The sequence below is a fragment of the Patiria miniata genome, unplaced genomic scaffold (genome assembly GCF_015706575.1).
Source record: "Patiria miniata isolate m_02_andy unplaced genomic scaffold, ASM1570657v1 HiC_scaffold_2, whole genome shotgun sequence".
Taxonomy (NCBI): domain Eukaryota; kingdom Metazoa; phylum Echinodermata; class Asteroidea; order Valvatida; family Asterinidae; genus Patiria; species Patiria miniata.
In genome coordinates, this window is record NW_024037058.1 from 5,657,493 (window position 1) to 5,729,581 (window position 72,089).

A 72,089-nucleotide genomic window follows, 5' to 3' on the forward strand; every position below is an offset into this window, starting at 1 on the left:
CCATCAAGCTCCAACAGCGGGTTTTGCTTGATTTTGGCAGGGTTGGTACCGAACACTGGCCAGTTGGTGTTGGACTTTGATTGACTGGGTACCAAAGGCCCAGGGAGACCCTGTTGAATTTTGTGAGGTTCGGGGCAGAAGGGCATGAGATTTGTGAACACGTTGGAGTTTGAGGGAGTTCACTGGCATTTCTTCGTGGGTATGCTCACCCGCGGTCCTCAGCACAGTTTGTGGTCAAATGTGCATGTACATATTGCTTTATTTTGTTAGGTTTGGTACCATCCCTATCCAATCACTCGACAATGCATAGGCCCATCCATACCAAGTCAATCATACTCCAACAGTTGGAGTTTGCAGGTTTAGTACTGTTCCCCGTACAAGGCCTGTTGGAGTTTGGCAGTTTTGGTACCAGTGCTTACAGACCTGTATGCAGCTGTTGAAATTTGTTAGGTTTGGTATACTTTCTAGTGCAAGAGCCTAGGGGGTTAGGGTTAAATTACGGGCATGAAAACAGTTAAACTTGACATCTAACAAGTGGAAGAACTGATATCGTATGGTTGCAGGGGGTGCAGTCAAGTACCCACCACACCTATAGATAACTTATAAATATCACACATTCTATGGGAGTGAAACGTACGTGATCTGGAACTTCCTAAAGGTACCAGAGGTGTAACTACGGTTAAACTTCTAGGGGGCACCTGGGGGTTCACCAATTTTTTTTGAAGGGGGGGGGGGGCAAGGAAGGTTACATATACATTTGTTGTGTGCAATTCAAGATTTCAAATGGAGTGGGGGGGGGGGGGGGGAGAGACACATGCCCCATAGTTACACCTTTGAAAGATACACAGAAAAATGGAATTCTAACATCATGGCAGCCATTCCATGGTGACTCGCGTGACATTTGAACAAAATGTAAAGTTTTAATGCATTACTGTTGTTAACCTGGCATTTATTCAACTCAAATTAGCATGTATTTGAGTCAGGGCATTGTGAATTTATAGTTTAGTCTTTATATGATTACTTTAAAATCGCTATTTTTTCATGTATCACAGTTTCTTTGACGTGACTCGCATGACAGGATAGAAAAAGGGATTTTTGACATCCCTTGATTCAAATAGCTTTTCCTATGGATCTACCAGTGTTCTAAAAATTATTCTTACAGAACTTAAAGCTTAATACCCTCACCCAATACATGCATAAGTTGTATTGTGCCAAATACCCCTTGTTGTAAGAAATGGCCTGAAGAAAATGTGACTCACGTGACACAAATGCGTGACTCGCGTGACACAGTAGCTTTTCACTTTCACATTATAACTGTAATTTAAGTATAACGAATCAAATCATAATATTATATTAATAAAAATGATTTACCTGTGAATACCTTTTGAAAGAGTGTGAAAACTGCTATTTATCCCTTTACTTTGGCAAATGTTGGGGGTGGAAATCTGGTTTAAACACAATATCCTTAACAATGACATAGAGAGAAAAAATGTTTTGGAATTTTAGTTACGAAGTGATGTCATCAATCCATGTGTGATTATTTCAGGAAAACAGTTGTAATTCTTGGTCATGTAGAGTCACAGTTTCCTTAAATGGTAAGATCGAGCTGCAACTAATGATGCAGTTGTATCGGAACGTATACAGTACAGTCGAATCTCGTTTGTACAAACTCCTGTTAATACAAAATTCTGGTTATAACAAACATCAAGCCTTAGTCCCGACTGTGCATTTATGTGCACAATGAATGGGACTGATGTTCCTCTTAGTACAAAATTCTGATATAAGAAACAATTTGGCTAGGTCCGAACGAGTTTGTATTAACGAGACTCGACTGTATATACATTTGTAAAAAACTGATTCAATTTCTTGTTACATAACTAATGCTTTTAAAGACTTAATTCGAATTCTATAATTTAATAGGGCCTATGGCATTGTTTCTTTGTATTACATGTAAATGAAACATTCCTGGCTTGTGACCAGGCGCGGATCCAGAGGGTTTTTTTGGGGGGTCAACCCCCCCCCAGCTTTGTCAACAACAAAAAATTCTCATACAAATTCCTGAAGAATAAGTTGAACCCCCCCCCCCCCCGCGACACCCCCGAAAACATTATACTGGTCTAATGTCCGCCTGTTCAAAATATGGTACACCATTCTGTAATGTGTTAATAATCGTCGAATTTGAACAGCGCCCCCGATTGAAATTGGTACCAGCCCCCCCACCCCCACCCCCGTCCCCCCCCCAGTTTTTATTTTACGGAAGCGAGTGTCCAGAGAAAAAAACGTGTGTACATTTTCAGATTTTTTGGCTGATGAACCCCCCTCCCCCCTGCGAAAATTCCTGGATCCACCCCTGGTGACTCGCGTGACATACATCATGTGTGACTCGCGTGACATTCTTGAGATAGTTTTTTCTACAAGGAATGTAGAGCAAATAAGAATATTCATACTTTTATTGATAGACCACCACTATTTCATTTACAAATATCAAACACTAGCTGAATCCCTCTCTAGTTATTAAGTAATCTGAAAAAAAAGTCCTTTTTTGTGACTCGCATGACATATTTTTGAGGGTGTTTTCACGATGTAATAGTGGGAAAATACTGAAGACATTTCGAAAATTCTCAATGTTTTATCAAATAGACTGGAATAGCTACCAAATGTATGCAGATAAAGCACAATCTTATGAATGAGCTTCAATTACTTCCTCAGTTTGTGATTTATACCCCTGACCCTCCGTTTCGCCCACAAAATTCATCCATGTTCAGGAGGCTGAAATTTTAATTCAAATGATTTATTTTTAAAAATCTTTTGAGATTTAGATGGTTTCAATATTCCTCTTATCAAATATAACTGACAAAAATTTATTCCTTTCACTTCAATTTTTGAGTTTGGTGATGACCCTTACATGGAATGGCTGATATCAGGTTTAACAGTCCCTTACATATTTAAAATTAAAACTAGTTACGAACCAATAAAATATTTGGATGGTATCACCCCCATTTATTGCCTAATGTTGCAGTCCACTCTTTTCTGAATAAAGTGAAATGCAAAATTGTTTTGTAGGAATGAAGCCTTAACACTAGTCTGAGTATCACCCGTTGTATCACCCTCTCTGTTTCTGGCCCAACGTCTGATATATCTATGCATGCAAATTAATGCGACCCCACGCGCCAGCCATGAGTCGACATGACATCATTTCATTCTCAAATCTGTACGTAGCTGTTCATTGGTCAATTTTGATGCCATGTTTTTGTCATACAGCAACGGACATAGAGATCCAATAAAACATGACATTGGGTTTTAAAACTGTTAACATGCACAAGTGGGCATTCACATTACGCGCGTTATTTCAAATATTATGTGATGATCATTCGAAGTCACAGAACGTTTTGACACAGGCTGTTTTTGTTAACACAATTTATAACATAAAAGTATAGTCATGTTATTAGATGTACATGACAAAACCAAAGACCCGATATAGAAGGTACCCACTGACGAATGGTCAGAATCTCGAGGTCAAGATGCAGTCTTGTTTTGCATAATAATCACCAAATCTCTCTTCCTGTGCAAGGAGATATTATATAAACTACCTTAGCACCCATTAATCCTACAATTTAGAACAATTCACAATGTAGTGTGAGTGTGCAGACAGGTGTTTGCCTCAAGAGGCCACTTTCCAACTTAACAGTCTATTTAAAAGTATACTAACTTCTACAAAATGAACTTACCTGTACATGGAAACTTGTACATTGGGGAATCTGTTCTTGTTTTTGCAAACAGGTTTCTTGGCTTCCTCACAGTTGACTGCCACTGACATTTCATATAGCACCTACATTTCAAAGTGAACAAATTGACAATACATATTACATTACATTTTCTCTTTCTAGCTTGGACTTCAATTACAGTTAACAATTGTTGACAGGTGTGATGTGGGATATGACAACACCCTAGGTGTGCATTTCATCTCTGGTGCTATGCACCCCGAGGAGGTTCAAAACGGCATATCCCACATCACAGCAGTCCATTGTTTTGTTACATCATATCAGAAGTCAATATGATAAAAGCTTGTAACTTACAATGCAAGAAATATTAAAAATCAGTGCCGTGTAACCGGTGAAAACTGAAGGCTTACCCACCGGACATGAGACTGAGTGGTTGTGCATACATTGCACTCAGCTCAGTCCAGCGCGCGTACAGGTCCTACACTCCCCCGCGCAACACGCATTGTACATGTATATGAGGTTAGCCATTGTACATATGTTTTTAGACTAGACATGTGGCCATTCTCAACCAATGACATTACAGTATCTGAGCACACAACATATTAAACATATCAAGTTATGTTTTGCTGGCTTAAACGTTGAGGCCATCAGCTGGATGTTAAAATTTGTTCGTTTCACTCAAGCAATCGCGGGTCTAGATTTTCTTGACAGTTCTACTGAAATACACTACCAAAGAACGATATTGTAGAAGTTCTCCACATTTCGTCCTGCAGTTTTTGATAATTGACTCGAAAAAGCGCACTTTTTGTTCATTGTGGAAGTTCAAAAATGTACCGTGCTACGTAAAAAAAATCATTCGCGTATGACACAATCATACCACGTGACGTGAACTGTCTTATAAGACATCAGATAGGAAATTGTAGGTCATGACACCCAACAAACATGGCGACGTCCATTGCCGATGGTGAGTCAACATTTCACATAAACATCAACCGATGCAAGTGTATTTGTTTTAATGCATATAGAATCTGTCAAGTTTACGGGAAAAAACAAAGGATCCTATGTCCGGGGATATTAGGCCTATAAGTTCACTGCCAAAGAGGGGATTGCAGAGTTTCAACATCAGTATTTCAAATTGCACCTCACAAACATAAATTTGTGATGACTACATGTACATGATGATGTCAAGAATCCTACTACGAAATAGAATTTAGAATTCAGAATTTTCTGTTTGCGAGATATGGCTTTAGGTTTAAAAATTCATAAATTCATTACAAATCATACAATCATGTCATAGTGATGTCACATCGATTATGTACCATCTAAAACACATCCCGGTCTACCTACATACCAAATTGGCAAGATTACCATATATGCGAAGTTCACTAATTTTCCTCTGTATTGACTAACAAGCCCCCAGATAGCAATTTCATGTCATCAAAGTCAATTTGAGCAGTGAGAAAATACAAGCATTTTCTTAGAAAACACTTAGAATTTTTCAGTCCAATCTCATATGGTTTGTACACAGGGTGTTGAGTGAACTTCGTATGGAAATCTTTCCACCAAATCTCAACCAATCGGACTTGTAGTTCTCTAGATACATGCAGGAACTTAAAATGTGCACAAATAGAGATGATGTCACGTGACCCCTGATGACATCATGATGACGTCACTCTTCTGGAGACGAGTTTACTATGGAGTCTATGCATAAGTTGAGAAGGGAAAACAACTTTTTCTTTATTTTACATGTACCAAAAGTACTTGGTGGAATAAACCATGTACAAAGTACAGATGGTTGGAACTTAATTGATCATTTTGTTCAAGATTTCTAGGTGAAAGAAGATCATCATTTTTTTCAAACAAAATTGCCTGTTCATTGTAATTTGACACCTGTTCATGTCATCATGACATCAGAGTAATATGCAACATTAAAGATGAGGGTCGATATATGTCAAAAGTTACAAGTTCATACCATATACCGTTAAGGAGAAAACCTGAGGTGAATTATTGTCCAGAAAAAAAAAAAAATGAAAGAAAGAAGATTTATCAGAACAATAAACAGTGGTCGGGTTGTGCGCGGCCACTCAATAAGTACGCGACAAACTTGTACGCAGGACAACTCGTATGCGGACAAACTCGTACGCGGACAAACTCCTACACGGGCCAACTCATACGCATGAGTAGACTAGCGTAGTACAAGTACATGTGATGTACTTAAACTTTTTTTCGGGTCACATGGATAGAGCCCATTAGGGCAAGAATTACACACATGAACATGGACATCACTAACTTTCCCTGTAGTGCCATATACAATGCGTTGGTAGATAAAAGCCATAAGCGTTTTTGAATGATCGCTGTATGATGTCTGTTCAATAGTGGTTGAATTTCACTGATTTTCGACCCAAAAAATATGTGTGAGTATGATTGAAGCCCCATTACCTCGTCTTTGATACGTGGAAATGCCAGTACATGTCGGTGCTTTCAAAGGTATTTTTGTCAAGTATTTTGCGTGATTTTTGTGGTGAACTTTGACAATATTTCCGTTGTGGGATGCTAGTACGACAGACCAACTCCCAAATAGCAAAAAAGGAGTTCTAGCGCCCCAGTGAGTGGGACTAGGTTTAGAGTATGGGAAAAGTTCCGTACTCGATCGTCAATTTATCTGCTGAAAAACATATTAATTGTCACCTCACCTTGTCATTTGAACCAAGAGAAACCCAGGAAGCTGTGTAAAGGTGAAAAAAATTTACTCAAAATGTGTTTTAGAGCACATTTTGGATGCATACGTCGTGCAGAACTAACTTGAAGCAGCCGGTCAAAACTGATTGTAGTGGCTGAAAGACAGCGGTACGTTATACGCATGACATCAACAACCATGACGTCGCATGAGCCTGCCAATGATAGTGCAATACGTCATTATGAATATTTATTTTCTCATGAATATTTAGTTTATTTCAATGGCTACTTCAAATACGTCCAAAGATTAATTATTGCAACAGCGATCGTGCGCGGCCTAGCAGTTAAGAGTCTCGTGTATCAAGCAAGCGTCGGAGGTTCGAAGGAGAGGGTGAGAGTAGAGGAGGGAAAGTGGAGGAATAACCATAAAAGATGTAACTTTTGGCGCTAGAAAATTAATTTTAAAAAGTGGCGATCGAGTACGGAACTTTTTCCCAGAGTATTAAATAAACCAAGGTTTCACTCACCTATATGGTGTTATTCACATGTAGACTGCAGATTAGCTCAAGTCAAGCAGCAATCCTCCAAATTATTATAAAAGTCTAGACTCAATCCTTGCACTGCACTGGCAGTTCATTTAAATTCAACTTCATAACGGCAAGCACCTCGTCATGGGGCAACGAAGTTCGAGTTCGAAGTGACCAGTCAAATCTCAGTTCATTGGTTTTCCCGTGCTGCCGTGCATCACTTGATATGCTGAAGTGCGGTCTCATCAGGCTCGTCATGCAGACCCTGCTGGGCCGCTGTCCCGGGAGGAATCCGTTCCGATTCGGTGGGGAGGCCTCTCTGTTCCCGGAGTCAATTCGAGATTTGTGAGCTTTATGTAGCTCAATTTAAACGAATTCCACTCGCCAAGTTGGTGCAGAAGACTCACCAAGCACTCAGTAAGTTGTTGACAAACCTGTAAACGTGTAGCTGGCTGCATAGAAGCAGAAGTAGAAGCAGAAGTAGAAGTAAATAAATCCTCGGCGCGAAGGAGGTACAAAAACAGAAAACAGACCAGATTGTGTGGGCGAACGGTACAAGAAGTCCCAGCCAGAGTACAGCTGCGTGTTTGCACGTTCATCATGGTAGTCTGGTTCCCAGACCAAAAGATTCTGACTACTTCTCACGAGTTCTATTCCTGATTATTTGTTTATTGTTGATCGAAATATTTACACGACTTGCATTTGTACTTTTGAACGTCGCCTAAGACGTCGACTCAATTTAAGAGCGCCCCCTGTTGAGCACTTCGGCATAATTTTGTTGGTATAAAGCGCGCGCCACGTGTATATTAAGTAATTTCAAATTACAGGCAACAACGCCCCCATTCCCTTGATTGGATTTGGGTTTCGGATATAGCGCCCTCTAACGATCTTATGCGGTGGACAACAAAAAAGCAATTTAGTGCCCTCTATCTATTGTGCAGAATGAATTTTGAAGTGAATATTTAATAATTACAAAGATCATGGAACAAAACAAACATTGTGAACTGATTAAAAGTTAATTGGATGATTTTTTTTTAATTTCATTTTAAGAAGGCTCAATTTAACATAATAATGCTGACATATTCCAGAGAGAAACAAAACAATTGTTTCTATAATATGTTTGGCTTCTTTTAACACTATTAGATAATTAGACATCTAGTCAGTCAAGGTTTTTCGTTTCTTTTTTTCTCTGGGGTGGAGTTCAAAGACTCCGTTTATTCCAATTCATCTCTGCATATCACAACAAAGAACAGATAACTAACAAACAAAATAAAGCAAAAAAAAAAAAAACTTCAAACAAACAATTAAGAGCTAATGGAAAAAAAATAGAAAACAATTAATATACCAATATAAACCTCATAAAACTGGAAACATATCAACAGAAAACGTTAAGGCATAACATTTATAAGTAAACAAAATTCAAAACAAAAAACAAAAGTTATTTAGCAAATAGAAACATCAAAAGACAATAGACACAGATACACATGCAAAAATTACATCTAGGCGTGTCACCTTTTTCTGTGGTCGATCCCTATATGTTTGTGTTCCATAAAAAAGTCACATTTTGTGCTTTTTAAAGATCACCTTTGACCTCATTCACATCCAGCAAGAATTGGAGCTATTTCTGGTATAGCAGCTGCATTGTAGCCATAGACAAGCCAAATTTACAATAAACTTAAGACGACTAGAATTAAGCCTAAGGGCCAAATCGTCCTGATATTTCATTGAAATTTCCAGATATTTCTTGAGAAAGGTAAACGATGATTGTGAACATTTAGCCCTATAATTCCAACATGTTTTTATCCAGAATGGCTTAAGAAGCATAATGAACATTTATAAAGCACCAAAATTTGCCGAAAAAATACACTCAAGGTGCTTTACAAAATTAAAAAATAAACCATTATTATAATAATTAATTAAGAAACAAAATTGTACTTAACGTAACAAGGTGTGAAAATATCAATACAAAGAATTAAGATGTCAAAAGATAAAAATAGTAAACAAAAATGCTGAATGAACACACAACTCACTAAACGCAACAAAACATGAAAAATGCACTACAACAAAATCAACATATACCCCCTTAAAAATAAAAAAACTGCAATTTTTACAGAAAGGAATCATATAGGAAAAAATATATAAGTATCCAAATTAAAAACATCCATTATATACACATATAAAATTATACAAACACACATGCAAATTACCAATAAAAACCCATAAAGACCTTGAACGAAAGAATTGATGATATAACAGAAACAAGCAATTTTTGTGTGATCGCATGCCAATGACAAATCCAATACATTTTTGAAGAAACTTATCATTCTATTGAAGCTACAGATTGATCTGCACTGATAGAATATTGTTTCATACAAAAGGAAAAATGATCACTGCATTCTGAAAGAACAGGTATTACAATGTGTTTTACAACAGACCAAAAGTATTTGACTGGACCACACAGAATGTGCATGAATGTGTGTTTTAGTAAGTGATGCCACTGTACCATATTATGAGCATAAATTTTGTCGGGTGCCAGGAAGAAGGTCGTAAGTTGGTCAAAAGATCAAATTCAGGTATTTCGGGTAATCTTTAAAGCTTGGAAATATCTTTCATTTGATATATATTGTCTCAAGGGGCTACGTCATTCTGATGTAATTAACAGTAAACAAACGACGGAAGGAGGTTTTTCATTATTTGTGCCCAGCAAAAGGTCGTAAGCGTGTAATTGTAATGTAACAAAACAAGTTTGAAGCGTGCTAATGTCCCACCTAGATGGGTACACAAAGCCAGGTTTGTTCCCAGCAAAGGGGCGTTAGGATTTAACATGCCCCTTCAGTGCACGTTTAATGCAGGGCGAGTTCACGTTTTAGGCAGATGGAGTTCCCAGTAAAAGGTTGAAAGCGGATCAATTTAAATAACTTCAAAATTAAGTAATATTTTGAAATAAAAATATTCAATATGATTTTCAATATTAAATACTTTCATGGGCCCAAATTTCAGCCTGATGTGATTTTTCATTTAGAAATGGAAGCACAAAACCTTTCAACTCGATTATCTCCAAAAGTGCGTTTTGCGTGCCTGGGCTGCTTACATCATTTTCCTTGGCACACAACGATTTCAAGATGGCAGCACCCCATGCAGGGGGTCATAGCCAGGTCAACTTATTCCACTTCTCCAAACCACTACCTCCATCTTGGGGTGGGGGAAACTCAAACGAGACCGAGAACAGATTCAAAGGCGGGGACAAATCGAGCGAGGTCTTGTAGACTGGATTGAACAAGTTGATGGTGGACTTTGCTGCGGCCCCGCCCACTGCCCCGCCCACATCAGCATAACAATTATTATCACTGTCACTGATGGTGGACTCTGCTATGGCCCCACCCACTGCCCCGCCCTCAGCAGCATAACAATTGTCATCACTGGCGTCGATGGTAAACTCTGTTATGACCCCACCCACTGCCCTGCCCACAGCAGCGTAACTATTGTTATCACTGGCATTGATGGTGGACTCTGCTGTGGCCCCACCCACTGCCCCACCCACAGCAGCATAACATTTGTCATCACTGGCATTGATGGTGGACTCTGCTGTGGCCCCACCCACTGCCCCGCCCACAGCAGCATATCATTTGTCATCACTGGCATTGATGGTGGACTCTGCTGTGACCCCGCCCACTGCCCAGCCCACAGCAGCATAACAATTGTCATGGCATTGATAGTGGACTCTGCTGTGGCCCCGCCTGCTACCCTGCCCACAGCAGCATAACATTTGTCATCACTGGCACTGATGGTGGACTCTGCTGTGACCCCGCCCACTGCCCAGCCCACAGCAGCATAACAATTGTCATGGCATTGATAGTGGACTCTGCTGTGGCTCCGCCTGCTACCCTGCCCACAGCAGCATAACATTTGTCATCACTGCAGGGGTTGCCCTTAACTTTTTTTTTGACTGGCCAGCCGGACCAGTTGGCTAGAATTTTGACTGGTCCGCCAGGTTTTTGACTGGTCCGTCTTATACAGCGTGTACCCACCAGTTAATCAGTTTCACATAAGTCATAACAAGACTATTGTCATCAACACCCATGTCATCATGTCACCTGAGCAATAGAGGTCTATTTTCTTCCCCCATGATCTGAGGCCGCAAAAAAATATATAGTTCTGCCTCAGATTACATGCCTTTTAAAAATAGGGTCGGTTGGTCGGATTTTTGGGTTTTTGGGGGGCCATTTTTTTTATGCCGCTTGAATGGGGTATTCAATTAGGCCTCAGTATGCGAAGTTTTAGCCTGATTTTATTTTTATTGCACTATGAAAGCTATACACAAAAAAAAATAGTTCTGCTTCCGATTACATGCCTTTCAAAAATAGGGTCGGTCGGTCGGAAATTCTTCTCTTTTTTGCCAATTTTTTTATGCAGATTGAATGGGGTATTCAATTATATGCGAAGTTTTAGCCTGAACTAGTTTCATTGCACTACGAAAGCTATACACGAAATGGCAACAAAAAGTGAATAAAACCAAAGGCTTTAATTTTTGTTAATATATTTACGCTCGATAATTTCAAAAAATAATGGAAAATTCAGGTCGTTCGCACCATATGCACAATGCTAGTCAAGACGCGGGGAGCTGGCCGAAACTCCGAGGTGTGTGATGCGTGCATGTGTGGTGAGCGGCCCACCATGGGCCGACAGACCCAGTGGCGTCACCAGACTTTTCAGTCTGGGGGGGCACAGGGGGGGGGGGGCACCAGCATTTGATGGGGGGGGGGCACTTAGGTGGATACGGATCGCCGTCCTGGGGGAGGGGTCTAAGCCCCCTCCCCTTTGGAAAATTTTCGCATACGGAGGATTGGCTAGATGCAAAATGGTGCCACATTTGATGCTAAATTCGATCTGAAGATATCTCCAGAAATTGCTATTTTCGAGGTAATGATTTTAACAACGCGCAAATTTTTTTTTTACCAACCAAAATCTCAGATGGGGGGGCACTCGGGGGGGCACTAGGTTTTCCAGGGGGGGCACGTGCCCCCCCTGGCCCCCCCTTGGCGACGCCACTGGACAGACCCGTTTTTACCGTCAAAAATTTCGGGAAACACGGGGCATGTATCACTCCAAATACGAGTAGTGCGATCTCAAAATGAACTCATGAACACAGAAAATACATACACAGATAAGCTTGATCAATTTTGTAAATTAACTTGCAAAAATGTTCTTTCTCCATCGGTGTTTTCTTGGCATTTTTACGATGTCGAATCCGACCAGTTGACAGAGCACGTGCCTGGCGTCTGCACAATGCATAGCCATGCTAGTGCTGTCAATCGCTACTCCTAGAACTAAAGTATGAGGCTCCACGTAGTGGAGCCTCATAGATTAAGAACCCCGCAAAATTGTTTTCAGCACAAAACACTAATCAAGTACAAAAACGTCCATCAAAATGCAGAAATTTCCAACAGAACCGCTGCACAGTTTGCCCCCAAACTCCGTACTACACCTCATGACATACTCACAAATTATGCGCAGAACAAATATCGCTGGATTTTGTCTTTTTGGGGGCTAAAATGATGAAAAATATGCCCTTTCCGCACTGAGCCAACCTGACACTTGAAACGTGCACGATGATTTTCGGTTCGCTCGGAGCGCGCCGCGGGGGGTACGGTACAAGCGAAATGATAGTATGCGCATGCGTACAAGTGCTTGTACCGTACCCCCCGCGGCGCGCTCCGAGCGAACTGAAAATCATCCTGCACGTTTCAAGTAGCTCAGTCCGGAAAGGGCATATTTTTCATCATTTTAGCCCCAAAAAAGACAAAATCCAGCGATGTTTGTTCTGCGCATATTTTGTGAGTATGTCATGAGATGTGGTACGGAGTTTAGGGGCAAACTGTGGAGCGGTTCTTTGGGAAATTTCTGCATTTTGATGGGACGTTTTTGTACTTAATTAGTGTTTTGTGCTGAAAACAATTTTGCGGGGTTCTTAATCTATGAGGCTCTAGGAGTAATCGATCGCATAGCCGTGCACAGACTAGTTACCGCATTTTCATCGTGTCTTTTAAATTGGCGCGGCGGGAACCAGTCATCGCCGCATTGAGCTGGGTTTACGCACATGATGAAAGTCACCGTGACATCGAGTTGCGAAGTAGTCATATCGCGAAGCGAATTTGTAAAAATAACGGAGGTTTCTTTTGAAAAAAATAGCGAATGTAAGTAAGAAACCAAATAAATACAACAACCATTTTTTTGACGCAGATTTATTTGGCTGGCCAGCCGGACCACTTGGCAAGGTGTTTCAGCTGGTCCGCCGGCAATTCAACTGGCATTTGGCCAGCGGACCACCGCTAAGGTCGAACCCTGCACTGGTACTGATGGTGGACTCTACTGTGGCCCCGCCCACGGCAGTGAAACAATTTTCATCACTGGCGTTGCCGGGCCGATCCTGGGAGCACTGGTTTGGGGGGTGGGGAGGGGGGATAGTCATCTGGTAGGAGGACTGGCTCCTTGTCCTCTTACCCTTGACCTTTCTGATGACCAGAGTGATGAGGATGATGACAATAATGAGGAGGACTAAGCAGCGGTAACGGCAATCACTGCAATCATCAGTCCATTTGCCAGGCCTAAAACAATAACATGTAATATGTTATAAATTATATTTTTAGCTTTGCATTTTTTCGTTGACAATGCGTTGGAGAAGTTTTCATGGTCATTAGAGCCATTAGATCCAGAATTCCAAAATTGTATCGCTGCATTGCTGAGGAAGTGTCCAATTCTTGTTTTTTTTAATAATGTTGCACGGATTCCAAACGACCCAGGAATTAGTGCTGCATTCCCCACTTAAGTTCATGCATGTCAGTGAAATATGATATCCATGGGAATGTCACATGTACACCCAGATGCATAAATGTCAGGTGAATATGAATATTCATATCCTCCTGACTCATAGCCAATCAGAGTGCTCCATCCAATGTTGGTAGCACGTCCATGCCTTGTGTACAATGGGGTTGCAGATTATTCCAGTTGGTAATTGGAATCAACGTACACACATATGAGGTCAAGGATGCAGGTATCGTTCCTGCGTGTTATTATACCATGCACTTCACATAACCCCAGGACGTTATGTGGTAGTCAACGCCGGGACGTTATGAGGTAGTCAACGCTGCTGGTACAGTACGGTGTGCTATGTGGCAGGCGGACCAAACCCGGCCAATATTACAGACTTGACTGAAGTCTAGGCTATGAGATTGGCCCATTATACCTGAGTGAGTTCTGTAGCTGCATATGGTTCCTTCAATGCTTGACAGCTCCAAGGCAAAGCGCATGTGTTGCATCCTGGCCATGGCTTCCTGAAATGTTAAGAAAGAAAACCATACATAAAAGATCAACATCTATGATTAAGCAACTTTGGCAATCAAACCATCATACTAGGCTGCAGCACACAGACAAATTGTGGCAATTCTTGAAAGGACATTTGTGATGAAATTAGTTTATGAACACATTTTGTGCAATTTTTTATTCCTCTTTAATGAATTATCTATTTCGCATTCCTTTTTATTGAAAAATGCACTTCTTATAAGCATTTCACAAAATTCCTCGCTCATTGAAATCATTTGTGGGAAAGGTTTGCTCATTGGCTTACTGCCATGTACTGACACAACAAATCACCAAAGAAATCACCAAAGAAAAGAAAATTTATGCCAGCAAACTTTCCAAAATTCTAGCAACTTCTTGTGCTGAAATAGATGTAACATTGAGGTATCCGCCCAGAATGACATCACAGTTTTGCTCATGAATATGGAATTTTGCATTAACATAAAAACAAAGAACACCAAAATACCCTTGAAAATATCTTGGAATAACGAAAATTGAAAATAAGGAAGGACACAAAGGTGCATTATCAAGGACTGCATTAAAAAGAATTCCATTGCATGGCGGGTCCTTTCAAAAGTTTCTTCTTTTCTAAGGATTCTATGCACTACTCTTCTGCTGTAAGCCATGCACCTAAATAAACCTATGCGCTTGTGGATATTAATGAAAAGGAGTAAGCATACTCTGTGTGAGGACCAGTGTGTAAATTACATACCGTGTGAGGACTACAAGACTATGTATTAAAGTCCTCAATCTGTTGTTGAGAACAGTTCTCGCATGTACAGTTCTCGCATGTGTGTTTGTGTGCTTCGTCTATGGGAGAATTAAAGGTAGAGTACCGTAATTTTCGGAATATAAGCCGCGCGGCGTATAAGCCGCAGCACGCAAAAATCTGCAAATTAAGATTTGAAGTCGGCGTATAAGCCGCACCGGCGTATAAGCCGCACCGACCGCTGCGGTTTCAATTTTGTAAGGCCTCCAAATTTTAGTTTGGTAGATCATTTGCGGCTATCCAAAAAGTAACTGACAAAATTATTGTTGAAAGCTTACTTGGTTTAAATATAGTAATGGCGATAAACTCCCTGTGAAAGTATTCTTTCTAGCATGCTGTCATTTTCAGAAAACAGTAAAAGGCGGCAATTTCCAAAGAAACATCAAGTAAGTAGTAAGGTTTGTAATTTGAAGAATCTGTGAACGGGTGCGTGCAAGCACTGACATGTCACACAAGCACGCGCCATTGCTAACTATTATTTATCGGTTCGTTGCGTGGCATCGCATAGCTGCAATCAGCTGAATGAGAACATGTCCCGGATGCTGATTTTGGGCGCAATTCAAAACGTGACTCTGCAACTTTGTTAAACATCTGCATATTTTGAGCACTTTTGTAGCATTAAGCAAAAAAAGTGCCTCAATGACAGGACCTCTCTTACCCTTATGACTCTACGCCCCGCCCTTTTTGAGCACCCATATACCGATTTCAAATAGTCTTAGACTGACACCACATTACTGCTGTTGTGTTAGTACCTGTTCATCAGTCTGTGATGTGTAGAGGTGGGCGTGGCTCTCCCCAATCTCAGCATTCATCTCAGCAATGGACCAATCAGCCTATGGAGGGCACAAAATATGAATGAATATTCAAATTGAGTGATGCATGCACTGAACTGGGATGCAATAAAAGAGAAAGCCTTAAAAATGTGAGTTTTGGAAATTTTGTAACAAAGCACTGCTGATGCTGAATCACTGAAAAAAAAAAAGTAACAAGTTTTGTTATGATGAATACAATTTAAATGATATATGCAAGAGTAGTGCTGTTGAATGCTATTGATATGCATGTAAAACACCAACCGCATACTAGCTAAAAATGTTGATAAATATTAAGAAAGTCAAGGAAAATAAAACCCACAACAAAACAAAACTACGTTCCAAAACTAAGTACTGTCAGTTCATTTTTTACCTCTTTATTTTTGTTTATTTTTCTTCTACACAGCAGACTTGAGTATCCATGGTTTCAATCAGAGGGGAAGGCGGGACAAGTCCCCCCTCCCAACTTTTTTAAAGTCAGGGGATATCATATCGTTTGTGTCCCCCCCCCCCCCCCCCCACACACACACTTTTTTAGCCTCCAAATTAAAATTGTTGCCAACATAATGATTCTATAGCTCACATTAGCTGATGACTCAAAACTGTAAAGGTCTATCACCGAGTGTAAGGACAGATTAATTAAACTGGGGCTATCCATGCAGTGTATCCACCAACCACTTTCATCAGATATTGAACGTTGTTATCAATGAAAAATAACTTCAAAGTTCATTCCCTCAAAAAACATTCGACCATACTGTGTATTTGGTTTATTTCTAAGGTCTTTGGTCTCTGTATGTGTTGACTCTAATACCTCAACCACTTCCCCTTTGGAAAATCTTTGACTTCAACACCCAGCCTACTTCCTATAAAATCTTAGATCTGGTGGTCTAATATGAGAGCAAAGGAATGACCCTTCACATTGTTTGCAAATAGCACAGTGCACATTTTTAAAGAACTACAAATGAGAGGGAAAGTATTACCAATGAGAGGGAAAGTATTATCCATGAGAGGGAAAGTATTACCAATGAGAGAGAAAGTATAACCACGAAAGGCAATTTAGTTCAATTTTCTCAGATTTGTCTCAGCAAATACGAAGTCAATGCATGATGTGTTTCCAAGTACCCTGCTCCTGTATAAAATGTAAATATTTACTTAAATTTTTTTATTCGAATTTTCAAGTATTGTGAAAACTGTTTAGTTTAAATGAATGGAACTGTTTTTCCAATGAGAAAGATTTTGCACATCCATGTACCTGTGACAAAAGTAAATTATCCCAAAGCAACTGGATGAAATGTGTGTGATTTTGAACTAAAGTGATAGTTTAAAAGTAAATCATATGCAATACCTTGGTTGTCTCTTTCACAGTGCTTTCTGCGTGCCTCATCAAATTAATATTAGTTTCATTACATTTACAACCAAATTGAAAATGAAAACCTTGTGCATTCTACTGAAATGATACATGGATGTTTGTAAATGCAGTTAGTATGATGGATGTACATTTGTAAACTGAATTTTTTTTTTTTTTTGCCTTTCTTAATTTTTTTTTTTATAAACTTTTAAATACTTCAATAGAAGATGCACTTGGAACATTCTATGAATTTGGGGTCCACTTTTTCCTGTCCCTATACGTCTGACATGTACGATTTTGTAATTGAAGATGCACTCCTTTATGTGTGTACTCTTTCGTCCAAGAATGCTTCTGTGAATCAAATGACCTACTCAACAAATATTAATTAGTTTGAAGTCATTTTTAATGGCACTTGAATGGCAAATGATAATTTCGGATGTGCAGGGACAGGAAAATGTCAGCCTTTGGATCTTAATTGTATAGAATGACCTAGTTGTGAGAGGTTCCGTATCATTACAATAATAGTTTAGTTTATTCCATAAAGGATTGATGCTTTTGCTTCTTTGAATGAGTATTGGTTAGCTAATTAATGCTGATAGACCAAGAAGTCTAAATGAAGCAATGAGCATATGCTTTAATTACAGAATATTTCTCCAAGAGAACGCAGCTTCCATGACAACAATGGCATTTCAGCTAAGACCCAAAGTCTGTTATTTACCAATCAGCATCTCACATACGTTTCAGCTGCATTTTCCACTGGGCATGTGTGACTCCTAGTGTTATTTGCATACATAATGAGGGCTGCTTATTTTACACCGATGAAGCGACTCAAAAAGATATATTTGTATTTTATCATTTATAGACCACTTAATTTGGAAGCCGTTGTTATTGTATCACTAGTTAGTTCATTCACTGTATATTTTGTCGAAGATATTTTAAAAACGTTTTCTGAGAACATATCAACAATGATTTCATGAAACAACTGTCTTTTCTCAGTTGTTGTTTGTTTACATTTAGGACCATTTTGTTTTCGACAAAAACATAACATCAGTGGTTTCCCCAACATTTATACTTGTACATAATGGTAGAGGGAATTATCAAGTAATCAGATTTGTGAGCACATTTTATCTTGTTTTTTTTATCTCCTGATTGACCGCATTTGAATATTGTCAACATGCTCTCAAAATATATGGAGTATGTAACTATGATCTTAGAAAATTAGTCAGGCTTGTCAGTCAGGCTAGTCATTCAACACTGTTTAGTCAGCTTTGAAAATTCTTCTTTTTTATCAAAAAAAAAATGTAGTAAAAACAAATCTTTTGTATGTTAAAGATCGCCTCATGGGGTTTTATGTTCAGTATTTTATTGTCCTGTGAAAACTTCAAATGTTTAGAAATCCTAAGCGAAAAAGTGACGCATGAATGATCAAAATTTGTTGGCACCTTAGCAACCACTTTACAAGGGAAAAATCAGAGCATGGAATTGTTTTTCCAAACTGAATGTCTAGCAATAGCATTTTTAGGGCATGCTTATACAAACAATATTGAAAGTAAATATTTCTTTAAATCATGGGCGTAAAGACAGTTGAACTTGACATCTAAAAGTGGAAGAACTGTGGCGTATGGTTGCCGAGGGTGCAGTCAAGTACCCACCACACCTATAGATAACTTATAAATATCACACATTCTATGGGAGTAAAAAGTATGTGATCTGGAACTTCCTAAAGGTACCAGCGGCGTAACTAGGGTTAAGCTTCTAGGGGGCACCTCAGGGTTCATTAAATTTTTTTGAAGGGGGGGGGGGAGCAAGAAAGGTAACATATAATATTTGTTGTGTTCAATTCAAGATTTCAAATGGAGTGGGGGGGGGGGAGGAGAGACACGTGGACCATAGTTACTCCAATGAAAGGTATAAAGAAATAAGAATTGTAACGTCACATCAAGTTTTAACAGTCCCTTACATATTTACAATTAAACTAGTTACGAACCAATAAAAGGTGTGAATGGTAGCAACCTATTTAACGGCCTAATGTTGCAGTCCACTTTTTTTTTAATGAATTGAAATACAAAATGGTTTAGTAAGAATGAAGCCATAACACTAGTCTGAGTATCACCCATTGTATCACCCTCTCTGTCTCTGGTCCAAGGTCTGATATATCTAAGCATGCAAATGTATGTGACCCCGCGTGCCAGCCATGAGTTGACGTGACATCATTTCATTCCTAAATCTGGACTTAGCTGTTGATTGGTCAATTTTGATGCCATGTTTTTGTAATACAACAACGGACATAGAGATCTAATAAAACCTGACATTGGCTTTCAAAACAGGAACGCTGACCGTGGGTGAAACTTGAATGCACAAGAGGGCATTCTCATTACGTCTGTTATTCAAAATACTATATGATGATAATTCAAAGTCACAGGATGTTTGGGCATCGCGTAACGTATCGATACAGTCTGCTTGACGTAGGCTATTTTTGCTAACATAATTTACAACGTAAAAGCATAGTATATGTCGTGTCTAGGTTTTATTAGATGTACATGACAACGGGTTACCGAATTAGACCCGATATAGAAGGCGCCCGCTGAATTGTCAGAATATCGAGATCAAGACACAGTCTTGTTTTGCATTAATTACTTGCCGAATCTGCTTGCATATCATAGACCCTTGCTATGCATGAGGATATTCCATGGACTACCTTAGCACCCATCCCCCTACAATTAAGAAAAATAACAGCGTTGCTGTTGAAACCCCTCAGCCGGAGTCAAGTTATCATCCGGAAACCATGGTGACCTCGACCTTTGACCCCAGAACCAATCCCAACATGCCATGTACCAATGGGAAACCCCCTACTGAAGATAGACCCCAAAATTTCATGTCTAACTCAAGTTATCATTCGGAACCATTTACATTTAACTCACCACGGTGACCTTGACCTTTGGCCTTTGACCTTTTGACCCCAAAACCAATCCCAACTTGCCTGTACCCAAGGGCAACCCCCTACCAAAGTTAGATATCAAAATCTCATTTCTAACTCAAGTTATCATCCGGAAACTATTTACATTTAACTCACCATGGTGACCTTGACCTTTGACCTTTTGACCCCAAAACCAATCCCAACTTGCCTACTCCCAAGGGCAACCCCCTACCAAAGTTAGACATCAAAATCTCATTTCTAACTCAAGTTATCATCCGGAAACCATTTACCTTTAACTCACCATGGTGACCTTGACCTTTGACCTTTTGACCTCAAAACCAATCCCAACTTGCCTACTCTCAAGGGCAACCCTCTACCAAAGTTAGACACCAAAATCTCATTTCTAACTCAAGTTATCATCCGGAAACCATTAACCTTTAACTCACCATGGTGACCTTGACCTTTGACCTTTTGAACTCAAAACCAATCCCAACTTGTCTACTCCTAAGGGCAACGCCCTACCGAAGTTACAACCCCAAACAACATTTCTAACTCAAGTTATCATCCGGAAACTAAGCTACCTGGACGCAGTGACGGACGGACAGACACACATACGGACGGACGCCCTAGGCGATGACAATACCCCTCGAGCCTCTCGGCTGAGGGGTAACAATCCACAATGCAGTGTGAGTGTGCCAACAAGTGTTTGCCTCAAGAGGCCACTTTTCAACTTGACGGTCTATTTAAACTTATACTAACTTCTACAAAATGAACTTACCTGTACATGGAAGAACATTGGGGAATCTGTTCTTGTTTTTGCAGACAGGTTTCTTGGCTTCCTCACAGTTGACTGCCACTGACATTTCATTTAGCACCTGAAGTTTAAAGTAAACAAATTGACAACACATGTTACAATACTTTTTCTCTTTCTAGCTCGGACTTCAATTACATTTGACAATTGTTGACTAATGTGATGTGGGAGCAGTGGTGTATCCAGAGGGGAGGGGGCACGGGAGGGGAGGGGGCAGGGGAGAGGATGGGGCGGGGGAGGGGATTGGGCAGGGGAGGGGATGGTGTGCACCTTGTCCCCTGCCCCCAGCAGCTTTTTTGAAAGATATTTTTTCAGTAACTATTTCCATAAATGGTTAGAGAGTTCCGACAGGAAAAAAAAAGAAACCAAGCTCCGAAACCATTACATTGAGCTGTGAAAATCGGCATATATTTTCCAGTATGCATAATAATAGTCAGTTTTGAAGAGCACCCCCCCCCCCCACCGGAGGCCAAGTGTTCGGGGATGTGCAGTGTGGTTTCCCCCCTGACATCAAATGCTGGATAGGCCACTGTGTGGGATATGACGTTTTTAACACCCAAGGGCTGCATTTGGCCTCGGGTGCTATGTACATGTATGGCCAACACATTACACACTGGGGCACAGGCTGCATTTTGCAGTCCATGTGCAGTACACACATCGCCCATAATGAACTCACTTTCGATGCGAGAAACCTTTAAAAGGATTATTTACATGTTTTTGTTTTCTTTGCAAGGTTGACACCAAAAGAAACAATGCTTGCTGGGGAATATATATTACTTGAAACACATTTTTCAAAAACTTTTAAAACTAAAGTCATCACAAATATCTCATATTGCGATCCCATATCAAATTTCTGCATTGCAATTATTCATGCACAGTATAGACATCTGTTTACAGTCTTCAAATAATCATGAAAATTCCTTTGGAAATGTGAACCCTAGAAATATCACATTTCCACGATACCATATAATGCTGTATGTTGGTTTAAATATTTCAGAATGGGACTGACAGGAATAACTAACTTATGATGTTCTATATGTTGTATTGTAATGGTGTCATGCATACATTGGCATATATTCCCTTTGCTATATAAACTTCATACAAATGTACAAACATGTACATGTAGGCCTACAGTTCAACATATTGCAAATGTGTTCAATTCATATTTCCGCTTCAGTGTAACACAGTGACTGGAACAGGCCCTTGGTAAATCTATTGTTACCAGAAACTGGGCCTTTGAAAGGGGCTCACAAAATAACAATATCTGTTGACTAGGCAATGCAAGTTCAACTGTGTGACCTGTGATCCATTGCAGTCTGGTGTATTTATAGAATTGGGAATTTACAGGCAGTGAGCAATGCTACACCCTACAGACATTCCAGTCAATCCAGAGAGTGAGAATCCACCAAATAGTCCACCAGTTTCTTCATCAAACTGCCAAATTGATTGCAGAAATATCTTCTGACATCATTCAGGTATGTTTAGTTGAGAATAAGCTTGACAAATGTAACCAGAATTGGCATAGGAATCTGTGCAGACATTTGACTAGCAATTTGTACATCAGTTTCCTTCTCTGATGCAGCATGAGCAGTGTGTTAAACCAGTCTGAAGTAGTTCATGAAAGCACGCAATGCAGAAACTTGAATTCATGCACATGCACCTACATGTACCAACCACGCTATCAATGGATAAGTCCTATTTTTTAGTTCATATATACGTAAAAAACTAACACTTTAGGCCAAAAAAAAAAGTCTCCGGTTCCTGGTATAGAGCTTGCCCCAAAAGTGGTGTGGCGACGCGGCTTTTTTTTTTTTTACCTGTTTTTTTTTTTGGGGGGGGGGCTTCAAATGTCGGCTGATGACTGCAAATGGTGCCCGACTAAACTTAGTGCAAATATATGGGAGTCCAGAGAGGCCACATAAAGCTTATTCTCGATCATAACCCCATCTAAAAACTCGTTAAAATTGTGCAGCAGCAGAATTCCAGTCAAACCAGTGAATTTGGCGGTTTTGAGACATCATCTTTCATTGAAAAAAAACTTTTCATTTTGCCAACGCGCATGGCTACGGCGACGCGCACGCATACCAGAAACCGCAGACTTTTTTTTTTGGCCTTACCGACTAGATTTTGTTCAAAACACATCATGTACAATGTAGGGGAGATGGGGGTTAGTTGGAACACGGGGTTAGTTGAAACAATGAATTTTTCTTGATCATCTTAATTAAATTTTATAAAATGTTGCCCTCAAGAGATGTCCCTTAGCAACAGCCATCTACCATATTGCCTGCAGCAACACTGCAACAATAGTGCTCAAGTGGGAAAGATAAGTTTGTTTTTTCACCTTTTGAGTAATTTTTTCACCATTCAAAAAATGTGTACTTTCTTAATGATGTTTATAGATAACAGTGACTAGTTTGGGGGTATTATATGCTCCAGTACTAAGCTACAAAATAAGGTTAAAAAGATATGTTATTGGAGCCCCTGTTTTGTAGAGTGAGCAAACAAATGTCACATGGGCCACTGGGGCTAGTTGGAACATTTTGATGGGGGCTAGTTGGAACATAATGATGATAATTGAGGAAATATTCTGACTTGGCAAACAATTTTGAAAGCACATAGACAGGTCACGTTGACCTTACCTCAATTTTATGCAAGCTTTTCATGTTATTTTTGGGGAGTTAAATTTCCCGTTTTGATGTTTTCTTTTTATGATCAGGCTTGTAGCTGACTCTTGCCTCGCAATTTTCCTGTGTTTTTTTGTCTTGATGCTGTTTGTGCCATTTCTTGCCAGTTTGTTAATTAAAAAAAATGTTAGGAGCCTCACCACTGCTTGGAACAATTATTTTACTTGAAACTCAAATATAAATGCAGTTTTTAAGTAATTGTAGTATACTTTCAGATTAACAGCATACCAAGTTCCAACTTACCCCATACCATGTTCCAACTAACCCCATAGGAGGGGTTAGTTGGAACGCATGTCGTAGTTGTGATCAAGATGGATTTTTTAAATAACCATCAACAATTCTGTGAATTTTATATGCTACATTTGCAACACACATGTGTATGTCGCGGGGTCTATTCCAGTCAGGAAAACCCCAATGATATAATCCAACCGGTTCAGTCGACAAAATAATCAAAGAAATAAAAATTTTCAGAAATAGGTGTATTTACAGTTCGAATTAAAAAGGAGTTTTAATTCAAATCACTCAAACACTCTTCAACTTGAAGTCAAAACACAATATAAACAAAGAGAATGGATATGTAAACAAAAATGAAAATGCACAGATTACAACAATTTATACAATGCAAGAAAAGGATAAGTTGTTCGCAGTTGCGTCTCCCATGGTCTTGTCCAGATCCAGCGATGACCAACGATTGGAATCCAGTCACGTCCACGAACGCGCGAGTACAAAGTTCACGAAAAGAACAAAGTTCACGGAACGAGAATTAAAACATCAGAGAAGAAGGGGAGATCCGGGGACGTCAAAGGACTGCAGCAGGCGGAAAACTAGCGACTGCAACTTCCGGAAGAACGCAACTCGTCAGGGGACGGCCAGGGGGTGTGATGAGATGAAAAGGTGACATGGAGGAAAGCGGAACAGAAAATCGTCACTCAGCTCCAGGACTGGTAGAAGAAGTAATAATGCACAGCTAGGTCTCGTCCTCGTCCAACATGACAAACGGCAGGAGAACCTGTGCCAGGAAAATGATGGGTTTACAAAATAATGAAAGTGTAACAGCGGTGATTCCAGTCCAGAGCAAGGAGAGTGATGTACTCTACACCAGAGCAAGAAAAGGAATCATAATTAACTAAATTATTTTATAAACAAGTCTATAAAAAATAACCAAAAGAGTATCAACTAAAAATATATTATAAACTAAACCTAAAAATAACTAGGTTCATCAGAAGAAGATCCATAAAATCCTTCTTAAAACCAAAACACTGAAACTATTCCCACAGTTCATTAATCTGGGCTCACACTGAGATAACCAAAACACAAGCCTAAGGCCAGTTCTTAAGAAAAGATAAACAACGAACACAGTGCGACCAGCCTACAACAGGTGGATAATGATAAAACAACAGTAAATTCTCGTGCATACGAAATGAGCAATCTACAGTGTACCCAAGGTCAACCAAAACTTTCACACATTCTGGCCTGGTCTGGACAGAGTCTTGCACACAAGATTTACAAGATAAGATCAGTGCTAGAATGTCTCAGATAACAGAGCGGCTGGACCCACACATGGTCAGGCTAGCTTAAAGTGGCAGAACTGTGACTAGTGACTGTGATAATACAAAAAATGTGTTGGCTAAATCATAGGCTAAATACACTTACAGTTAAAGGAGCAAACTATAAAACTCAAAGCTATAGCAATTAAACAAACCAATTCTTCCAATGAATGAATTTTCATAATTCAGAATTGGCACCATTCACACAAGAATCAAACATCTATTAAACTTCAAGTTATATCTGATCTAAATCTAAAGGGAATGCTCAACTAATCTAAAGAATAAAATAACTATTCAGCAATCAATAAGCAAGAAAAGTTCAAGTAAGTTTCAAAATGTTCAAGTAACCCTATGATGTGAAATCATAAATCAGCATCAACTTGAAAAGTTAAAAGCCATAGGTTGAACATATATCTACATCAACTTCACTCTTTCTAATTATCATTCAGAAACTCCAAACAGTCCAAATGAAATATAAATGAATCAGGTCATAAATTATCTTTCACGAAATAAACTGAATCCATGGACCATTGGAAGTGATCCACTCAAGATAACTTTCAAACAGAAGTCATAAAGATACATTCAAATATAGAGCAGAATATTGTAAAAACAGAATGAATTGGAATCAGACGCAATCACTATGTACAAAGGAAAGAACTCATTCAAATAAGTTTCATAGTGGAAAATAACTATCGACTCATCATCAAGCATGGAAGTTGAGAATGAAAAGTAAATATTCTCTGAAAATACTCAAAGACAAATATCAGTTCACTAATGAACTTATACTAGTGATAAATATATACTTAAATGAAGACAAATTTGGAAAACTTACCTGTGCCAGGAAAATGATGGGTTTACAAAATAATGAAAGTGTAACAGAGGTGATTCCAGTCCAGAGCAAGGAGAGTGATGTACTCTACACCAGAGCAAGGAAAGGAATGCCGCACCCGCGCACCAACAACCCATCACTCCAGGCCAGGCTGTTGCCCCCCACATTGTCTTACATAATACATGTGAACCATGCCTGACACAGGGCAACACCACAGAGGGTACAAGAAGAAGGAATTTGATGAGGCAGCATAACCACCTTGAAAACAATAGACTTGCTCTAGTCATACAACAAATTAAAATAATGGCAAATTTGGGGGGTATGACATGTATAAATAAATTGGCATAGTTGTTGTTTCTTGAAGAAAATCTGTTTGTGTTATGGATAGGTTTTTGTGAAAATCGTTCCAACTAACCCCCGTCTCCCCTACATGTACTTGCAAAATTGCTTCGATAGAGAGATTCAGCAGGCATTGTGTCAGACAGCTTTCATTGTAAGAGATCCTCTTTGGTTATTTAGATTTTTGTACCGCTCAACGAGTTGGAATCCTCTTGCATGCAGCAAACAATTTGAATAGTAAAAGTAAGGCGGTGGATGGTCACGGTGGGCGGTAACTGTGGGTGGAGCGTGGCAAGCAAAGCTTTTCATTGGCTGAAAAGTAAATGCCCATCATGCGTACGTTCAAAACGAATGAACACTATCTGTACTTCAGTTTCCTTCTCTGATGCACCATGAGCAGTTTGTTAAACCAGTCTGAAGAAGTTCATGAAAGCATGAAATGCAGAAAAACTAAATTCATTGCACCTACCATACAACCACGCTATCAATTAAATAATTCTTATTTTCCAGTTCATATATACGTAAACAAAAAACACTTTAGGCCACATTTTTTATATTTTGGATTACAGATCCACTGATTCAAAAAAAATTCTTTGCCAATTGAAACAAAAAATATACAATGTTTGGCCAATTTTTAATTTTGTATTTCCACCAAACATGACATAAAGGAATTGGCATTGTTGAAAAAGATTAGAGTATGAAATTTACCATTTACAATATCACTACACAGCCTGAAAACCGTCAGTTTCTCTATTAAAAGTTTCTCCATCCACACAATGTCCGCGTTTTTATGGAAATACGGCAGGCATATGGGCAACTTCCGTGGCTACAATGTAGCAATACAGAACAATACTGTGCCTGGTGAAGCGGATATTGTGTGTTTATCCTGATCGCAACCAGTTCAAGATCGGACAACTTCTGTATATTTTTCTCTTCGTATCTTTTAGTTCAAAAATAAATATTTTATTTGTGACATTTCTGCCCCAGAAGAAACATGAGTTGGAATTTCACTATCAAGTTTGATTTTGCCAGTTTGAACAGGTGCAGTTTTGTATAAACTTATCAATGCTTACAACAACTATATCATCATTTGAAATTTGAATACATGCAAATCCTAAACCTTTTAATCAATGTGCTTTATTTTCAGATTTAAGGTCTATCTACCCCTATCACATCAAACCAACCAGTGAAGATGGCATCTAATGTTACAGTGCAATCAGTATTGGAGAAGATTAGTGTGGATCATCTGGAATGCTCCATCTGCACCAACCGTTTCAGGCAGCCCAAACTGCTGGACTGTTTGCATAGTTTTTGTCTGCAATGCCTCCAAGAGCTCAGACAGAGCCAAGATCCTAGTGGTACAGAGCTGACATGTCCTCTGTGCAGACGTGAAACCATGTTGAAAAAGTCTGGGGTTGCTGATCTCCCTAATAACTTTGCATTCAGTGCCCTGGTGGAGGAAGTTGCAATGCAGGAAAAGCTACTGGAAGGTCAAGGGTCAAAAATTAAATGCCAAGCCTGTGATGAGGAGAATCAGGCTGTGTCAAGATGCACGGACTGTGATCATTTCCTCTGTCAAGAATGTCAAAAGGCTCATGAACGTTTAACCCTAATGAAATCTCACAAAATCTACACACTGGCTCAACTTCGATCAGGAGAGATTGTCTACAAGAGTAAACTAAGAGAAGAAGTTCCCAAATGTGGCAAGCATCCAGATCAGAATCTCAATGTCTACTGTGACACATGTGAGCAAGTCATATGCCTCACGTGTACTGTTCTTGATCATGGGAATCCAAAACATTCCCTCATCGGCCTATCTGAGGCTTTTGAAAAGTGTAAGAAAAAAGTTGAAGAACTTGTCTCAAAAGTTAGTAAGAGTAAAACAGAACTGAACACCACCATAGAGAAGGCGTGCACAACTCGCAAGAAACTTGACATCATGTTTGCAAACACCAAGAAGAAAATCTCAGAAATAGCTGACCAAGAGGTTGCCAAGATCCGACAGGAGGAGCAGAAACTGTTAACAGAGACTGACACGATTTACCAAGAGAGAATCATAATGTTTGATGCAGCTCAAGCCAATAACAGCAAAGAGGTGACCAAGACAGAGCACAAGCTGGAGGAGGTGAAACAAATCATGAATCAAGCAAGCTGTTATGAGATTCTTGAACTTCAGCAGAAGCTCTTGCATAACCTCAGTGAATTGACAGGGAAACAGCCACAGCAAGTTCCTGACAAGTTGACCTTCATGGACTTTGAAGAAGGTGAGAGGTCACTTGGGAGACTCATTCTGGAAGAAGAGCCAAAGGCTGCAGCTAAGCAATCACCAAGACCTGCAAGATCATGTGTGAAGGAGAAATGGGAACCAAAGACTGATGTCAAGAACTTTGGATGGTTTACATCCATATCACGTGTTGCAGCACACTCTAGCAATAATATACTCGCACTACAAGTATCTGATGTATTTTTGGAAGAACATGCACTATTCACAGTTTCAATTCCAAATAATCACCAGGAACAATCTTCATTCCCACAAAGGCTACAAATCAATGGCCTTACTGATGATGTATGGTGTATTGCAGTGAGCAAGGATGACAAGCTCCTTGCTCTAGATGGTTCAGTAGTCAAGGTCTTCAACAAGCAACATCAGCTCCTCCATCAGTTCACACCAGGTAGAGCCACTAGAGGGTGGAACAGCGCACCAACATGCCTTGCAGTGGATGACAGCAATCTGATAGCAGTAGGTTATGCAGGAACGGAGATATCTCTACACAACCCAGAAGGATCCCTCATCAAGAGACTGCCTGCTCCAATGATTGGATATTATCTGACAATGTACAATCACCGCCTTATCTACACAAACTGGCCTATGCAAAGGTTGGTATGTGTAGACTACTATGGTGCCAGTGTATTCTCAGTAGACATGACCAGCAACATACACGAGGATGGGCACCCTGCTGGTGTGTGCTGTGATAGTGATGGCAGCATCTATGTTGCTGTGTTCGGACATCCAGGTGATATTCTGCATTACAGTCCTGATGGCAAGTACATTGGATGTGTGATCAAGAGATGTGGTGATCCACGTGGCATCACATTCACATCAGGTGGTGATCTGGTAGTGGCTGCAGGAGAGTCTGTACAGATCTATCACCGAGTGTAAGGACAGATTAATTAAACTGGGGCTATCCAGTGTATCCACCAACCACTTCCATCGGACATTGATCATTGTTATCACTGACAAAGAACTTTAAAGTTCATTCCCTTAAACAACTTTCTACAATACTGTATATTTGGTTTATTTCTAAGGTCTTTGGTGTTTGCATGTGTCGACTCTTATACTTTAAGCCTACTTCCTATCAAATGCTAGATCTGGTGGCCCAATAATGAGAGCAAAGGAATGACCCTTCACATTGTTTGCAAATAACGCATTGTACATTTTGAAAGTATTATCAATGAGAGGGAAAGTGTTACCAAGAAAGGCAATTTAGTTCAATTTTCTCAGATTGTCTCAGCAAATACGAAGTCAATGCATAATGTGTTTTCCAAGTATAAAATATAACCCTACTCCTGTAAAAAATGTGAATATTTCCTTAAATTTTGTTATTCGATTTTTCAGTTATTGGGAAAATTGTCGAGTTTAAATTAATGCAACTTATTTTTTAATGAGAAAGATTTTGCACCTTTTGAACACGAGACAAAAGTAAATACTCAAAATCATGGATGAAATATGTGTGATTTTGAACTCAAACGATAGTTTAAAACTAAATCATATGCAATCCCGTGGTTGTCTCTTTCACAGTGCTTTCTGAGTGTCTCATCAAATTAACATTAGTTTCATTACATTTACAACCAAGTTGAAATGAAAACCTTGTGCATTCTACTGCAATGATACATGGATGTTTGTAAATGTGGTCGGTATGATGGATGTACATTTGTAAAATGAATTTTTTTTTTGCCCATCTCAAATGTGATTTTTTAAATACTACAATAGAAGGATGCATTGGAACATTTTATTAATTTGGGGTCTACTTTTTCCTGTCCCTATACGTCTGGCATCTACGATTTTGTAATTGAAGATGCACTCCTTTATGTGTGTATTCTTCCTCCAAGAATGCTTGTGAATCACATAACCTACCCAATAAATATTAATTAGTTTGAAGTCATTTTTAATGCCACTTGATTGGCAAATGATAATTTAGGAGGTTACAGGGACAAAACAAATGTCCGACTTTGGACCCTAAATGTATAGAATGACCTACTTGTGAGAGGTATATATCCATATCATTACAATAATAGTTTAGTTTATTCCATAAATGATTGAGGCTTTTACTTCTTTGAATAAGTATTGGTTTGCTACATGCTGATAGACCAAAAAGTCTAAATGAAGCAATGAGCATTTGCTTTAATTACAGAATATCTCTCCAAGAGAACGCAGCTTCCATGACAACAATGGCACTTCAGCCAAGATCCAAAGTCTGTTATTTACCAATCAGCATCTCACATACGTTTCAGCTGCATTTTCCACTGGGCATGTGTGACTCCTAGGGTTATTTGCATACATAATGAGGGCTGCCTATTTTACACCGATGATGTGACTCAAAAAGATATCTTTGTATTTTATCATTTAAAGACCACTTAATTTGGAAGCCGTTGTTATTGTATCACTAGTTAGTTCATTCACTGTATATTTTATCGAAGACATTTTTAAAAATGTTTTCTGAGAACATAGCAACAATGATTTCATGAAACAACCGTCTTTTCTCAGTTGTCGTTTTTTACATTTAGGACCATTTTGTTTTTGACAAAAACATAACATCAGTGGTTTCCCCAACATTTATACTTGTACATAATGGTAGAGGGGATTATCAAGTAATCAGATTTGTGAACACATTTTCTCTTGTTTTTTTTTATCTCCTGATTGACCGCATTTGAATATTGTCCAAATGCTCTCAAAATATATTGAGTATGTAACTATGATCTTAGAAAATTAGTCAGGCTTGTTAAGGTCTAGTACCACGTATTGCGAACAAAAACAAACAAACACTACAACAACACTGTTTACAGTCAGCTTTGAAAATTGCTCATTTTTATCGAAACAAAAAAAAATTTTGTAAAAAGAAATCTCTTGTATGTTAAAGATCACCTCATGTGGTTTTATGTTCAGTATTTTATTGTCCTGTGAAAACTTCAAATGTCTAGAAATCCTCAGCAAAAAAGTGACACATGAAAAATGATCAAAATTTGTTGAACTTAGCAACCACTTAATACGGGAAAAATCAGAACATGGAATTGTTTTTCCAAAATGAATGGGGCATGCCTATACAAACAATATTTTTGTAAATATTTCTTTAAATTACGGGCATAAAAACAGTTAAACTTGACATCTAACAAGTGGAAGAACTGATATCGTATCGTTGCCGAGGGTGGAGTCAAGTACCCACCACACCTATAGATAACTTATAAATATCACACATTCTATGGGAGTGAAATGTACGCGATCTGGAACTTTCTTAAGGTACCAGCAACATAACTAGGGTTAAGCTTCTAGGGGGCACCTGGGGGTTCACCATTTTTTTTTTTAAAGGGGGGGGGGGGGCAAGGAAGGTAACATATACATTTGTTGTGAGCAATTCAAGATTTCAAATGGAGTTGGGGGGGGGGGGGGGAGAGAGAGACACATGCCCCATAGTTACACCTTTGAAAGGTACACAGAAAGATGGAATTCTAACATCATATCAGGTTTAACAGTCCCTTACATATTTACAATGAAAACTAGTTACGAACCAATAAAATATTTGGATGGTATCAACCCCCTTTAATTGCATAATGTTGCAGTCCACTCTTTGTTTTATAAATTGAAATACAAAATGGTTTAGTAAGAATGAAGCCTTAACACTAGTCTGAGTATCACCCATTGTATCACCCTCTCCATCTCTGGTCCAACGTCTGATATATCTACGCATGCAAATGTATGCGAACCTGCGCGCTAGCCAATTGCAGTCGACATGACATCATTTAATTCTGAAATCTGGACTTAGCTGTTGATTGGTCAATTTTGATGCCATGTTTTTGTAATACAACAAGAGGCATAGAGATCTAAATAAAACGACATTTGCTTTCAAAACTGTTACCATATGCAAACTCTCATTGTGGGCGAGACATAATGCGAAAGAGGGCATCCACATTACGCGCGTTATTTAAAATATGATGTGATGATAATGCAAGGTCACATTCGCGCATCACGTAATATATCAATACAGGCCGCTTGACACAGGCTGTTTTTGTTAACAGAATTCACAATGTAAAAGCATAATAGATGTGATGTTTGGTTTTATTTAGATCGTGTACATGACAATAACGGGTTACTGATGACCCATAATTATATGCTTGCATATAATAGACCCCAGCTGTGAAAGGGATTTTCCATAGACTACCTCAGCACCCGTCCCCCTACAATTAAGAACAATTCGCAATGCAGTGTGAGTGTGCCAACAAGTGTTTGCCTCAAGAGGCCACTTTCAACTTAACAGTCTATTTAAAATTACACTAACTTCTACAAAATGAACTTACCTGTACATTGAAGTACATTGGGGAATCTGTTCTTGTGTTTGCAGACAGGTTTCTTGGTTTCCTCACAGTTGACTGCCACTGACATTTCATATAGCGCCTACATTTCAAAGTGAACAAATTGACAACACATATTACATGACTTTTTCTCTTTCTTGCTCGGACTTCAATTACAATTAACAATTGTTGACTGGTGTGATGTTGGATATGACAACACCCTAGGTGTGTATTTCACCTCTGGTGCTATGCACCCCGAGGAGGTTATAAACGGCATATCCCACATCACAGCAGTCAACAATTGTTTTGTTACATCGTATCAGAAAGTCAATATGATAAATGCTTGTAACCTACCCTGCAAGAAATATAAAAAATCAGTGTGGTGTAACCGGTGAAAACTGCAGGCGTACCCGAGACTGAGTGGTTGTGCATATGCATTGCACGCAGCTCAGTCCAGCACGCGTACAGGTCCTACACGCCGTCGCGCAACACACATTGTACATGTTTATGAGCCATTGTACATATGTTTTTATAGACAAGACATGTGGCCGTTTTCGACCAATGACATTACAGTATCCGAGCACACAATATAATAAACATATATCAAGTTATGTTTTGCTGGCTTAAACGTTTAGGCCGTCAGCTGGATGTTAAAATTCATTCGTTTCGCTCCAGAAATCTAGATTTTCTTGACAGTTCTACTGAAATACACAAAGAAAGAATGATATTGTAGAAGTTCTCCACATTTTGTCCTGCAGTTTTTGATAATTTGACTAGAAAAGCAAACTATTTGCTCATTGTGAAAGTTCAAAAACGTACCGCACTACGTTCAAAAAAATCCGCGTATGACACAATCATACCATGTGATGTGAACTGTCCAAAAAGACATCAGATAGGAGGTCGTAGGTCATGACACCCAACAAACATGGTGGCGTCCATTGCCGATGGTGCTCAACATTTGACGTAAACATCAACCGATGCAAATGTAAAAGTGTTTTAATGCATCTGTCAAGTTTGAGGGAAAACCAAAGGATCTAATGTCCGGGGTTATGATAAGTTCACTGCCAAAGGGGGACTTGCAGAGTTTCGACGTCCGTGTATAGTTTCAAATTGCACCTCACAAACATAAATTTGTGATGACTACATGTACATGATGATGTCAAGAATCCAACTACAAAAAAGACTTTAGAATTCAGCATGTTCTGTTTGCAAGATATGGCTTTAGGTTTAATAATTCATAAATTCATTACAAATCATATGATCATGTCACAGTGATGTCACATCGATCATGTATCGCGTAAAACATCCCGGTCTACCTACATACCAAATCTGAACCAAATCGGACTTGCAGTTCTCTAGAAATACATATACATGTAGGAACTTAAAATGTGCACCAATAGAGATGATGTCACGTGACCCCTGATGACGTCATGATGACGTCACTCTTCTGGAGATGAGTTCACTATGGAGTCTATACATAAGTTGAGTTTTATGGGAAACAACTTTGTCTTTATTATACCAAAAGTATTTGGTGGAATAAACCATGTACAAAGTATAGATGGTTGGAACATAATTGATAATTTTGTTCACGATTTATAGGTGAAAGAAGATCGTCATTTTTTTCAATCATAATTGCCTGTACATTGTAATTTGACACCCTTTCATGTCATCATGACATCAGAGTATAAACATGCACCACTAGGGATGAGGGTCGATATGTCGAAAGTTACAAGTTCATACCATAATACCGTTTAGGAGAAAACCCGAGGTGTGAATTATTGTCCAGAAAGAAAGACAGAAAGAAAGAAGAAGATTGATCAGAACAATAAACAGTGGTCGGGTTGTGCAAAGTCATTTTTTTAACTCGCCACCATGACTGAACTCGGGGCACAACCATGGAGCTATAACATGAACGGATACAGGTCAACTTGTATGCAACAAAATTGTACGCAGGACAACTCGTACGTGACAAACTTGTACGCAGGACAACTCGTACCCGGACCAACTCGTTCACAGTCCAATTCCTACACGGGCCAACTCATACGCATTCATGACCATAGACTAGCGTAGTACACACTGTCCTGGCCCACACCGTGTGCTATACGACAAGACAATGCCACCTGTAGTGAGAATTTAAATTGTGTATCAAAAACAGTCCGCTGCATTTGTAGACTTTAACATATACTGCCAAATACAGTGCCCTTCGTATGTGTAAATCAAATCAGTGTATGTCTGGACAAATTCTCCGTGCTAGTCGGTGCTTGTTGCCCAACTCACACTAGGTGGTCATTTAGCCTACGCATGGTGTGCGCGATTTTGTATCGCATCTCCTGCACTCTGGGAACAAACAGATTCTGTTCTCTTTTGGAATTCCAGAAATGTATTTACCTGAAAAGTAAGTGCCGATAAAATTAGATGTGGTCGACGATTCTCGTCTCCATCCAATCTGGAAACGGTATTGTACAATAACTTGGCTTATTTCACGTATGAGTTTGCATGTGTACGAGTTGACTAATCAGTGTATGAGTTGGCTTGCATATGAGTTAACATTTTGTGGTTCCCGCACACTCTTTTAAAGTTTAGGCCTCTTGACACAAGACATCAGATAGCCCCAGTAGCATGGCCCCGGTATTGCTGTAATGCACCTCATGGCCACACGCCAAGTTCCCAAACTATTGAGGAGTTTGTCCGAAACAAATCACAAATCTTTTACGGACAGTTGTATTCTGTGATGTCTCAGCTTCTTTCCTCCGGGTTGTTTAATTGTCTTATATCCAATTTTTCGAGAAATTAAAGCATCTTTCTGAAACCCACATGCACCCAAAAATTGTCTGTTGATGGCAGCCATTTTTAATGTAAGAAGCAATGACCCAAAAGCTGTGACATCGCATATGCAAATCAATCTTGTCACTCAGGAGCGCAAGTTGCGATTCAACAGTTGTTTCTTGTACACTGGATTCAGTTGAGAATGAGAGATTGTACAAGAAACAACCAGCCGCGGCCACACTAGTGGGCCTTTGTATCATTTAAATTTCGGTATTGGAGTTTATATTTCTGTGGAATTGCCCATAACTGTTTGGTTTAGAGTATTAAATAAAGGTTTCACTCACCTATATTTTTATTCACATGTAGACTGCATGCAGATTTTTCTCAAGTCAAGCAGCAAACCTCCAAATTGTCACAAAAGCCTAAACTCGATCTTTGCAGTTCATTTAAATTCATGTTCATGATGAAATGAACCCGTGGCAAGCAACTCATGGGGCAACTAAGTTCTAGTTCAAGTGACCAGTCAAAACTCAGTTCATTGGTTTTCCCGTGCATCACTTGATTTGCTGAATTGAAGTGCGGTCTCAGCAGGCTCGTCATGCAGACTCCGCTGGGCCTGCTGTCCCGGGAGGAAGCCGTGCCGATTCGGTGGTCGGTGGTGAAGCCACTCTTTACCCGGAGTTAATCCTTTCGAGACTAGTTTTTGTAAATTGTAGCTCACAACAATGTCCACTCGCCAAGCTGGTGCAGAAGACTCACCCAGCACTCAGTAAGTTGCTGAAAAGGATGTAAACATGTAGCTAGCTGCAGAGAAGTAGAAGTTTGAAGCACAAAGTAAACATATCCTCGGTGGCGGCCTGACGTGACGGAGGTACAGAAAAAGGCCAGACTGTGTGGGCGAACGGTGCAAGAAGTCCCAGCCAGAGTACAGCGGCGTGTTTGCACGTACATCATGGTAGTCTGGTTCCCAGGCCAAAATATTCCGACTATTTCTTACGAGTTCTATTTCTGATTTTTTGTTTATTGTTGATCGAAATATTTACACGACTTGCATCTGTACTTTTGCAGGCGTCGCCTAGAAACTTCGACTCAATTCAATAGCGCCCCCTGTTGAGCACTTCGGCATAATTTTGTTGATATAAAGCGCGCGCCACGTGCATATTAAGTAATTTCAAATTACAGGCAACAACCAGTGTACACAACGCCCCATTCCCTTGATTAGATTTTGTTTTCGGATATAGCGCCCTCTATACGATCTGAAGCGATGGAACAAAAAAAAAGCAATGTAGCGCCCTCTATCTATTGTGTTTAATGAACTTTGCTGACAAGAAGTGAATATCTAATAAAAGTTATAAGATCATGGAACAAAACCAAACACTGTGAAGTGATTACAATTTTTAGTAATTGGATGAGGTTTTTATATTTCATTTAAATAAGGCTCATTTTAGCATACTGCTGACATATTTCAGAGAGAAAAACATAATCGTTTCTATAGATATGTTTGGCTTAATTTAACACTTTTGAACATCTAGTCAGTCAAGGAATTTCGGTGTTTTTTTTCTCTGAGGTGGAGTTCAAAGACTCCGTTTATTCTGATTTATCTTTGCATATCACAACAAAGAACAGATAACAAACAAACATAATTAACAAAGTAAAGCAAAAAAAAACCAAAATGCAATCATGAGGTAATGGAAAAATACAAAACAATTAACATATATCAATATAAACCCAATAAAACTGGAAACATATAAACAGGAAACACTTTGGCAAAACATTAATAAGTAAACAAAATTCAAAACAAAAAACAAAAGTTATTTAGCAAATAGAAACACCAAAGGACAATATACACAGATAGACATGCAAAAACTATATCTAGGCATGTCACCTTTTTCTGTGGTTGATCCCTATATGTTTGTGTTCTATAAAAAAAAGTCACATTTTGTGCTTTTTAAAGATCACCTTTGACCTCATTCACATCACGCAAGCATTGGAGTTATTTCTGGTATAGCAGCTGCATTGTAGCCATAGACAAGCCAAGTTTATAATAAACTTATGACGACTAGAATTAAGCCCAAGGGACAAATCTTCTTGATATTTCATTGAAAATTTCAGATATTTCTTGAGAAAGGTAAACGATGATTGTGAACATTTAGCCCTATAATACCAACATGTTCTTTATCCAGAATGGCTTAAAAAGCACTTTAACAAAAATAAATAATGAACATTTATAAAGCGCCAAAATCCGCCTAAAAAGACACTTAAAGCGCATCACAAAATTAAACTAGAACGGCAAAGCCGCCATGGCTCGCTGTCCAAGGCAGGAAGGGAGGCTGAAGGTAGGGTTGAGGATGGGCATGATGGAAGGGGATCAGGATTCTTGTTGATGTGCCTAGGTGTAGGGGTCAGTTTTTAAATGTCAACATAAAAAGTCAACAGATTACCTAATAAATACATGTGTATATAGGTTAGCCGTCACTGTATTATGGGGGAGTTTTCCATTGTTAGGGTAATTAGGACCCAGTTGTGGATTTTTGCAGCCCCAACAGTGTCTTCTGCTCCCCATACTTGTATTACCATGGGAAAACTTTTGTGTAGTCGCCACAAATGCAGAACAAGAATGGGTATACATGTACATGTAGACACAGCACCATCACCACCTCCCCCAAACCTTACCCCATCCAAAACCTTACCCCATCCCCAACCCGCCTCCTCCCCCACCCAACCCCCTACCCACACCCATTCCATCCTCCCCTAATCATCCCCACCCTATCACCTACACATCCAAACCCCACCCAAACTCCAATCCCCATCTCCTTCCCCCTCCCCTGACCCGTACCCTCCCCTACCCCAACCCCCTACACCCACCACCTACCCTATCTTCCCCTATCTGTCCTTACCCACCCCTACACATCCCCACCCTAACCCTTACTCGAATTCCAATATCCCGCCCACCCCATTCCCCCACCCATACATCCCCACCTGACCCCATGCAACCCCTACTCTGATCCCTATATACTGCCCCCTCCCCTTATCCAACCCCTACAACAACCCATCCCTACACATCCCCAACCCAACCCCTACTCCGATCCTATATCCCGCCCCCTGCCCCACCCCTCCTAACCCAACCCCTACATCCATGCCCATCCTCTCCCTACCTGTCTCCCCCTACCTGTTCCCACCCCACCCCTACAAATCCCCACCCCACCCAAACCCAGTATTCCAACCCCTCTCCCCACCCCACCCACCCGCCCCGCCCCACCCTTCCTAGCTCCCCTACTCATCCTACTCACACAAACCCTAACTCCAACCCTATCCCCCACCCCACCCCACCCCACCCTCCCCTACCCCATCCCTACTCCAACCCCATAAACTAAAAGATCAAACCGGAAGCTCATGCACATCCCCAAAATGCATAGTGTACATGTACATGTTATACCGGTATACACACATGTACATGTTATACCAGTATACATGTACATGTAACAATTAAAAACTTTAACATTTCCTTGAATTAAAGTTCCTCAATAAAATCATAAAATTTACTGCAATGATATGAACCTAACTGAAGTTATAGGCCTAGAGATGATACCTGACAACTGCATTTAATTTTTTTCCCAAAGTTATAGACTAGAACTTTTTTAGTATGTGATCACATCGTGCCATATTATGAGCATAAATTCGTCGGGTGCCTGGAAGAAGGTCGTAATTGGGCGAAGTTGGTCAAAAGATCAACTTCGGGTTTTTCGGGTAATCGATAAAGCTTGGAAATATCTTTCATTTGACATACATATTGTCTCAAGGGGCAACGTCATTCTGATGTAATCAACAGTAAACAAACGACGGAAGGAGGTTTTTCATTATTTGTGCCCAGCAAAAGGTCGTAAGCGTGTAATTATAATGTAACAAAAAAGTTTGAAGTGCGCTAACGTCCCACCTAGATGGGTACACAAAGCCAGGTTTGTTCCCAGCAAAAGGGCATTAGGATTTAACAAGCCCCTTAAGTGCACGTTTAATGCAGGGAGAGTTCACGTTTTAGGCAGATGGAGTTCCCGGTAACAGGTAGTTAGCAGAACAATTTAAATAACTTCAAAATTAAGTAATATTTTGAAATATAAATGCACAATATGATTTTAATTATTAACGACTTTAATGGGCCCAAATTTCAGCCTGATGTGATTTTTCATTTAGAAATGAAAGCACAAAACCTTTCAACTCGATTATCTCCAAAAGTGCGTTTTGTAGGCCTGGGCTGCTTACATCATTTTCCTTGGCACACAACGACTTCAAGATGGCAGCACCCCATGCAGGGGGTCATAGCCAGGTCAACTTATTCCACTTCTCCAGATCACCACCTCCAGCTTGGGGTGGGGGAGACTCAAACGAGACCGGATTCAAAGGCGGGGACCAATCGAGCGAGGTCTTGTAGACTGGATTGAACAAGTTGATGGTGGACTTTGCTGTGGCCCCGCCCACTGCCCCGCCCACAGCAACAAAACAATTGTAATCACTGGCGTCGATGGTGGACTCTACTGTGGCCCCTCCCACTGCCACGCCCACAGCAACGAGACACTTGTCATCACTGCTAAATATGATGGACTCTGCTGTGGCCCCATCCACTGCCCCGCCCACAGCAGCATAACATTTGTCATCACTGGCATTGATGGTTGACTGTGCTGTGGCCCCGCCCAATGCCCCGCCCACAGCAACAAAACAATTGTAATCACTGGCGTCGATGGTGGACTCTACTGTGGCCCCTCCCACTGCCCCGCCCACAGCAACGAGACACTTGTCATCACTGCTAAATATGATGGACTCTGCTGTGGCCCCATCCACTGCCCCGCCCACAGCAGCATAACATTTGGCATCACTGGCATTGATGGTTGACTGTGCCGTGGCCCCGCCCACAGCAGCGTAACAACTGTCATCACTGGCGTTGCCGGGTCGATCATCCTGGAAGCACCAGTTTGGGGGCGGGGAGGGAGGATAGTCATCTGGTAGGAGGACTGGCTCCTCGTCCTCTTACCCTTGACCTTTCTGTTGACCAGAGTGATGAGGATGATGACAATAATGAGGAAGACTAAGCAGCGATAACGGCAATCACTGCAATCATCAGTCCATTTGCCAGGCCTAAAATAATAACATGTTATATGTTATAAATTATATTTTTAGCTTTGCACTTTTTGTTGAAAATGCGTAGCGGAACTTTTCATGGTCGTCAGAGCTACCAGATCCAGAATTCCAACATTGTATTGCTGCATTGCTAAGGAAGTGTCCAATTCTTTTTTCTTTTTGTAAATAATGTTGCACGGATTCCAAACGACCCAGGAATTAGTGCTGCATTCCCCACATAAGTTCATGCATGTCAGTGAAATATCACATCCATGGGAATGTCACATGTGCACCCAGATGCATAAATGTCAGGTGAATATGAATATTCATATCCTCCTGATTCATAGCCAATCAGAGTGCTTCATCCAATTTTGTTAGCTTGTCATGCCGTATGTACAATGGGGTTGCAGATTATTCAAGTTGGTAATTGGAATCAACGTACACACATAGGAGGTCAAGGATGCAGGAATCGTTCCTGCGTGTTATTATACCACGCACTTCACATAACCCAAGGACGTTATGAGGTAGTCAACACCGCTGGTACAGTACGGTATGCCATGGTGCAGGCGGACCAAACCCGGCCAATTACCGACTTGATTCAAGTCTAGGCTATGAGATTGGCCCATTACCTGAGCGAGTTCTGTACAATGTAGCTGCATGATTGGTTACTTCTGATCATCAATGCTGGAAAGCTCCAAGGCAAAACACATGTGTTGCATCCTGGCCATGGCTTCCTGAAAGGTTCGAAAAGAAAACCATAGGCCTACATAAGCTCAACATCTGCAATCAAAACGCCATACAACACAGACAACTTGTGGCATTTCTTGAAAGAGACTTGCAACTCTAGCGGGATGTGGATTCTACCGTTTAGCTGGAGCAACTGATACAGATACAGATACAGATGCAATGAAATTTGTTTATGAACATTTGTGATGAAATTTGTTTATAAACACATTTTGTGCAACATACTCTTCTTAAATGTATGAATATCTATTTGGCTTGTTATATGCATGGGTCATCCTTGACCCATTTTTGTATTATTTGAAGAATCGGTGAACGGGTGTGTGCAAACAATGACATGATGCACACGCACAGGGGGTTGCTAGCTACTATTTATCGGTTCAGTGTGTGACATCGCGTAGCTGCAATCCGTTGAATGAGAGCTTATCCAGATGCTGATTTTAGGCGCATTTCAAAACATGACTCTGCAACTTTTGAACTGAAATCAAGATCCTAGTATATTGTTTTTTGGAATGTACGGCAATTACTAAGCTTAAATGTTTTCAGGTTAGTTATTAAGCATCTGTCTTCAGATTTTGAGCGCATTTGAAGCTTCAAGCAAAAAAAATGCCTGAATGACAGGACCTCTCTTACCCTTATGACTTTACACCAACCCCTTTTGAGTACATACAGATTTCAAATAGACTGACATCACATATTGATGTTGTGTTACCTGTTAATCAGTCTGTGATGTGTAGAGGTGGGCGTGGCTCTCCCCAATCTCAGCATTCATCTCAGCAATGGACCAATCAGCCTATGGAAGGCACAAACATGAATGAATATTCAAAATTAGCGCTGAATGAACTGAACTGGATGCAATAGAAGAGTAAGCTTTAGAAATACGAGTTTTTGGAAATTTTGTAACAAAGCACTGCTGAAGCTGAAAAAACTGAAAGAAATAACAAGTTTATAGTGAATGGTGAATGGTGAATGTAATTTAAATTAAGTATGCAATCGTAGTATTGTTACATGCTATATACAGCCTGTCTAAAAAAAAAAATGGTACAATCGAAAGTGATTTTTTTTTTCAATATTAAATCTCAACATAAGTAAGTCGTTTTGAGCATCACATTAAAGAAAAAAGACCAGGCTTTCCAATACTTTTTGTTTTATTTCATTTGCTTTTGTCAATCCAGAGATAACTCCAGTTTACTGCAGAACACAAAAATCGAGCTTGTGCCACTTTCTGGTTGCAATCTTTTGTGAGTTTCAAGACAGCATGGCACAGTACTCGAAACAACTCTGCCCATGCATAAAAGTGGTGCAAAATCGATTTTTGTGTATCGCACTAAATTGATTATATCTATGAATTGACAAAAGCAAATAAGATCAAACAAACACTATTGGAAAGCCCAGTCTTTTTTCTTTAATATTATGCCAAGTAAGAATGACTTATTTTGAAATTTCATATTTAACCATTTTTTTCCCCGATTGTACCTTTTTTTGAGACAGGCTGTATGCATGTACATTGTAAAACACCAAAAGTAACTAAAATGTAGATAAAAATAAAGAAAAGTGAAAAAAAAAAACACAACAAAACAAAACTAGATTCCAAACCTAATTACTGTCGGTTCATTATACACCTTTTTTTATTTGTTTATTTTTGTCTACACAACAGACTGGAGTATCATGACTGGCAACAAATCAAAGGATATTAAAACAGGTGTCATCTGCAATAAGAGTCAGCTCAGAATAACTGCATCAGGTAATTGACCCTGTGGCTTCTTTGTGTTTACCTTTCTGATAAACGTGTCCATAATCTTGCTAATTACAAGCTCTGGACTCTTGGATCCATTAGATATAAAACACAGTAAGCATGCTGCATTTGATTTCACTATGAGCACGTACCAATTTAAGCTCTATATCAGTGGAATCCGGGGACTGCAAATATTACCAGCCCAGGACCTTTGTATCCATTTGATATTAAACACTGCATTTGATTTTACTGTGAGCACGTACCAAAGTGCTACGTTATCGGAATTGGGGTACTGGTACTGCAAATATTACCAGCCCAGGACCTTTGGATCCATTTGATATAAAACACTGCATTTGATTTTACTATGAGCACGTACCAAAGTGCTACAGAAGTGGAATCTGGGGACTGCAAATGACTCAAAATCATGTGACATGGTGTTGATACAGAGGGGCGTATACATAGAACGCCATCTTTGTTCATTTCAACCATTGCCGTAAGTGACATCAGAATGGGCAGATAGCAATAACTCATTTCATATGTACCTGAAGGTAAGATTTTTATTTAATGGTTCTACCTGTAAGTCTTTCTATACATCTGATATGAATCAACAGCATCACATTATCTCATATGAAGTACATGTATGTAATAACTCAGTATTTGCCAATTACAAGTGTATGTGAATTTACTGAAAATTCAGGTGGATCTGTCAAACCTGTTAGAATACAGACATGTGAAATACAAGAATCTCCTTCTATTCACGACAGAAATAAGTGACATGCATTGTTTGTACTTACCTGTAGTTTTACAAACAAGTGTTGGACCTTTAAGAAGAGTCAGCACAGACGTAGCTTAGTGAATCACAAAATAATAATAGAACAACAAAAAATACAACCGATGTGAAGGTACATGTTTCTTTTTACGAAATTTCTTAAAGGAAAGTGGACTTTAAATCTACGATTCGCAACATGAGCCAGTTACAGTACTTGAAATATATTTTTTTTCGGTGCAGACAATATTTGGTTGCAGACTCCTGCCCACCTGGACTCAAACCACCCAGCTGACCCAGGCAAGCTCAGAGGTTGAGTGATAAGACATTTGCACTAAACAGGAGGTACTTGGTTCGAGCCCCACCTGAGTATTAAACAGTAAGACTGACCAGATTTCGTATACAAGTGCCCTTTGCACATCATCGTTTACCCCCCCCCCCCCATATTTGTAAAGAGGGCCCTTTGGTTTTAAACAAGGCCCTTTTTTTAATCAGTGCCTTTTTGGTTACCAGCGGCCATTTACGAGTGCCCTTTTTAAAAAATTTCGCGCGACCGTCGGCATTTGTTTGTCATTGAAAACTTTATTACTGAGACCTACTTTTTTTTGACTTGTTATGAACTTTATTACAACTTACTTGACACATAGAAAATATCCTGTAACAGCTGAAAATAATTCTGTAATATTGCATTTTTCAGAACAAAATGTGCTCTTATATAAAGAAGGCAACCCTATTACACATTTGCTGTAACTAATTGTTATTTTCTTTTTGAAAAAAAAATAACATCAGGTTTGAATCAAGCATATAGTATGTGAATAAACCTTCAATTTTATGAACATTCTACTTAACACAAAGTTTTCAACTATAGGCTACATCTAACTTATTTCAGCCAAATTATCATTTGAAGTTGAAATATGGGTTATTCCAAAACCTTTTACTTAATGTGCTTCATTTTCAGGTTAAAGGTCCATCCTATCACACCAAGCCCAACAGTGAAGATGGCATCTAATGTTACAGCCCAATCAGTATTGGAGAAGATTAGTGTGGATCATCTGGAATGCTCCATCTGCACCAACCGTTTCAGGCAGCCCAAACTGCTGGACTGTTTGCACACTTTTTGCCTGCAATGCCTCCAAGAGCTCAGACAGAGCCAAGATCCTAGTGGTACAAAGCTGACATGTCCTCTGTGCAGACGTGACACCATGTTGAAAGGGTCTGAGGTTGCTGATCTCCCTAATAACTTTGCATTCAGTGCCCTGGTGGAGGAAGTTACAATGCAGGAAAAGCTACTGGGAGGTCAAGGGTCAGAGATCAAATGCCAAGCCTGTGATGAGGAGAATCAGGCTGTGTCAAGATGCATGGACTGTGATCATTTCCTGTGTCAAGAATGTCAAAAGGCTCATGAACGTCTAACCCTAATGAAATCTCATGAAATCTATACACTGGCTCAACTCCGATCAGGAGAGATTGTCTACAAGAGTAAGCTAAGAGAAGAAGTTCCCAAATGTGGCAAGCATCCAGATCAGAATCTCAATGTTTACTGCGACACATGTGAGCAAGTCATATGTCTCATGTGTACTGTTCTAGATCATGAAAAACCCAAACACTCTTGTATTGGCTTATCTGAGGCTTTTGAGAAATGTAAGAAAAAGGTAGAAGAACTTGTTGCAAAAGTTGCTCAAAGCAAAACAGAACTGAACACCACCATAGAGAAGACTTGCATATCTCGCAAGAAACTCGACATCATGTTTTCAAACACCAAAAAGAACATCTCAGAAAAGGCTGACCAAGAGGTTACCAAAATCCGACAGGAGGAGCAGAAACTGTTAAAAGAGACTGACAGGATTTATCAAGAGAGAGTCACAACATTTGAAGCTGCTCAAGCTACCAACAGGAAAGAGGTGACACAGACAGAGCACAAGCTGGAGGAGGTCAAACAACTCATGAATCAAGCAAGTTGCTATGAGATTCTTGAACTTCAGCAGAAGCTCTTGCATAACCTCAGTGAATTGACAGGGAAACGGCCACAGCAAGTTCCTGACAAGTTGACCTTCATGGATTTTGAAGAAGGTAAGAGGTCGCTTGGGAGACTCATTCTGGAGGAAGATCCAAAGGCTGCAGCAAAGCAATCACCAAGACCTGCAAGATCATGTGTGAAGGAGAAATGGGAACTGAAGACTGAATTCAAGAACTTTGAATTAGGAAAAACAAAGATACGACATGTGTCAGCACTCTCTGACAATAACATAGTATTAAACAATTGGACTAAAACACTATTTACAGTATCACTGACCAATAGTCAACATATACCATCTCCTATCCCACAAAGGCTACAAATCAATGGCCTCACTGATGCAATGTGTATTGCAGTGACCGAGGATGACAAGCTACTTGCTCTAGATATTCCAGTAGTCAAGGTCTTCAACAAGCAACATCAGCTCCTCCATCAGTTCACACCAGGTAGAGGGTCAGACAGCCAACCAACATGCCTTGCAGTGGATGACAGCAATCTGATAGCAGTGGGTTATAAAGACAAGAAGGAGATATCTCTACACAACCCAGATGGATCCCTCATCAGGAGACTGCCTGCTCCAATGATTGAAAGTTATCTGACAATGTACAATCACCGGCTTATTTACACAAACCTGCCTAAGAAAAGGTTGGTATGTGTAGACTACTATGGTGCCAGTGTATTCTCAGTAGACATGACCAGCAACATGCAGGGGGGTTGCTTGCCTACTGGTGTGTGCTGTGACAGTGATGGCAGCATCTATGTTGCTGAGTTCGGACTTCCCACAGGTGATATTCTGCATTACAGTCCTGATGGCAAGTACATTGGATGGGTGATCAAGGGATGTGGTTATCCACGTGGCATCACATTCACATCAGGTGGTGATCTGGTAGTGGCTGCAGGAAAGTCTGTAAAGGTCTATCACCGAGTGTAAGGACAGAGTAATTAATCTAAGGCTATCCAGTGTATCCACCAACCACTTCCATCAGACATTGAACATTGTTATCACTGACAAAAAACTTGAAAGTTCATTCCCTCAAAAAAACATTCTACAATACTGTATATTTGGTTTACTGCTAAGGTCTTTGGTCTCTGTATGTGTTGACTCTAATACCTCAACCACTTCCCCTTTGGAGAACCTTGGACTTCAACACCCAGCCTCCTTCCTGTAAAATCTTAGATCTGGTGGCCCAATAATGAGAGCAAAAGGAATGACCCTTCACATTGTTTGCAAATAGGGCAGAGTGCACATTTTAAAAATATTACAAAGGAGAGGAAAGTATTACCACAAGAGGGCAATTCAATTTTCTCGGATTCATTTCAGCAAATGCAAATTCAATGCATGATGTGCTTTCCAAGTATAAGATATAACCCTGCTCCTGTATGAAATGTAAACATTTCGTTAAATTGTTTTATTGGATTTTTCAATTATTGGGAAATTGTTGGGATTAAATGAATGCAACTTATTTTTGAATGAGAAAAACTTTGCACCTCTGGGTACACGAGACAAATGTAAATACTCAAAAGCAACTGGATGAAATAAGTGTGATTTTGAAATTAAGCGACAGTTTAAAAGTAAACCATATGCAATCCCTTGGTTGTCTCTTTCACAGTGCTTTCCGAGTGCCTCATCAGATTAATATTAGTTTCATTACATTTACAACCAAGTTGAAATGAAAACCTTGTGCATTCTACTGCAATGATACATGGATGTTTGTAAATGTGGTTAGTATGATGGATGTACATTTGTAAACTGAAATATTGTTTGTACGCCTTTCTTAAATGGCATTTTTAAATACTACAATAGAAGATGCATTTAGAACATTCTATGAATTTGGGGTCCACTTTTTCCTGTCCCTATTCATCTAGCATCTACGATTTTGTGTTACGATACCTCATACATATTCGTGATCGAGAGTCGAACACTCACTGGTCAATTCACCATCACGTGCCAGATGTTATTTGTGCTGTTTACCAAGTGCGCGCGCGAGGATTCACGCACAGGGTAAATACGCATGCGTAGTAGACTGTCACACGGGTTACCCGTGCGACAGTCTACTAGGAATGCGCTTTACAAAGCAATCTTGGAACTGTCGCACGTGTGTAGTACGCACGGGTGTAGTACGCACGCGCGAACATCGCCCAAACGAGTTACACACGTTATTTTCCCGAGCGAGCTCAATTATGCCGAACTAGAAAATATTTACGGACAATAAAGATGTCTCCTGTACAAAAGAATGTTGCACACAAACTTTTTACAGCTGCACTGCATTGTAAACGAACTGAACTAGTGAAGTTAAGCAATACGATTCTTTTGGTGAACTGGTGAAGTTTAAAAAAAAAATTGAGGTGCATACTGCAACGAAAAAAAACAAATCGGCGCTGAATATGTATGAGGTATAGTAAAACAAATATAACATGGAATATTTCGGGTGGATAGCCGATATGACCTACCCAACAAATATTAATTAGTTTGAAGTCATTTTTAATGCCACTTGAATGGCAAATGATACATTTTCGAGATTACAGGGACAGTAAAAATGTCCGACTTTGGACCCTACATGTACAGAATGACCTAACATGTTCCGTAACATTACAATAATAGTTGTAATAGTTTAGTTTACTCCATAAATGATTGAGGCTTTTGCTTCTTTGAATAAGTATAATTGGTTTGCTACATGCTGATAGACCAAGTAGTCTAAATGAAGCAATGAGCATTTGCTTTAATAACAGAATATCTCTTCAAGAGAACGCAGCTTCCATGACAACAATAGCATTTCAGCAAAGATCCAAAGTCTATTATGTTACCAATCAGCATCTCACATACGTTTCAGCAGCATTTTCCACTGGGCATGTTACAACTCCACTCCTAGTTTTATTTGCATACATAATGAGGGCTGCCTGTTTTACACCGATGATGCGACTCAGAAATATATATATTTGTATTTTATCATTTATAGACCACTTAATTTGGAAGCTGTTGTTATTGTATCACTAGTTAGTTCATTCACTGTATATTTTGTGGAAGGCCTTTTCAAAAACGGTTTTCTGAGAACATAGCAACAATGATTTCATGAAACAACCCTCTTTTCTCAGTTGTCGTTTGTTTACATTTAGGACCATTTTGTTTTCGACAAAAACATAACATCAGTGGTTTCCCCAACATTTATACTTGTACATAATGGTAGAGGGGATTATCAAGTAATCAGATTTGTGAACACTTTTTCCCTTGATTTTTTTATCTCCTGATTGACCGCATTTGAATATTGTCAACATGCTCTCAAAATATTTTGAGTATGTAACTATGAGCTTAGAAAATTAGTCAGGCTTGTTAAGGTCTAGTACCACGTATTGCGAGCCAAAAAATCAAATACTACAACAACACTATTTAGTCAGCTTTGAAAATTCTTCTTTTTTATCAAAACAAAAAAAAGTGTAGTAAAAAGAAATCTTTTGTATGTTAAAGATCGCCTCATAGGGTTTTATGTTCAGTATTTTATTGTCCTGTGAAAACTTCAAATGTCTAGAAATCCTAAGCGAAAAAGTGACACATGAATGATCAAAATTTGTTGGCACCTTAGCAACCACTTTACAAGGGAAAAATCGGAGCATGGAATTGTTTTTCCAAACTGAATGTCTGGCAATAGCATTTTTAGGGCATGCTTATACAAAAAATATTGAAAGTAAATATTTCTTTAAATTATGGGTGTAATGACAGTTAAACTTGACATCTAAAAGTGGAAGAACTGATATCGTATGGTTGCCGAGGGTGCAGTCAAGTACCCACCACACCTATAGATAACTTATAAATATCGCACATTCTATGGGAGTGAAATGTACGCGATCTGGAATTTCTTAAGGTACCAGCAGCATAACTAGGGTTAAGCTTCTAGGGGGCACCTGGGGGGTTCACCAATTTTTTTGAAAGGGGGGGGGGGGCAAGGAATACATTTGTTGTGTGCAATTCCAGATTTCAAATGGAGTGGGGGGGGGGGGAGAGACACGTGGCCCATAGTTACTCCAATGAAAGGTATAAAGAAATAAGAATTGTAACGTCACATCAAGTTTTAACAGTCCCTTACAAATTTACAATTAAACTAGTTACGAACCAATAAAAGGTGTGAATGGTAGCAACCCATTTAATTGCCTAATGTTGCAGTCCACTATTTTTTGAATAAATTGAAATACAAAATTGTTTTGTAGGAATGAAGCCTTAACACTAGTCTGAATATCACCCATTGTATCACCCTCTCTGTCTCTTGTCCAACGTCTGATATATCTAAGCATGCAAATGTATGCAACCCCGCGCGCCAGCCCATTGGAGTTGACATGACATCATTTCATACTGAAATCTGGACTAGGCTGTTCATTGGTCAATTTTGATGCCATATTTTGTAATACAACAATGGACATAGAGATCCAATAAAACTTGACATTGGCTTTCAAAACTGTTAGCATCCATACGAATGCTCATTGTGGGCGAGACGTGAACGTGCCAGATGGCATTCTGATTACGCCCGTTATTTAAAATATGATGTGATGATGATTCAAGGTCACACTCGCGCATCACGTAACACATCGCTACAGGCCGTGTGACACAGCCTATTTTTGCTGACACAATTCACAATGTAAAAGCATAATGGATGTCGAGCCTAGGTTTCATTAGATGTACATGACAACAGGTTCCCGAAGACCCGACATAAAAGGCGCCTGCTGAATGGTCTTGAGGTCAAGACGCAGACTTGTTTTGCACAATAATCGCCGAATCTGCTCGCATATCATGGACTCTTGCTGCATACGGGGATATTCCATAGACTACCTTAGCACCCATCCCGCCTACAATTAAGAGCGATTCACAATGCAGTGCAAGTGTGCTAACAAGTGTTTGCCTCAAGAGGCCACTTTTCAACTTAACATTCTATTTAAAAGTATACTAACTTCTACAAAATGAACTTACCTGTACATGGAAGTACATTGGGGAATCTGTTCTTGTTTTTTGCAGACAGGTTTCTTGGCTTCCTCACAGTTGACTGCCACTTCATATAGGCCTAGCACCTACATTTCAAAGTGAACAAATTGACAGACAACACACATAACATTGCTTGTTCTCTCTCTAGCTTGGACTTCAACAACGAATCAAGTTATCTTTGGCTGGCTTAAACGTTTGCATATACATTCTTAAGCAAAGGCATGGACAATATAGCCATACACCAGTATGGCAGAAATATAGAACCAAGTCTGTGACTCGGACTTGAGTTTGACTTGTGCTGCAAATTCTCAGACTCAACTTCAAGTTACAATGGATGATGACTCAAACTCGGCTCTCATGACTCAACTCAAAACTCAGACTAGACATCAGGGACATGTCACTTGTGAGTCACATTTCACTGACTAAACAAAACATGTTTGGCAAAACTGTCTGGTAATACATTGAGCTATTGCTGATCAAGAGCAATATTCGGTTCGTTGCCCAATAAAGCCCTTCTATTCTGATACATTCTGCTTTGCAGATACGAAAATGGGAAGATCTGATAACCTCACTTGAAATTCTATAGACTACAGAAATTCATGCAATTTGTTTGAGATTTTTAAATTGGCGAGTTCTCGAAATACCACTGAGCCAAACTTTTACCTCAGATTCACCTTGAATTCCTCCACAGGGTCTTGCTTATCTATCTGTTTTTGCAGTGTGGTAATGGTGTTCGGTAGTGACTGACCCAATAAGCATCAAGCTTGGCCGGTCTGGTGAGCATCATGTGTCACATCTCGGCATCGCTGACAACACAGTCTTGGTCCTTCTAGAGGGGATGTTGGTGTCAGAACCACAGGAGCTAGAATCGTCATGGTCATGGGACTGGGACCTGGGGGAGAAGGGAGGGGGAGAATTTTACTAATAAAATCCTGTAAAAATAGTCCCCGGGTTTAGTTTTGTAAACAGTTGTGCACATTATTTCGTGCTGTTTGAATTGTTAAACATTTGGCCAAAATTATCAGGCTGCTTCTGACAATGTCAAGAACTCATTTTACATTCTCCTGGATCAGAATCTCCTTGTCATTTGGATAAAATCATCCTGCTTGGTGACTTCATACAGAGATCTTGTATAGGGACCACATCCACAGTCTGGAGTGGCATCATCAACAAGCATGCAGATGAAACAACCGATTGCATAAACTCAACCTGCACGCTGATTGAGACCTCACCAAACCCACTACCCTATGTCAGATGTCTGATAAGGTTAGCCCTGTTTTTATTAAAACCTCAACACTTTGAATATTTTCAGCATCCATAGCAAAATTAAAGTGAACAAAATCCATCTAGATTTCAAATTCAGGAAATACAGCTTCTCAGAAAATTTTGCATGTGTAGCTCACAACGGAAGAAGTCCAGTATTTCAGACCTATATATAACCCCATCAGATTTCTTTAATGAACTCTTTCAGGAATCTGGATCTTAATCTGGCAGACTCCTATTAAATTTATTTTAATATATTTTTATCATATAACATCAAAATAAGTTGGTACAGATGAACTTTTTTATTCCTATTTTTCTTGTGGCCGTCCTATTTTATTTCTATTTTTCAAACTGCATACTACTTTTCATCTATTTTATTTCAATTATCCTTTCTTAAATTTATTCAGTTGTATTTTTTTGCTTATTTCATTTATGTATATGACAACTAAAGATGCTCATTTATCAAATGTAGGCAAATGATTTTGCATTACCGCCATGTGCGCGCATTTTCAACATGAGAGATCATCTGCCCTATGCTCTACATATTAAGTTGTTACCATTGTCTGTGGGCACTATTTTTTATAAATAGCATTCTATTTTTTTAATAGCAACCTATTTTACCACTATATTTTTTTACTTTTAAATGTTCCCCTTTTGGGGGGGGGGGGCAAAATACACTGGAAAGAAATAGATTAAAAAAATATATATTTTAATAGGAACAAATGTATTTTTTCTCTATTTGTTTTCAACCAAAGTGAGCAAATAGATTATTAGGAAAAATTTATTGACACCAACAAATTCTCTTCAGGCTGAAATTTGAAAATCACCAGGGTTGCTTACTCCAAAATAGCATTGGTGACTTCTGATTCTATTTTTGTGTGGGGCACATGGGTACATGCATACACTGACTGCTATTTATGCACAGTAAACCTGCATTCATGTGTGCATAAATTACCCCTACAGTACACGTACATGTGGACTCCAATAGCGTCTATAAATAGACCTGGAAATTTATGCACTGTGTGCAACATACTTAGGCATTCATGTACATGTACATGTACAGTGCATTGCATTCACATCAAACGGTGTCAACTGCCTACGTTGTGCGCCATCTTCAAGAAGGATAGTTTCAAATTTTCTTCTAAAACTAACAAAAAGACTTCAATTCAGGTAAGATACTTGATGTTGTACTGTGGTTGTACCCATATTACATGGCATTTGTCAAGAATCTTGGAATAATTGCCAGTACCGGTATGTGCAGCATTGGTCTTACAAGAGGGAGTAGTCAATGCTCAAATACAATACTCTTGACAAAAATGTCCCTGTTTAGTCTACTGGCTTGAGAGGACTAAACACATCCTTGATCCTACATTTGAACCTCAAATAAAAGTTTAACAGTTGAACAAAGAACTTGATAAGGTGGGGTTTGAACCTATAATCTGCAGAATACTGTATAACACTCAACTGAGCTATTTTGGACCAGCCCTATGTTGGTGGTTCCCTAGTTTGAAATTGTCTTTGTTCAAGGGGCACTAGACAGAGGCCGTTAATGTGTTTACGCCATGTAGCCAGGGATCATGCCCAAAGTTTGCACTGTTTTTTTTTTTTTTCATATCTTTTTTTTCCCCTATACATGCTTTATCATGATTTTCCTCAATGCTATATATATTTTGGTTGATATAAATGTTAAGTATTGTATTGAATGGAATTAAAAAAGGGGGAGGGAGGGCCATGCACCTCAGTCAGCCCGCGCTCCCTTACGAAACAAAAATATTGGGGGTTTTAAAAACTTTAAAGCAATTAGTTTCTCCTCCAGTGAGTGGGACCGCCCAAAAGCCTCCCTGTACATTGGAGTTCATGTCAATGCTTTGAATTAAAAAAATATTACATGTAAGCAAAAAGCATTGACATCAATTTTTTTTATTACTTTTTTTTGGGGGGGGGGGTGTTAAGAGAGGGGCCATCTAATTGCAAGTGCCTTCCTACACATTGGAGTTATGTCAATCAACTGAATTAGTAACATATTACAATTCGTCACCGTTTTCGCAAAGAGCCACATCTGTCAACAATTACATTTTTTTTTCCAATTTCTTTTCTTCACTACTTTAGTTTAAAAAATGTGACATGTTTGTGTAAGCAAAACATCATTAATTTCCAAGTGATGTTAATGTTGCAAGGGGCAGAAATCTCAATAAATGCATTTTGCGTTTTCACGAAGAGCCAAATTTTGGCCCCTTGAATGTGTACAAAACCTATTGCACAGATAGGCACAAAAGTAGGTCAAGTGAGATTTTTGTTTGCACGAAGAGCCACATATATCTTTGTTACATTCTCAGCAGCACGGGCTTACACAGGCACACCCCTTCCATATGGAAAAACACATTGAACAGAATGGGCCAAAATGTAGGAAACTTGAAGTTTCGTTTTCACACATCTTTACTAATTAATTTTCGCTAATTAACAACTGTATTAATTCTACATACTGAGTTCACATAAAAATTAAGTTCTCACGGAACCATATGTTGCACAAAGTTGTTGCGAAGTAGTATTTTTTGCAGTTTTAGAGGAGGAGAAAATTCTTTTGTGATTATCTCGAAAACACATTTTCTTCAAAATCCACATGTGGCTCGATCTTCGTGAACACGGTGATGAATTGATACCCATGAACTGAGGAAACAAAACATGCTGACAATGTCTGAGATGATTAATATAATCATTTTATATATTGAAGTCAACCTTTGACACTCTTATTCATTCTTAGGCTAAAAACAAAACTTGATTCTTCAAAAAGTCAAGATGGCATCTAGTGTTACAGCTCAATCAGTGTTGGAGAAGATTAGTGTGGATCATCTGGAATGCTCCATCTGCACCAACCGTTTCAGGCAGCCCAAACTGCTGGACTGTTTGCATAGTTTTTGCCTGCAATGCCTCCAAAAGCTCAGACAGAGCCAAGATCCTAGTGGTACAAAGCTGACATGTCCTCTATGCAGACGTGAAACCATGTTGAAAGGGTCTGGGGTTGCTGATCTCCCTAATAACTTTGCATTCAGTGCTCTGGTGGAGGAAGTTACAATGCAGGAAAAGCTACTGGAAGGTCAAGGGTCAGAGATCAAATGTCAAAACTGTAAAGAGGAGAATCAGGCCATTTCAAGATGCATGGATTGCGATCATTTCCTCTGTCAAGAATGCCAAAAGGCTCATGAACGTATGACTGTCATCAATTCCCACAAAATCTGTACACTGGCTCAACTTCAATCAGGAGAGATTGTCTACAAGAGTAAAATCAGAGAAGAAGTTCCCAAATGTGGCAAGCATCCAGATCAGAATCTCAATGTCTATTGTAATACATGTGAGCAAGTCATATGTCTCATGTGTACTGTTCTATATCATGAAAAACCAAATCACTCTTGTGTTGGCTTACCTGAGGCTTTTGAGAAAAGTAAGAAAAAGGTAGAAAAACTTGTTGCAAAAGTTGGTCAAAGCAAAACAGAACTGAACACCACCATAGAGAAGACTTGCATATCTCGCAAGAAACTTGACACCATGTTTGCAAACACCAAAAAGAAAATCTCAACAAAAGCTGACCAAGAGGTTGCCAAGATCCGACAGGAGGAGCAGAAACTGTTAAAAGAGACTGACAGGATTTACCAAGAGAGAATCACAACATTTAAAGCTGCTCAAGCTACAAATAGCAAAGAGGTGACACAGACGGAGCACAAGCTGGAGGAGGTGAAACAACTCATGAATCAAGCAAGTTGCTATGAGATTCTTGAACTTCAACAGAAGCTCTTGCATAACCTCAGTGAATTGACAGGAAAACAGCCAGAGCAAGTTCCTGACAAGTTGACCTTCATGGATTTTGAAGAAGGTGAGAGGTCACTTGGGAGACTCACTCTGGAGGAAGAACCAAAGGTTGCAACAAAGCAATCACAAAGACCTGGAAGATCATGTGCAGAGGAAAAATGGGAACTGAAGACTGATTTCAAGAACTTTGGATTAACAAATATATCTACATGCTTATCACGGGTTGCAGCACTCTCTAGCAATAAAGTACTTGCACTATCCAATGCAATTTTTAGTGAACATGCAATATTTACAGTTTCAATTCCCAATAGTCATCAGAAACAATCTCCTATCACACAAAGGCTACAAATCAATGGCCTCCAAAATAATGTAAGGTGTATTGCAGTGAGCAAGGATGACAAGCTCCTTGCTCTAGATGGTCCTGTGGTCAAGGTCTTCAACAAGCAACATCAGCTCCTTCATCAGTTCATACCAGGTAGAGGGTCAGACAGCCAACCAGCATGCCTTGCAGTGGATGACAGCAATCTGATTGCAGTGGGTTCTAGAGGCAAGAATGAGATATCTCTACACAACCCAGATGGATCCCTCATCAGGAGACTGCCTGGTCCAAAGATTAAGGATTATCTGACAACGTACAATCACCGGCTTATCTACACAACAGACTTTACCAAAAGGTTGGTATGTGTAGACTACAATGGCGACAGTGTATTCTCAGTAGACATGACCAACAACATACGGGAGCATAAGAACCCTACCGGTGTGTGCTGTGACAGTGATGGCAGCATCTATGTTGCTGTGGGGAGATATCCAACAGGTGATATTCTGCATTACAGTCCTGATGGCAAGTACATTGGATGTGTGATCAAGGGATGTGGTTATACACGGGGCATCACATTCACATCAAATGGTGATCTGGTAGTGGCTGCAGGACAGTCTGTAAAGGTCTATCACCAAGTGTAAGACAAATTAATTAAACTGGGGCTATCCAGTGTATCCACCAACCACTTCCATCAGACATTGAACTTTGTTATCACTGAAAAAGAACTTTAAAGTTCATCCCCTTGAACAACATTCTACAATACAAAATATTTGGTTTATTTCTAAGGTCTTTGGTCTCTGTATGTGTTGACTCTACATGTAATACCTCAACCACTTCCCCTTTGGAAAATCTTGGAACTCAACATCCAGTCTACTTCCTATGAAATCTTAGATGTGGTGGTCCAATAATAAAAACAAAGGAACGACCTTTCACATTGTTTGCAAATAGTGCAGAGTGTACATTTTCAAAGTATTACCAACGACAGGGATTGTATTGATCACAAGAGGCAATTCAATTTGTGTCAGCAAATGCAAAGTAAATGCATGATGTGTTTCAAAGTACATGTATAAGATATAACCCTACTCCCAGGGTTGGATCCAGGATTTTCCAAAAGGGGGGGGGGGGGCGTGAAATATTTTGAAACCTGTGCAGAATTTTGTTGTGACACACCAACTCGTGAAGCCATGTCGTGGGGTTCAAGGCACGTCGTGGGGTTCAAGGCCCGTCTAAGGGCCCCCAAAAATGTTGACCTTTAGAAACTGTCTAGTGCATTTTAGAGCAAATCTGGGGATCTCTGCATTAGATTTTTCCTCAAAATTCAGAGGAGATTTTTAATATTTTAAAAAATGAAATATTGAATAATCATTTCACTAACATTTCAACTTCCTAAACTGGAAATTGGAAAAGTGGGCCTATATGGATTAAAAGTAAGTTTCAAGTTGAGAAATAAGTCGGAAGAACCAAAAAAATCTGATTCCTATCACATTCCTATCGCGCCACGAGAGTTATCGAGACTGTCCATCAAAACTTTTTGATAAAAATTTGCCTTACCTAATATGAAAACATATTCAAGGTGGATGTACTTTAAAATAATGAAGAATTTTCACGCCACTATGCTCAATTATGAAAATGTTTGTTACAGTCAGCCGCTGGCCAGCACTGGTCGTATATTGCGTCGCGCACACGGCGCACTATCGGTACAGTGCATACAGCAGCACTGTGTACTGTGTAGCGGACCCAGAAATGACCGAAAGTGCTGTGGGCTGAAAAGTTTGCAGAAACTCACTATGGTGTATCACGTATGAGCAGAACAATCTCGTCATAAATATTCATTTTAATGGAGAATACATACACAGAAAAGAGATCACATTCTGGGAATTAATTTGAAGAAATTCTCTTTCTCCATCGATGTTCGTTTGGTATTTTCTTTGAGCCAAATTCAACGCAACGTATATGAAGCCTGTAGTCACTGGTTCCAGTCCTACATCATAGCTTTGATTCTGTTAACACGCGGTGGGAACCAGTGAATGGCACGATGGCACTGCACTGCACTGCCACATGCCATACGGAACATCGTACAGCGGCATGGCTTTGATGTTGTGAATGTGCAATTTGATAACACATGCATCAGAAATATAGGCATTTCCCGTCAAGATTTAGCATGTCCAATTGAAATCAATAATAGCGTGTGTAACATTTTTATTCTGAAGAAAAAAGGAGGGGGCATGCACCCCCCATGCCCCCCCCCCCTGGATCCGCCCCGACTCCTGTATAAAATGTAAACATTTCCTTAAATTTTGTTCTTCGATTTATCAATTATTGTGAAGATTGTTTAGTTTAAATGAATTCAACTTATTTAAATGAGAAAGATTTTGCACCACAGAGTACTCAAAAGCAACTGGATGAAATATTTGTGGTTTTGAACTCAAGCGATACATGTACATGTAATTTCAAAGTAAATCATATGCAATCCCTTTGTTGTCTCTTTCACAGTGCTTTCTGAGTGCCTTATCAAATTAATATTAGTTTCATTGCATATTTACAACCAAGTTAAATATGAAAATCTAGCATTCTACTGCAATGATACATGGATGTTTGTCAATGTGGTTAGTATGATGGATGTACATTTGTAAATTGAAAACTTGTTTGTTCGCCTTTCTTAAATGTGATTTTTAAAATACTGTAAAAGAAGATGCATTTGGAACATTCTATGAATTTGACATCCACTTTTTCCTGTCCCTATACGTCTTGCATCTCGATTTTGTAATAGAAGATGCACTCCTTTATGTGTGTACTCTTCCTCCAAGAATGCTTCTGTGAATCAAATGACCTACCCAACAAATATTAATTAGTTTGACGTCAGTTTTAATGCCACTTGAATGGCAAATTATAAATTTCAGAGGTTACAGGGACAGGAAAAATGTCTGACTTTGGACCCTAAATGTATAGAATGACCTACTTGTGAGAGGTTCCGTATCATTACAATAATAGTTTAGTTTATTCCATAAATGATTGAGACTTTTGCTTCTTTGAATAAGTATTGGTTTGCTAAATGCTGATAGACCAAGTAGTCTAAATGAAGCAATGAGCATTTGCTACAATTAAAGAATATCTCTCCAAGAGAACGCAGCTTCCATGACAACAATGGCATTTCAGCAAATATCCAAAGTCTGTTATTTCACCAATCAGCATCTGGAACTTTCTAAAGGTACCAGTGGCGTCACTAGGGTTAAGCATCTAGGGGGGCACCAGGGAGTTCACCATTTATTTTTGAGAGGGCACTGAAAGTAACGTATACATTTTTTTACAAATGACAATTGTTACAAAAAAAACAAAAAAATGGTTTGAATGGTATCAACCCCCTTTAACTGCCTTATGTTGCAGGCGACTCTATTCTGAGTAAAATGAAATAAAAAATCGTTTTGTAGGAATTAAGCCTCAGCACCAGTCTGAGTATAGCCCGTTGTATCACACCTTTCTGAAATCTGGACTAAGCTGTTCATTGGTCAATTTTGATGCAGGTTTTTGTAATAAAACAACGGACAAAGAGATCTAATAAAACCCGACATTGGCTTTCAAAACTGTTAGCATACGCGAATGCTCACTGTGGGCAAGACGTGAGTGAGATGTGAACGTGCCAGACGGCTTCTGATTACGCGCGTTATTTAAAATATGATGTGATGATGATTCAAGGTCACGCTCGTGCATCACTCCAGACCAAAGACACTGTTGCTAATCACATGATTTCAGGCAATCTCTTGCATAGTGACGTAAGGGACGCTCAGCACCAATACATTGTTCACAATGGGTGAGAATGGCACAAAGACACCAGACCATGCCGCCGCTGGGGGTTGCTAGCATAAGGCTTGCCTCAAATCATGTGATATCGTAACAGTCTCTTTGGTCGGGAAAATGACCACCCGTACAGATTTCAAATAGACTGACACCACATTACTGCTGTTGTGTTAGTACCTGTTCATCAGTCTGTGATGTGTAGAGGTGGGCGTGGCTCTCCCCAATCTCAGCATTCATCTCAGCAATGGACCAATCAGCCTATAGAAGACACAAAATATAAATGAATATTCAAATTTAGTGCTGAATGAACTGAACTTGGCTGCATACATCTTATTTAAAAAAGAGAAAGCCTCAAAAATTGTCAGTTTTGGAAAGTTTGCAATGAAGTACTGCCAACACTGAATCACTGAAAGAAATGTATTTAGTTATGATGCAGGGATAGTTGCTGTTGAATGCTATACGTGCATGTAAAACACCAAATGCACAATAGCTAAAATGTAGATAAATGTAAAGAAAGTGAAAAAAATATATAGATTCCATAACTATTTAATGTTGGTTCATTGTTTACTTCTTTTATATTTTTTTTTTTTTGGGGGGGGAGGGGATTTATACGGTAGACTTGAGTACCCTGATTTAAAACATATCATCGCAGAGCTGACATACTGACGACTAAGCGAAAAGCCTGTTTGGAGTGATTCACGTATGAAGTTGGACATTTTTCTGGGCGTTGTATTTTACCCTTCATGTTTCGATAATAACCTATTCGGAATAAAATAGGAAACATAGTATCAATCAGGTTACTTATTTAGTCAGAGAAGTTGTGCGATATGTCTTTATTTGATCGTCAACATTTTCGTCAGTTTGTCAAATTACAAAAATCTCTAATAGCAGGTTGTTTTTCATATTGTTTGTGTGCTATTCATCAGTTTGTCGGATCACGCGTGCACACGCGCACAATCTGACAAACTGACGAATAACATTCCTTGGTACATTGAACGCATACCTTACATTAGCTGGTTACCAACGCAATTCCGTATTTGTCACTATGTCATATTATGGATTTGTTATTGTGACTGATTCGCCACAGGGGGGGGGGGATTCTGAATTTCAAAATCCAGATAAGAACCAAGAATTTTGCCATGAATACCTGAAGGAGCAACCTCTATAAACCCCCAAAATAACAAAATCTCAAAATCGCCAAGATGGTCGATTCGCTGGTATGTCAGCTCTGCGACTTATAGATATTAAAACAAGTGCTATTTGCAATATCAGTCAGCTTAGAATACTGCAATTTGTGACCCTGTGGCTTTTTTATGTTTACCTTTCTGATAAACTTGCCTGTCATATTGCTAATATTACCAGCTCTAGACCTTTGGATCAATTAGATATACAACACAGTCGACATGCTGTATTTGATTTTACTGTGAGCACGTACCGCAGTGCTACGTTATCGGAATTTGGGTATTAGTGCAAATATTACCAGCCCAAAACCTTTGGATCCATTTGATATAAAACACTCTATTTGATTTTACTACGAGCACGTACCAAAGCTCTACAGAAGTGGAATCCAGGGACAGCAAATGACTGTACTCAAAATCAGGTGACATGGTCTGTGTTGATACAGAGGGGCGTATACATAGAACGCCATCTTTGTTCATTTCAACCATTGCCGTAAGTGACATCAGAATGGGAAGAAAGCAATGGCTCATTTCATGTGTACCTGAAGGTAAGATTTTTATTTATTGGGTCTACCTGGAAGTCTGTCTATACGTCTGATATAAATCAACAGCAGCACATTATCTCATATGAAGTACGTGTACACTCAGCATTTGCCAATTACAAGTGTGCGTATTTACTAGCAATTCAGGTGGATCCGTCAAACCTGTTAGAATACAGACATGTGGAATACATGCATCTCCTTCTATTCACGACAGAAATAAGTGACATGCATTGTTTGTACTTACCTGTAGTTTTACAAACAAGTGTTGGACCTTTAAGAAGATTCGGCACAGACGTAGCTTAGTGAATCACAAAATAATACTAAAACAACACAAAATAAAACCGATGTGAAGGTAAAATTTTTTTTTATGAAATTTCTTAAAGGAAAATGGACTCTGAGTCTACGATTTGAAATATGAGCCAGTTAAAGTACTTGAAATATGTTGGGTTTTTTTGGGTGCAGACAATATTTGGTTGCAGTAACTCCAGCCCACCTTAACTCAAACCACCCAGCTGACCCAGGCAAGCTCAAAGGTTGAGCAATAAGATGTCTGCACTAAACAGGAGGTACTGGGTTGGAGCCCCACCTGAGTATTAAGCAGTAAGACTGACCTTTCGTATACAAGTGCCCTTTTACATCGTTTTACCCCCCCCCCCCCATATTTGTAAAGAGTGCCCTTTGTTTGTAAACAAGGCCCTTTTTTTAATCAGTGCCTTTTTGGTTACCAGCGGCCATTTACGAGTGCCCTTTTTTAAAATTCCGTGCGACTGTCCGCATTTGTTTGTCATTGAAAACTCTATTAATATTGCACTTTTCAGGTTAAAAATAATGTGCTCTTATATGAAGAAGGCAACCCTATTATAAATTTGTTGAAACTAATTGCTATTTTCTTTAGGAAAAAAAAAACTAACATCAGGTTTGAATCAAGCATATAGTATGTGAATAAACCTTCATTTTATGAACACTCTACTTGACAAAAAGTTTTCAACTATAGGCTACATCTAACTTATTTCAACCAAATTATCATTTGAAGTTGAAATACGTGTTATTCCAAAACCTTTTACTTAATGTGCTTCATTTTCAGGTTAAAGGTCCATCCCATCGCACCAAGCCCAACAGTGAAGATGGCATCTAATGTTACAGCCCAATCAGTGTTGGAGAAGATTAGTGTGGATCATCTGGAATGCTCCATCTGCACCAACCGTTTCAGGCAGCCCAAACTGCTGGACTGTTTGCACACTTTTTGCCTGCAATGCCTCCAAGAGCTCAGACAGAGCCAAGATCCTAGTGGTACAAAGCTGACATGTCCTCTGTGCAGACGTGACACCATGTTGAAAGGGTCTGAGGTTGCTGATCTCCCTAATAACTTTGCATTCAGTGCCCTAGTGGAGGAATTACAATGCAGGAAAAGCTACTGGGAAGTCAAGGGTCAGAGATCAAATGCCAAGCCTGTGATGAGGAGAATCAGGCTGTGTCAAGATGCATGGACTGTGATCATTTCCTGTGTCAAGAATGTCAAAAGGCTCATGAACGTCTAACCCTAATGAAATCTCATGAAATCTATACACTGGCTCAACTCCGATCAGGAGAGATTGTCTACAAGAGTAAGCTAAGAGAAGAAGTTCCCAAATGTGGCAAGCATCCAGATCAGAATCTCAATGTTTACTGCGACACATGTGAGCAAGTCATATGTCTCATGTGTACTGTTCTAGATCATGAAAAACCCAAACACTCTTGTATTGGCTTACCTGAGGCCTTTGAGAAATGTAAGAAAAAGGTAGAAGAACTTGTTGCAAAAGTTGCTCGAAGCAAAACAGAACTGAACACCACCATAGAGAAGACTTGCATATCTCGCAAGAAACTCGACATCATGTTTTCAAACACCAAAAAGAACATCTCAGAAAAGGCTGACCAAGAGGTTACCAAAATCCGACAGGAGGAGCAGAAACTGTTAAAAGAGACTGACAGGATTTATCAAGAGAGAGTCACAACATTTGAAGCTGCTCAAGCTAACAACAGGAAAGAGGTGACACAGACAGAGCACAAGCTGGAGGAGGTCAAACAACTCATGAATCAAGCAAGTTGCTATGAGATTCTTGAACTTCAGCAGAAGCTCTTGCATAACCTCAGTGAATTGACAGGGAAACGGCCACAGCAAGTTCCTGACAAGTTGACCTTCATGGATTTTGAAAAAGGTAAGAGGTCACTTGGGAGACTCATTCTGGAGGAAGATCCAAAGGCTGCAGCAAAGCAATCACCAAGACCTGCAAGATCATGTGTGAAGGAGAAATGGGAACTGAAGACTGAATTCAAGAACTTTAAATTAGGATATACACAGATACGTCATGTGTCAGCACTCTCTGACAATAACATAGTGTTAAACAATTGGAATAATGCATTATTCACAGTGTCACTGACCAATAGTCAACATACACCATCTCCACTCCCACAAAGGCTACAAATCAATGGCCTCACTGATGCAATGTGTATTGCAGTGAGCAAGGATGACAAGCTCCTTGTTCTAGATGGTCAAGTAGTCAAGGTCTTCAACAAGCAGCATCAGCTCCTCCATCAGTTCACACCAGGTAGAGGGTGGGACAGCCAACCAACATGCCTTGCAGTGGATGACAGCAATCTGATAGCAGTGGGTTATGCAGGCAAGGATGAGATATCTCTACATAACCCAGATGGATCCCTCATCAGGAGACTGCCTGCTCCACTGATTAGAGATTATCTGACAATGTACAATCACCGGCTTATTTACACAAACCTGCCTAAGAAAAGGTTGGTATGTGTAGACTACTATGGTGCCAGTGTATTCTCAGTTGACATGACCAGCAACATGCAGGGGGGTGGGTTGCCTACTGGTGTGTGCTGTGACAGTGATAGCAGCATCTATGTTGCTGTGTATGGACATCCAACAGGTGATATTCTGCACTACAGTCCTGATGGCAAGTACATTGGATGTGTGATCAAGGGATGTGGTTCTCCACGTGGCATCACATTCACATCATATGGTGATCTGGTAGTGGCTGCAGGACTGTCTGTAAAGGTCTATCACCGAGTGTAAGGACAGATTAATTAAACTGGGGCTAACCAGTGTATCCACCAACCACTTCCATCAGACATTGAATATTGTTAATTATCACTGAAAAGAACTTTGAAGTTCATCTCTCGAATAAGACATTCAACAATACTCTATGTTTGGTTTATTTCTAAGGTATTTGCTCTCCGTACATGTTGACTCTCGTACCTCAACCACTTCCCCTTCTTGGACTTCAACACCCACTCTACTTGCTACTTCCTACAAAATCACAGATCTGGGGGCCCAATAATGAGAGCAAAGAAATGACCCTTCACATTGTTTGCAAATAGGGCAGATTGCACATTTTAAAATTATTAAAAAACGAGAGGGAAAATATTACCACGAGAGGCAATTCAATTATTTTGGATTCATCTCAGCAAATGCAAAGTCAATGCATGATGTGTTTTACAAGTATAAGATATAACCCTGCTCCTTTGTGAAATGTAAAGATTTCCTTAGATTTTGTTATTCAATATTTCCAAATATGGGGAAAATTGTTGAGTTTAAAAAAACACAACTTAGTTTCAAATGAGAAAGATTTTGCACCTCCATGTACATGAGACAAAAGTAAATACTCAAAAGCAACTGGACGAAATATGTGATTCTGAACTAAAGTGATAGTTTCAAAGTAAATCATATGCAATCCCTTGGTTGTCTCTTTCACAGTGCTTTCCGAGTGCCTCATCAAACTAATATTAGTTTCATTACATTTACAACCAAGTTGAAAATGAAAACCTTGTGCATTCTACTGCAATGATATATGGATGTTTGTAAATGTGGTTAGTATGATGGATGTACATTTGTAAACTGAAATCTTGTTTGTACGCCTTTCTTAAATGGTGTTTTTAAATACTACAATAGAAGATGCATTTACAACACACTATAAATTGGGTTTTTACTTTTTCCTGTCCCTATACATCTAGCATAGACGATTTTGTAATAGAAGATGCACTCCTTTATGTGTGTACTCTTCCTCCAAGAATGCTTCTGTGAATCAAATGACCTTACCCAAGAAATATTAATTAGTTTGAAGTCATTTTTAATGCCACTTGAATGGCAAATGATACAATTCAGAGTTTACAGGGACAGGAAAAATGTCCGACTTTGGACCCTAAATGTATAGAATGACCTACTTGTAAGAGGTTCCATATCATTACAATAATAGTTTAGTTTATTCCATAACTGATAGAGGCTTTTACTTCTTTGAATAAGTATTGGTTTGCTAAATGCTGATAGACCAAGAAGCCTAAATGAAGCAATAAGCATTTGCTTTAATTACAGAATACTTCTCCAAGAGAACGCAGCTTCCATGACAACAATGGCATTTCAGCAAAGATCCAAAGTCTGTTATTTTACCAATCAGCATCTCACATACGTTTTAGCTGCATTTTCCACTGGGAATGTGTGACTGCTAGTGTTATTTGTATACATAATGAGGGCTGCCTATTTTACACCGATTATGCAACTCAAAAAGATATCTTTGTATTTTATCATTTATAGACCACTTAATTTGGAAGCCGTTGTTATTGTATCACTAGTTAGTTCATTCACTGTATATTTTGTCGAAGACATTTTTAAAAACATTTTCTGAGATTATAGCAACAATGATTTCATGAAACAACTGTCTTTTCTCAGTTGTTGTTTGTTTACATTTAGGACCATTTTGTTTTCGACAAAAACATAACATCAGTGGTTTCCCCAACACTTATACTTGTACATAATGGTAGAGGGGATCATCAAGTAATCAGATTTGTGAACACATTTTCTCTTTGATTTTTTATCTCCTGATTGACCGCATTTGAATATTGTCAACATGCTCTCAAAATACATTGAGTATGTAACTATGAGCTTAGAAAATTAGTCAGGCTTGTTGAGGTCTAGTACCACGTGTTGCGAGCCAAAAAACAAAAAACAAAAAAACAATCACTACATCAACACTGTTTAGTCAGCTTTAAAAATTCTTCTTTTTTATCAAAAAAAAAAAGTAGTACAAATAAATCTTTTGTTTGTTCAAGATCGCCTCATGGGGTTTTATGTTCAGTATTTTATTGTCCTGTGAAAACTTCAAATGTTTAGAAATCCTAAGCGAAAAAGTGACACATGAATGATCAAAATTTGTTGGCACCTTAGCAACCACTTTACAAGGGAAAAATCAGAACGTGGAATTGTTTTTTTGAAATGAATGGGGCATGCTTATACAAAAAAATATTGAAAGTAAATATTTCTTTAAATTATGGGCGTAAAGACAGTTAAACTTGACATCTAAAAGTGGAAGAACTGATATCGTATGGCTGCCGAGGGTGCAGTCAAGTACCCACCACACCTATAGATAACTTATAAATATCACACATTCTATGGGAGTGAAACGTACGTGATCTGGAATTTCTTAAGGTACCAGCAGCGTAACTAGAGTTAAGCTTCTAGGGGGCACCTGGGGGTTCACCAATTTTTTTTGAAGGGGGGGGGGGCAAAGGAAGGTAACATATACATTTGTTGTGTGCAATTCAGATTTCAAATGGAGTTGGGGGGGGGGGAGAGACACATGGCCCATAGTTACACCAATGAAAGGTATAAAGAAATAAGAATTGAACAGTCTCTTTCATACAATTAACACTAGTTATGAACACTACTTACGAACCAATAGGCCACAAAAAAAGTGTCCGGTTTCTGGTACGGAGCTGCCCAAAAAGTGGTGCGGCGACGCGGCTTTTTTTTTTACCTGATTTTTTTGCTTCAAATGTGTGCTGATGAATGCAAATGGTGCCCGACTAAACTTAGTGCAAATATATGGGAGTCCAGAGAGGCCACATAAAGCTTATTCTCGACCATAACCCAATCTTAAAACACGTTACAATTGTGCAGCAGCAGGATTCCAGTCAAACCAGTGAGTTTGGCGGTTTTGAGACATCATCTTTCATTGAAAGGCTACGGCGACGCATGGCTACGGCGACGCGCGTGCATACCAGAAACCGGAGATTTTTTTTTTTTGGCCATAAAACGTTTGAATGGTATCAACCGAACCCCGACAATTGCCTAATGTTACAGTCCACTCTTTTTTGAATAAATTGAAATACAAAATGGTGAATGAAGCCTTTTATAACACTAGTCTTGAGTATCACCCATTGTATCTCCCTCTCTGTCTCTGGTCCAACGTCTGATATTATCTACGCATGCAAATGTATGCGACCCCGTGCGCCAGCCAATTGGAATCGACATGACATCATTTCATTCTGAAATCTGGACTAAGCTGTTCATTGGTTAATTTTGATGCCATGCTTTTGTAATACAACAACGGACAAGGAGATCCAATAAAACCCGACATTGGCTTTCAAAACAGTTAGCATACGCGAACGCTCACTGTGGGCGAGACGTGGGCGAGACGTGAACGTGCCAGAGGGCATTTTCATTACGCGCGTTACTCAAAACATGATGTGTTGATTAAAGGTCACGCTCGTGCATCACGTAACATATCGTTACAGGCTGTGTGACACAGCCTATTTTTGCTAACACAATTTACAATGTAAAAGCACAATAGACTTCATGTCTAGGTTTTATTAGATGTACATGACAATGGGTTAATGAAGACCCGAGATAGAAGGCGCCTGCTGAATGCTCTCGAGGTCAAGACGCAGTCTGGTTTTGCATAATAATCGACGAATTTCTTGGATATCATAGACCCTTGCTGTGCCAAGGGATTTTCCATATAGACTACCTTAGCACCCACCCCCCCCCCCCCCCCTACAATTTAGAACAATTCACAATGCAGTGTGAGTGTGCCAACAAGTGTTTGCCTCAAGAGGCCACTTTTCAACTTAACGGTCTATTTAAAAGTATACTAACTTCTACAAAATGAACTTACCTGTACATGGAAGTACATTGGGAAATCTGTTCTTGTTTTTGCAGACAGGTTTCTTGGTTTCCTCACAGTTGACGGCCACTGACATTTCATATAGCACCTACATTTCAAAGTGAACAAATTGACAGACAACACACATTACATTGCTTGTTCTCTCTCTAGCTCGGACTTCAATTACGAATCAAGTTATCTCTTGCTGACTTAATCGTTTGTATATTCATTCTTCAGCAAGTGCATGGACAACATAGCCATACACCAGAATGGCAGAAATTTTTTTAACCTAGTCTGTGACTCGGACTTCAGTTTGACTTGAGTTACAAATTCTCAGACTTAACTTAAACTTACAATGGATGATGACTCAAACTCGGCTCTCATGACTCAACTCATGACTCAGACTAGACATCAGGGACATGTCACTGATGAGTCAAATTTCACTGACTCAACAAAACATTTTTGGCAAAAACTGCAAAAGCTGGTTTGTTGTCAGTAACAATTGGTTGCAATAAAGCCCTTGTATTCTGATACATTCTGCTTTGCAGATACAAAAATGGGAAGATCTGATAACCTCACTTGAAATTCTATAGACTACAGAAATTCATGTAATTTTTGAGACTTTTAAAGCTGGGAGTTCTTGAAATATCACTGAGCCAAACTTTTACCCCCAAAGTCAGCTTGAATTCCTCCACAGGGTCTTGCTTGTCTATCTGTTTTTGCAGTGTGGTAATGGTGTTCAGTAGTGACTGACCCAATAAGCACCAACCTTAGCCGGTCTGGTGAGCGTCATGTGTCACATCTTGGAGTCGCTGACCACACGGTCTTGGTCCTTCTAGAGGGGATGTTGGTGTCAGAACCCCAGGAGCTAGAATCGTCTCACCATGAGCCTAGGACCTGGGGAAAAGGGAGGGGGAGAATACAACATCAAATTTCACTGATAAAATACTGTAAAAATAGTCATCCGTGTTAATTTTTGTAAACAGTTTTGTACATATTTCATGTTGTTCGAATGTTTAAACATTTAGCCAACATTATCAGGCTGCTGCTGACAGTGGCAAAGACTAATTTAACATTTTCCTGGATCAGAATCTCCTTGTCATTCCTCTATTGGATAAAATCATCCTCCTTGGCGACTTCATATGGGGATCTTGTATAGGGACCACATACATGTACACAGTCTAGAGTGGCATCATCAACAAGCATGCAGTTGAAACAACCGATTGCGTAAACTGCACGCTGATTGAGACCTCACCAAACCCACTACCTATGTCAGATGTCCGATAAGGTTATCCTATCCCTATTTTTTATTCAAACCTCAACACTTTGCAGATGAAACAACCGATTGCATAAACTCAACCTGCACGCTGATTGAGACCTCACCAAACCCACTACTTATGTCAGATGTCCGATAAGGTTTAATAGCCCTATTTTTTAATAAAACCTCAACACTCTGAATATTTTCAGCATCCATAGCAAAAGTAAAGTGAAAAATTCATCTAAATTTCAAATTCAGAAAATACAACTTCTCAGGAAATTTTGCATGCATTCAGGTGTAGCTCACGATGGAAGAAGTCCAGTATTTCAGATGTTAATGGAGATATATAACCCCATCAGATTTCACAATTTAACTCTTTCAGGAATATGGATGTTAATCTGGCAAAATCCTATTTAATTTCTATTTAAACTAGGTTTTTACCCCTTTTTCTGCTAGATAATTGGTAAAAAATTCTATTTTTCAAACTGCATACTATTTTTTGTCTATTTTATTTCAATTAGGGCCTATCCTTTCTTAAATTTATTCAGTTGTATTTCTTTGCTCATTTCATGTATGTAAAGGACTACTAAAAATGCTCATTTATCAAATGTAGGGAAAAATGGTTTTGCATTACCGCCATGTTCGCACATTTCCAACATGAGAGATCATCTGCCATATGGATTTCTATGCTCTACATGTACGTGTATATTAAGTTGTAACCATTGTTTGGATACTATTTTTTTTAAATAGCGTCTTATTTTTTTAAATAGCAACCTATGTTACCACGATATTTTTGTACTATTATGTCCCCCTTTTTTGGTGGTGGCGAAATACAATGGAAAAAATAGATTAAACAAAATATATTTTATTCAATAGGAATTTAAAGAAAAAAATTCTCCATTTGTTTTTCAACCCAAGTGAGGAAATAGATTGCTGTAGGAACAAAACTAAATTAACACTAAAACATTATTTTCAGGCTGAAATTTGAAAATCACCAGGGCTGCATGATTACTGCACAAATAGCATTTGTCTTCTGATTCCATTTTTGTGGGGTCAACGGGGTCATGGAAACACTGACTGATATTTATACACAGGAAACCTGCACCGGATGTGAGCAAGAAAGCATCCGGTACAGTACATGTATACACGGACTCCAACAGCTTCTTAAAATAGAACTGGGAGTTTACGCCCTGTGTGCAATGATAGTTCAACATTCATGTTCATGTACAGTGTATTGCATTCACATCAAACTGTGTAAACTACAGATACTGCAACATCTTTCGGAAGGATAAGTTTGAATTTCTTGCTAAAACTAACTTCAATTCAGGTAAGTGTATTTTATGTTGTTCACGTATTTAATGACATTTGTTAAGAATCATGGAATAATATGCCAGTTTGTGCAGCACTGATCTTACCAAAGAGAGAGTCAATGCTCGAATGCATAATACTCTTAGATTCGCACAAAAACTTCCCTGTTCAGTCTACCTTGAGAGGACTAAAACTATCCTTGATCCTACATTTGAATCTCACATAACAGTTAAAAAGTTGAACAAAGAACTTGATAAAGTGGAGTTTGAACCTATATGACCTGCAGATTACTGTACTGACACTCTACTAACTGAGCTATCAGCCCTATGGTGGCGGTTCCTCAAATTGAAATTGTGTTTGTTTAAGGGGCACTAGTCAGAAGTCGTGGATAGGTTGATGCCATGTAGCCAGGGATCATGCCTTAAGTCACATTAGCAATGGTGCAAACCCTGGCAATAGCAAACAAATATTATTCATAGATGGCTCTTTGTTTCAAACTTTCAAATAAACTAAACAGTTGGGACGGTGTAGGTACATTGAAATAAATTAGAATTGTTTAACATTCTAATTCAGGAGCTGTGATGAACATAATGCTAATTTGTGCTAATCAACCTAAATGTAACTAACAATGATACTGGCCAAAAATCATTTTACTTTTTTTCTATTAATTCAGGGGAATAACTAAGGTATACTTT

The 72,089-nt window shown here is 39.3% G+C and overlaps 4 protein-coding genes across 9 annotated transcripts; 3 read left to right on the plus strand and 1 right to left on the minus strand.

Moving 5' to 3' along the window:
• Positions 1-12,857: 12,857 nt before the first annotated feature.
• On the minus strand, positions 12,858-36,104 carry LOC119726160. Of its 6 annotated transcripts, XM_038197775.1 has the most exons (5): positions 20,903-20,939; positions 15,803-15,883; positions 14,994-15,091; positions 14,169-14,256; positions 13,136-13,530 (listed from the first exon to the last, which is right to left on the minus strand). In XM_038197775.1, exons 1-5 carry the CDS (start codon positions 20,918-20,920, stop codon positions 13,513-13,515), a joined length of 303 nt encoding a protein of 100 aa, XP_038053703.1. In that variant the 5' UTR covers positions 20,921-20,939; the 3' UTR covers positions 13,136-13,512. The 6 variants fall into 6 exon arrangements, with proteins under 6 accessions (XP_038053699.1, XP_038053702.1, XP_038053700.1 ...); XM_038197771.1 differs by lacking the exon at positions 14,169-14,256 and having other exon boundaries at positions 12,858-13,530; XM_038197776.1 differs by lacking the exon at positions 14,994-15,091 and having other exon boundaries at positions 13,143-13,530; positions 20,903-20,936.
• Positions 27,527-29,494, plus strand: LOC119726871 (E3 ubiquitin-protein ligase TRIM71-like). Its single transcript, XM_038198724.1, has 2 exons — positions 27,527-28,786; positions 29,402-29,494. Exons 1-2 carry the CDS (start codon positions 27,527-27,529, stop codon positions 29,492-29,494), a joined length of 1,353 nt encoding a protein of 450 aa, XP_038054652.1.
• An 8,909-nt stretch (positions 36,105-45,013) lies between the features above and the next one.
• LOC119726163 (E3 ubiquitin-protein ligase TRIM56-like) lies at positions 45,014-47,101 on the plus strand. Its single transcript, XM_038197778.1, has one exon. It carries the CDS (start codon positions 45,014-45,016, stop codon positions 46,958-46,960), a length of 1,947 nt encoding a protein of 648 aa, XP_038053706.1. The 3' UTR covers positions 46,961-47,101.
• Positions 47,102-54,846: 7,745 nt separating this feature from the next.
• On the plus strand, positions 54,847-63,031 carry LOC119726872 (E3 ubiquitin-protein ligase TRIM56-like). Its single transcript, XM_038198725.1, has 2 exons — positions 54,847-56,170; positions 62,981-63,031. The coding sequence occupies exons 1-2, from the start codon at positions 55,055-55,057 to the stop codon at positions 63,029-63,031; spliced, it is 1,167 nt and encodes a 388-aa protein (XP_038054653.1). The 5' UTR covers positions 54,847-55,054.
• The last annotated feature ends 9,058 nt before the right edge of the window (positions 63,032-72,089 follow it).

What these genes read in the sequence shown, in the direction of transcription:
- LOC119726160 (XM_038197771.1), bottom strand. An exon ending in CATCACAGACTGATGAACAG is followed by an intron (nt 15,092 to 15,802) that starts GTACTAACACAA and finishes ATTCTCCCATAG; the next exon opens with ACGAAGCACACAAACACACA. An exon ending in AGTCTTGTAGTCCTCACACG is followed by an intron (nt 13,531 to 14,993) that starts GTATGTAATTTA and finishes TTATTGTTTTAG; the next exon opens with GCCTGGCAAATGGACTGATG.
- LOC119726871 (XM_038198724.1), top strand. Translation starts at nt 27,527, where the DNA reads ATGGCATCTAATGTTACAGTGCAATCAGTATTGGAGAAGATTAGTGTG. An exon ending in ATAATATACTCGCACTACAA is followed by an intron (nt 28,787 to 29,401) that starts GTATCTGATGTA and finishes TGTGTGATCAAG; the next exon opens with AGATGTGGTGATCCACGTGG.
- LOC119726163 (XM_038197778.1), top strand. Translation starts at nt 45,014, where the DNA reads ATGGCATCTAATGTTACAGCCCAATCAGTATTGGAGAAGATTAGTGTG.
- LOC119726872 (XM_038198725.1), top strand. Translation starts at nt 55,055, where the DNA reads ATGGCATCTAGTGTTACAGCTCAATCAGTGTTGGAGAAGATTAGTGTG. An exon ending in CTCTGGAGGAAGAACCAAAG is followed by an intron (nt 56,171 to 62,980) that starts GTTGCAACAAAG and finishes CTTCATTTTCAG; the next exon opens with GTTAAAGGTCCATCCCATCG.